Source organism: Carassius auratus, unplaced genomic scaffold (genome assembly GCF_003368295.1).
Source record: "Carassius auratus strain Wakin unplaced genomic scaffold, ASM336829v1 scaf_tig00214519, whole genome shotgun sequence".
Classification (NCBI taxonomy): domain Eukaryota; kingdom Metazoa; phylum Chordata; class Actinopteri; order Cypriniformes; family Cyprinidae; genus Carassius; species Carassius auratus.
In genome coordinates, this window is record NW_020527691.1 from 71986 (window position 1) to 144074 (window position 72089).

The 72089-nt window shown below is 37.7% G+C and overlaps 1 protein-coding gene and 1 long non-coding RNA gene across 7 annotated transcripts; both read right to left on the bottom strand.

Annotated features, from left to right (window-relative positions):
• Positions 1-1045: 1045 nt before the first annotated feature.
• Positions 1046-5992, bottom strand: LOC113092212 (uncharacterized). 2 transcript variants are annotated; one of them, XR_003287538.1, is made up of 5 exons: positions 5528-5992; positions 2890-3011; positions 2008-2105; positions 1499-1617; positions 1046-1360 (listed from the first exon to the last, which is right to left on the bottom strand). It is a non-coding gene; the product is annotated as an uncharacterized LOC113092212 (long non-coding RNA). The 2 variants fall into 2 exon arrangements; XR_003287537.1 differs by having other exon boundaries at positions 1046-1617; positions 5528-5990.
• Positions 5993-30326: 24334 nt separating this feature from the next.
• On the bottom strand, positions 30327-56984 carry st3gal1 (ST3 beta-galactoside alpha-2,3-sialyltransferase 1). Of its 5 annotated transcripts, none has more exons than XM_026257843.1 (8): positions 56924-56984; positions 46971-47277; positions 42466-42659; positions 42208-42387; positions 42064-42109; positions 41831-41950; positions 38290-38407; positions 30327-30587 (listed from the first exon to the last, which is right to left on the bottom strand). In XM_026257843.1, the coding sequence occupies exons 2-7, from the start codon at positions 47244-47246 to the stop codon at positions 38312-38314; spliced, it is 912 nt and encodes a 303-aa protein (XP_026113628.1). In that variant the 5' UTR covers positions 47247-47277; positions 56924-56984; the 3' UTR covers positions 30327-30587; positions 38290-38311. The 5 variants fall into 5 exon arrangements, with proteins under 5 accessions (XP_026113628.1, XP_026113626.1, XP_026113629.1 ...); XM_026257841.1 differs by lacking the exon at positions 30327-30587 and adding an exon at positions 37718-37843; XM_026257844.1 differs by lacking the exon at positions 30327-30587 and having other exon boundaries at positions 38131-38407.
• Between the last annotated feature and the right edge of the window lie 15105 nt (positions 56985-72089).

Genomic DNA, 72089 nt, shown 5'->3' on the forward strand with positions numbered 1-72089 from the left:
TTTAACCTATCCCTGAAAATAAAATGCTGTTTATTTTATTTGTATATTATGTGTATTTGTCATGTGTATCTTTGTTCTCATTTTTAATAACATAGATTAAATAATTTAATTGCCCACTGTGGCCTTAATAGACATCATGCAACTTTATATTTCCTTACACTGAAAGGCTTTGTCTTTATAATGGGGAAAAACAGTCTGGCTGTAATGCTCACACAGCTTGCAAAATAGAAAAACCAAAATGACAAAGAATCGTGATAAAATTGTGATATTTAATATATATATATATATATATATATATATATATATATATATATATATATATATATATGAAATGATATTTTTGCCACCCCAATGTGCACGGCCCTGCTTCTAGTAATCCTGAAGACCTTGATTAGGGTTGAAGTGAAACTCTGAAGGACAGTAGCCCTGAACAAAGCAACTGAACAACATTCATTAGGAAAATGGTGTGTCAATAATGCAAAATGTAGTAGAATAATCATCTGTTTCTTGTGGTCTTGTCCTGGTGGTCGTCTGAGACAAGGTCTTTACAGGGGATCTGTATCTGGGGCTCTAGATATGTGATAATTTTAATAAAATAAGAGATATCATTATGTATGTTATTTTTATTTATAGCTATCAAGAATATGCAATTCTACATAATAGATATTTACATTTAATGATTTTATAACAATTAAAATGTATAATTTATAAAAAATTAAAAAAAAATAATGACTCATATGTTCATTTAGTAGTGGCATTTAGGAGCTGTTTTCCCTGATCATCCAGTTCAAGTAGTTCACACCCTTTCTTTAGAATCAGTTAATAATTTTAACTTTTTAAATAGTTCGGTATAAGTCCCTCAGTTGTCCTCAGGGTGTAAAAATTGGAAAGGGTTCAAATATGGAAAAGATTCTGCAAAATCTGAGAAAGTTTAGGATCTGGAGGATTTTTCTGAAGAAAGCGGGCATTTAAACTGTTCAGGACAAAGAACTCATTTAATACTATCACAAAAAAAAACCTGAACCACATTATTATCATTTTTTTAAATCAGCTATTATTCTAAATTGAAGACTAAACATATTTTAAATTAAATTACTTCATCGGGCCAGTCCTAAATAATAATAATTAAAAAGCTTACTATATAACTTTATCATTCTGTATTGTGATTAGTAAACTTTTGACAACAACTGTATGCGTGTAACAGTGAGTACAGCAGGCTAATTTCAGTGAAATAGCAATACCCCTAACATCCTTTTCCACGCCCTTTCAATTAATCATGTGGAAACTGTCACCAGTAGTTCAACGGGTTCATATTTTAACATTCCTTCAGATGAATGGTTGGGTCTGGGAACAGAGGATCCTGTAGAAATATAATAATATAAAAAATAAAAACTTATCATATAACTTTATTATTCTGCAATGTGATGTAAAAGTTTGACAACAACTGTATGCATGAAACAGTGAGTACAGCAGGCTAATTTCAGTGAAATAGCAATACCCCTAACATTCTTTGCCACGCACTTCCAACTAATCATGTGAAAACTGTCACCAGCAGTTCAACGGGTTCATATTTTCACATTCCTTCAGAGGAATGGTTGGGTGTGGGAACAGAGAATTCTGTAGAAAAATAATAAAACACACTTTCTCTAAATACATTGCATAGTTTCCATTGTTTAAACAAGTTAGATTGAAGAAACATAACATTGGAACACAAATGTAATGAAAACAGGTGGCTATTCTGTTCACAAGTTCACATATGTACAATATAATAGAGAGGAAAAAAACATATCTGGCCTGCTGTCCTCTGGGAATGGAGGTGAGAAAAGCAACAATATATAGATTTACTGTAATGCTAATCGGTTGGATTATCTGAAAATATTTCTCCTAAACTATGTTAAAATAAACTTACTTAATAATTGACAAAAAAAAAGTACTACCTTGCAGATTTAGTAACTGAATAAAATAATATAGTAATATAATGGTATTCAAAAACTGTGTTCAAATTACCTGATTGATCACTGTTCTTTAAAGAACAGCAGTTTTCCAGAAGAATGGCAGGTAAATCTCTCAGAAATTACAGGACGCTGTCAGCCAGTAGCCCCTCACTGCAAAACACAAGATCTCCTGTCAGCACACATGCAAATTCAAAAACTGCTGCAGGCGGAGGGTTAAGAGTGAGTCGATTCCAAAAATAATTAATTTATGGACGTCAAGAATTGTGAAACTCGTGTGAATCAGCTCTAAATGTGAGGTCTGGAATGTCAGTGCATGATATTATTGTTCATTACCTGTATTACCAAACCAAAACAAACCCCGAGATACAGCACTACGCTAATAGTGTGTTCTCACCATGGTAACTATAAATTAACCATAAAACTCGTTATACAAAAGCAGTTTTTCTACTATAATCTACCTATAGGAATACCACACCTATCGCAGTATTCTTAAATAAGCTCTAGTCAGTAGGTGCATTTGACTTGAGGCAGGGCTACCGATAGCGGTCAACAAGAGCAGCCGCTTCCACTCTGGGGTGGATTGAAAATGGACACGTCAAGCCGGACACTTTCTTCTCCCATTAGTGACACTCGTGTTCTGTTTGCATACTTTATTACAGATTAAGCGAATGCCATCTTTGTCAAATACACAGATGTTTCAGAAAGGTTTTCATGTGCGACAGAAACACTTTTTTAGAACTTAATACAGCATCATCTTTTCAAGAATCAAGTTCAACATTATCATATACTATTAAATACTAAATAAAGTGGGGGTATAAATAATTTTATCACTGTTGTAAGACAAACATGACTCAATACAACAATGTGACCTTTGCTACCTTTCTAAAAACACAGATTTGTGGCCATTATTGGAATCGAAAAGGTTTTAACAAACCCTAAACACACGTGATCGTTGTCATGCGGTGAATCTGGCCAATCGTGAAACAGCTGAGACGTCATCAGCACTCCTACAGTCGCTCTGGAGAAACTGTGGCGACTCAGTCAAGACTTAGGTCTCTGCAAAACAAAAGTGGGCGTTTATCACCTTGTGGGTGTTTTCAAACTGCTGGGTGTTTCTAAATCATGTAATCAAAATGATCCCCCTTACCCAACCCCACCCCTAAACCTAACATCACTATGACGTCAGCAAATCAGGTATCATGGTGTAAAAGCACCCTGATCTGGTAACTCCCATTACTTTCCTGCTGAGACCTATACTTGGGCTCAGTCAGCCAAATGCTCTCGAAAGTTGTGGCCTAATGGTTAGAGAGTCGGACTCACAATCGAAGGGTTGCAGTCTGCACGGCACTGCATGAAGTCTAACGGACCTATTATTATTTGACAGCTTTTCCACTTGCTCTTTTAATCAATAACGCTGTGTATGCTGCCTGGTCTGTTAATTGAAAAAAAAAAAATGTTAGAAGTTTTGCCAAATGAGAACAGGTTTAATGGGGTCATGTGATGCGATTTCTGTTTTGCTTTCTCTTTGGAATGTTACAAGCTCTAGGTGTATAAAGAAGATCTGTAAAGTTGCAAAGACTAAAGTCTCAAATCCAATGAGATTTTCTTTATCAAAGTTTTAAGACTCTTCTGCCACTTCTCCCTAAAAAGGCTCATTCAAACATGCCTCCATAGGTCTAAGTCACTATGTGGAAATATTTGCATAATTCCACCGTAATGTTCACATAAAGAAACAAGACGTGGTTTCAGTAAGCGCTGCTAGTGTTGAAGCAGTCATGTCAGGGATATGCTGTGTGCATCTAGGCGAAAGCTAAAGCACTTTATTTGGACTTCCGAAAGTAGATGCATTTTAAGGAATCTTTAAGATTACTTACAACAGAACTGCAATGCATTTTATTGATGACCGTTTCGTGAACCTAGGAGAGGAGGTTGCTACAATAATCTTGTGCTTTTGAATCCGCTACTGTAAGTATGTGTATTGTTATTAGTTTAAGTATTTGCTATTGACTGTTCAAATGCAGAGTTTTGCACATCACAAACGTGTGTGTGTGTGTGTGTGTGTGTGTGTGTGTGTGTGTGTGTGTGTGTGTGTGTGTGTGTGTGTGTGTGTGAGAAAGGGTCCACCCGCCAGCCCAAAAAACAGAATCCAAAAGACCTGCTCTAAGGTTTTATGCTTATTTGGTCTTTTACATGCAGTTCTGCATTTATTAGGATTTAGTGTAAATTTTAGTCTAGCTCCATGTTCAGTCTGACTCCAATTTTAAGTGATCACTGAATTTAGACATGTTTCTTCTCATTCTTCTACAGCTTTATTTCTTCTTCTAAATCAATGCTGAATCATCATGAGATTAAGGGCTATTCCTGGTCATTTTGATAAGGTTGTTATAATATAAATTATATTACATAAAACAATAGTATAAATGAAAATACTTTTTGCTTTTGGAAGTCCTCTTGAGCAACTTGTTTAGAATGAGTGGTTATCATCTCACTGATCTTTCTGAAGATACACTCTTGATTTGGCCCTGTGGCAACAGCAGTCCTGTCATGTGCATTGTGTGCATTGTGTGCACAGCAGCAGGCCAAACTGGAAACAAATTACAGGTTTTTCTTCTGCAAACATTCCATGTAATGAAAGCACGTACTGAAACCAAGGTTCAAATCATTGCTCAATCTGAAATTTTATGTGTCTACAATATGGAATTAGACACAATATTCTTTTGTTTCTGAGCTGAGATGTCACTGGGTGCATTCTTTTGAGAATCTATTTGAGTGTGACAAAGTTTAGGGGTTGGGCAAACCCACAGCAAATGCAAAGTACACATGTTGTTTTAGATTTGTGGTCTTTTATGTATGTCTGTCTGCTTAAAGATAAAGAGAATCATACAAGTGTGTATCATTTTTTGTAAACTCTAAAATAAAACCAAGCTATAAGCTGTATCAAGGCTGACATTTGAACAGTGCTGTTCAGCCAAATATTGTGAGATACGAGATTTTACTACTATTTAGTGGTTTTCAATACATTTAATTTGACTGATTTGACTGTTTGACTAATACAAATTCTCCCTCAGGAGAAGTTGTGGAAGACCTCTGGATGGGTTTAACCCTCAGACTTGGTTACGAGCCACTCAATAGCATCAAAATTATTAATGTCTAATGTCTACTCTTCTAGTCACTTTTCTTGCCCAATTTCATTTTCACACACAAAAGATTCTAGTGAGTATTTAATTATCTTTTTAATTTATATCAAAATTATAATTGTAATAACATAATCCAAATTCTAATCTGGTGCTCAAAAGAGGGTCTTAAATGGCAACCTGAATTCTGATATTGATAATTTCCTGTCACTATTGTCTATTGGCTTTACAGCTTTAACATTGCATCAATAAAAAAAACATCTATGTGCAAATAATTTCCTCATCTACTGTCAATTCATGTGGTTTCCTATAATTCTTAAGCCCCACTGGATTTCTGCGGTCTCTGGTCTAAGATGAGTGTTCTGAATCATCCTACAAACATATGACTATATGGGGTGCATCTAAGCATTTCTAAAAAGTCCAAAAAAATTGACTTACCCCAGCAACTGGAGAAAAGAGAAGAAAAGCTAAAACCTCTTTCCGGAGCACATTTGGATGGTGAACTGAAAAGACATCACTCGCCTGAGAGTGGGAGATCACGGAGGGATGGTCACTAACTGTAAGCATTCACCCACCAGCCCAAAAAGTGTAATCTAGTGACCTGGAAGAGGGTTTAGTGCATATTCTGTTTTATACTTGCGCTTCTGAAATTATTTGGATTTAGTGTAAATTTAAGTCTAGCTTTGTGATGGGGACCTATAGTCTCTTTTAAGTCTCACGCTGGCCTTTCATGGATCTTACGATTACATATTTGCCAGTCTGATGCTAGTCAGAGGGTGTAGGTAGACTAATAAATGTTTCACCTGCCGCCTACTGCTTGCTTAAGACAAAAGTGTAGTTTATTTAGTCTTTTTCCATACAACTTGCTAACATTACCGATAGAAATTAGAAGGTCTCTGAGGACACACCTACTGCTCCTATGATTCTCGAGCCTTCAGTTTGACCTATCCTGGCCTTAGATTTGCGGTAACAAAAGCCTCCTCAGTTTACTAGTCACAATGATTTCAGAAGAGTTCAGAAAAAAAACTAATATAAAATGTAATTATTAGTCAGGTAAAACTGTATCTTGCCAATTATATAATGAAACAATTAGAGGCCAATTTAGAAAGGATAGTGCAATTGTGAATCACATTAACTGCGTGGCAACCTGGTTCCTATACAGACAGAGTAGCCATATGGGGAACGACCATGTTACTTGAGTTTATTGAACACAATTTATCTTTGGCGGTGTGGTTCCTTATGGGGGTTCTTGCTCCCAAATTAACTGAACATACAAGAGCTTTAACATTAATCCCCGGGAACCATCAGCTTGGAAATACATGAAAATTAAGACACTTGATAATGTCTTTAAAAGCATAAAGCGGTAATCGTGTAGCTGTGGCAAAGGGATGTCTATCCTGTAGCTTGGTTATGAGAATACTTGATGAACATAGTTACTGAGCAGTGGTGCCATGTATATATATCCCGTGTTTAATAGGAGAATGGTAGTAATTGGAGAGATTTGACATGGCCTGACTGAACTAATGCTGCACTCGATTTGTACAGTAACATGTAGGAAGCTAGGAACGCTGTTGCTTTAGGCTAATTGGTTGTATTTTAATACGCTAGTAACATTAACTTTACTTCGCTGCTTCTCATCTTCTTAAAGGGGATGGTGCCCCAGTCTATGCTATTTCAGAAGGTTTTTGCTTTAAAGCTTTTAGGGTATTGGGATTTTGCTTGCTTGTTGGGGCTTATCTAGTGTTCAGTATCATGTTTGTTGCTAGACTTGCTTGTTACTGCAAATGCTGGTACTTCGTTACACTTACAACAGCAAGAAGCTAATGTTTAAGCTGTTGTTTAGGCATCTGGTTGCCTTGAAATATGCTTGCTGCTTATGGCTCATCTAGTATTGGGGATGTTATTGAATAGAAAAGTTTCTCTGACTACTACAACATGCTTGTTGCAAAGCTATCTAGTGATTTTTTAAAGGATTTAACGCATTTAGCTCACGCAGGTTGTAAGATTGAGAACAAGTAACACAATGAGCACAAATGTCAATGATAGAGGACAAACCTGTAAAATAATGAGTTGATTTAAGTTATTATATGCTGTTTTTATAGAGTTTTAAATGGATGTTCACGTATATGGCTCCAGAACGTTATGTTTGCTGACAACTAGGCTGACAAGTGGGTTTTCTGTATATTTTTCAGGTATTGAATTAAAAGGGCTTGCTTCTCTTCTTAGCTGCTTATAAAGAAAAGCACCCATTCACTGTTGCTTTCCTCTGGCAAGGGGCTTGCTACACTTGTTACACTAAGATATCATTATGTACAATAATGTGGTCTTGTTGCGCTCCAACGGAGAAGAGGAAGAGTTGCATTTACGTTTGCCGCCATGTATTCGAATCGCTGTTATTTTCATCTCGGAGTCCAATCATCTTTGTTTGGTCTTCCCAGGGACGCTGTATTTGAAGATCAATGGTTACAATTTATGTTTAACTCGGTTCCCGAAAATTATAATCCACATGTAAAACTATGTGCAGCACATTTTGCTGAGGACAATTTCCTCAATCTCACCAGTTTAATGCCGGATTCACACAAAGATTATTCTTGAAAGATGGAGCAGTCCCCTCTTTGTCTGGAGAAGGCATTGTTTATGGACCACAACCGGTAAGTGTATTTTATTTAAGTTGGTGCGTTTAACAGATTCTGTACACAAAAGGCAACGCTGTTTAGCTTCGTTAACTAGATGTTAGGGCTGTGCAAAAAATCAAATGCGATTTTCATGCACTTCTCTTCAGTAAAAATACTCCTGTGATTATAAGTACATCTCCAACACGGTTGTTTAGACATTGTCTCTGGTTCAGATCAGGATTGCCAGGTTTTCCAAACAAAGCCTGCCCACTTGCTTCTCAAAACTAGCCAAATCGCATTTCCAGGAGGGCAGCGTGCGCTCAGCTGGTGTCAAATCACAACACAGGAACCGCTGGCACAATCAGAACTCGTTATGTATTTCTGAAGGAGGGACTTTATAGAACAAGGAAGACATCAGACCGTTTTTATGACAGTGAAAACAGCGGTATACGGATAGGTGAATTGTGTGAAAAATACTGTTTTTTTTTTTTTTTTTGCATGCGAAACATGAACACGTTATATTGCACACTGTAAACACAATCAAAGCTTCAAAAAAGCACCTAAAATGCGACCTTTAAACAACATAAAGCCTCTAAATCATGATATGTTTGGTCTAGAGTTAATGAATAAAAAAATGTTTGTTTCATCACTGGGATAAAAACATGGAGAGGTTCAAGTTTAATCTGGCTCCACTCGACTTTGATTTGGATTGAATTGATCCATAGTTGCAATACACAATGAGAGGATGTGCTATTTTGCAACTGACTATATTTGCATCATAGTAGCATAAAGATAAATTGTTTTTAATCAATATCAGTTTGGTTAATTTATTATACTGCCATTACACATCAATTTATTAACACATAGTCATTTTTTTCTGTTGAATGATACCTGAAATGTAAACAACTGAGTGGGTTAAAGCGTTTAAAGTATGATTCTCATTGGTTAATCTCCACGTTTGATGGTTAGATATATCTGAATAACTTTGCAACACTGAAAAACTGACTGCTCATTACTTTACTCAATTTGGTTTACACATTTTGTAAATATACATAAACCCCTACTTAATGATCGGTTAGCTACTTTCTTGTGATAATTTTTTGTGGGAAAAATGTTTTTTTAACAACTTAACTGAATTAGACATAAGTAGCTAACAATTTAAGACGGTTTGTAAGTTTTATTAAAATGAATTATTGTCTATTATTGGAGACTTTTGACTTAAGAATAAGATAAAGACATGCATGGGCCTGCTTATTTAAAATCTTAAAATTGAAACCAGTCTTTAAAACTTATCTATTTAAATAAGTAACAACCACATTCCAGAAGTGAATTCATGTCACGCATCTTGAGTTCAAAAGGGACACATATTTTTTTACAAAAGCAAGAATGTTGATTTAAGCTTCAGCTGGCCTAGGGCAGTACTTGTTCGTGCCTTATTAGGCTTGGACATTTTGCCCAGAAGGAGAGTAGAGAGGCAAAGATGTGGCTTTTGATGCACTGGTTCAATGAACTCTATGATCTCTCTTCACAACCACTGCTTACCTGGGAAAATTACACCCTCAGTGAAAGTATCTCAGAAGGTACCGATCTGTAAAATTTCTCTTTACTCTTTTACAAAAACAAGTTAGTGGCTATGTAGTCATTTTCTAAGACATCACATGTGTGCTCCTGATGCCTGTTTGCTCACATTCTTACATTGGATGTATTCTTCATGAAGAAGCCAATCCCATAATGCATTATGATGAGCTCAGTGAAAGAAATTAATCCAAGATGGTTTCAATAGCTGATATATTGACTTTAATAGCTGATAATGTTTAGCCAATGTGTGTGTGCTATGCATTATGTTTGAAAATCATGTCATTAGATTGCTAACATGCACTCACCTAAAGGGTTATTAGGAACACCAGTTCAATTTCTCATTAATGCAATTATCTAATCAACCAATCACATGGCAGTTGCTTCAATGCATTCAGGGGTGTGGTCCTGGTCAAGACAATCTCCTGAACTCCAAACTGAATGTCAGAATGGGAAAGAAAGGTGATTTAAGCAATTTTGAGCGTGGCATGGTTGTTGGTGCCAGACGGGCCGGTCTGAGTATTTCACAATCTCCTCAGTTACTGTGATTTTTACGCACAACCATTTCTAGGGTTTACAAAGAATGGTGTGAAAAGGGAAAAACATCCAGTATCCGGCAGTCCTGTGGGCGAAAATGCCTTGTTGATGCTAGAGGCCTTGATGTCTTGTTGATTTCTAAAGAATGCTTTCAGCACATTATTGAATTAGTGCCACATAGAATTAAGGCAGTTCTGAAGGCCAAAGGGGGTCAAACACAGAATTAGTTTGGTGTTCCTAATAATCCTTTAGGTGAGTGTATTTACAGATGATTCTACTGAAATACATTTTTAAGTTGATTTTCCTGTGCAAGTCAGCTCAGTGTTCCTTTCCTTTAGTTGACAAAACTATCCATTATCTCTTCGTCACAACATTCATATTTCAATATTTTCTGATGATTTTTTATCAATCATATTTCTTACCATTAACCATTCATTTCATGAAATAACTGTTCCAGTACAGTTTGGTATATGCTATGTTTATAATTTGTCCACAATACTTCAGACCGGGGCGTAGCTATCTTTTCAGATGTGAGGGGGACAGAAATCATATATATATAGTTTTTGAGTTTTTAAAGAAGTCTCTTCTGTTCACAAAGCCTGCATTTATTTGATCCAAAGTACAGCAAAAGCAGTAATATTGTGAAATATTTTGACTATTTAAAATAACTGTTTTATATTGGAATATATATTAAAAGGTAATTTATTTCTGTGATCAAAGGTAAATTTTCAGCATAATTACTAAAGTCTTCCGTGTCACATGCTTCAGAAATTAAATCGTTTTAAGACTCTGATTTGCCAATTTGTCAATATTTAAAACAGATAAGTACATTTTTTCAGAATCCTTTGATGAAAGAAATATCCAAAGATCAGCATTTACATGAAATAAAAATCCTTTACAACATGTACAGTATATAGAGTCAATATGATTTTTGAATACTGAATGAATACTTTTTTAGCAAGGATTCTTTAAATTGATCAAAAGTGATAATAAAGGCATCGTTTTACAAAATATTTATATTTCATTTATATTTAAATGCTGTTCTTCTGAACTTTAATCCATTAATCTACTCAGTCGTTTTCAACATTATCACAATATGTGTTAATTTTTTTTTTTTTTTTTTTTTTTTCAGTAGCAAATCAGAATATCAGAATTATTTCTGAAGGATTGTGTGGCTGGAGTAATGATGCTAAAAAAAATCAGCTTTAAAATCTCAATAAATTACATTTTGAAATATATTACAATAGAAAACAGTTATTTGAAATAGCCTTGTAAAAATATTTTCTAATTTTACTGTTTTGCTGTTCTTTGGATTAAATAAATACAGGCTTGGTGAACAGAAGAGACTTGACTAATATTGCTCTAGCCGGTTTCTTTTCTTAAATAAAAAGAGTCTAACCCTCTAATTTTGCAGGTTTGTTTTATTATATTTTACTTTTAATTGTGTCTCTTACTGTGTGTGGTAAACACGGGAAGGGAAATGAAAGATTTCATTAATTAATGAATTTGTCTGATTTATTAATTTGTTCCCCTATTTCAGTTAATTCATGGGTTATTTAGGGATCAAAATTAATGAAACATGGACAATTGCCACAAATTAATAAATCATAGGGACGAATTAACAAGTTGTAGGAATGAATAGACTATCTGTCCTGTGTCTAGCAGCCTTCAAAGCGCAGTTATCTAATGAAAATTCGGTAGCACTTTATTTTACAGTCCTGTTCCCCATGTATATACTATGTACTTATTATAGTAATTACAAATAACTATGTAGTAACTAGGTACTTACCCTGAACCTACTCCTAAACCTAAGCCTACACCATGTAGTTACTTTGTATTACCAGAACTTTCTTAGATAAATACACTAAGTACATGTAAGTACACGTACTGTAAAATAAAGTGCAACCGAAAATTCTTTGTTGCTACATTTCTATTGCTTTTCATGTTGAAGAACTTTTGTGTTGTTTCTATTTTAATGTACTTTTAAAGTTTAAATCACATTAAAAGCTTAATTGGTACACTGTGAATTAATGATGATGCATTTATATACGGTCACTCACAGCACGTGTTCTGCGCATGTCTTCAAAGCTGCGCATGAGGATGGTACTCCTCTGGTACTGCTTGGTGTACCAGAGGACCAACCATCACCTTTAGCTCAAGCTTACTAAGACAGAACTGCTCTCCTGATAGGACTTCCTGCATGTACTATCAAGCCTCTGCAACTGATCCAGAATGCAGCAGGGAGAGTTGTCTTCAATAAGCCTTAAAAAAAGCTTGCGGTACTCCTCTCCTCATCAGATTAAACTGGTACCAGTAGCTGCTCGTATCAAATTCAAGGTACTGATGCTTGCACACAAGACGACCAAAAACCTGGCTACGGGTTCTGTGCTAGACTGACTTGTCGTGGCACTTGTATACTGTTGTTGTTCTCTTGTTGGTCTGATTGCTTCTATTGTTCTCATTTTATTGCACTTTATTGGGTACACTTTTCTAGCACCTGGTTGGACATTAATTATTTGTGGTTCATATTGACTTGAGAGCATCACGCAGTTGCTGCAGATTTGTAGGCTGCACATCCATGATGCAAATCTCCCATGCCAACACATCCCAAAGGTGCTCTATTGGATTGAGATCTGGTGACTGTGGAGGCCACTTGAGTAAAGTGAAGTCATTGTCACATTCAGGAAACCAGCCTGAGATGATTTGAGCTTTGTGAAATTGTGCATTATCCTGCTGGAAGTAGCCATCAGAACATGGGTACACTGTAGTCATAAAGGGATGGACATGGTCAACAACAATACTCAGGTTGGCTGTGGTGTATAAATGATGCTCAATTGGTACCAAGGGGCCCAAAGTGATAAAGAAATTATCCCCCACACCATTACAACACCACCACCAGCCTGAACCATTGAGACAAGGCAGGATGGATCCATCCTTTCATGTTCTTTATGCCAAATTCTGACCATACCATCTGAATGTCACCGCAGAAATCAAGATTCACCAGACCAGGCAACCAATCTCCCTTGTCCAATTTTGCTGAGCCTGTGCAAATTGTAGCTTCCATTTCCTGTTTTTAGCTGACAGGAGTGGCACCCGGTGTGTTCTTCTGTTGCTGTAGCCCATTTTCTTCAGGGTTCAATGTGTTGTGTGTTCAGAGATGGTATTCTGCATACCTTGGTTGTACCGAGTGGTTATTTGAGTTACTGTTGCCTTTCTATCATCTCTAACCAGTCTGTCCATTCTCTTCTGACCTCTGACATAAGCCATTTTTGTCCACACAACTGCCACTCAGAATATTTTCTCTTTTTCAGACCATTCTCTATAAACCCTAGAGATGGTGCAACAACTTTCCACCTAAGGGGCCGTTCACATCACGCCTAAAAATGCGAGAAAAACGCTAGGCGCGCCGCTCTCTTGATTTTTTCCCAAAGTCGCAGACGCAGAAATTTCAGCAATGGATAAATGGATTTGCAGCACTAAAAATCACTTGAAGTAATTAAAAAAAAAATGTCAATCCATATATGATCAGCCGCTCCTTCATCTTGGCTGAGCTTTCAACGTTGTTATAGAAAAGGTGAGGAAGACCTATGACCTTTGGTGCGCTTGCGGCAATCTGAAAAATTGAGATGTTTTTAACTCGTCGCAACCATGACCACGTCGCTTCCATTATGAGCGTGCATACCGCGCACCTCAGTTTTGCAAAAACTGTGGTCGGAAAGCGGCTGCAAAACGAGGAAATGCATCAAACAAGTTTACCTATTCAGAACATCATCCTGTGCAGATACAGCTATGTCCCATTTATAACTGAAGGCTAATTGCATTATGATTTCTGTGATGCGGAGTGAAACACATAATCCAGTAATGACAATGAATTTACAGTAGCTAGCTACTCTGCAGATGTCAAATAAAATATGCGATTTGATGGATTGATGGATAAATAAAAAACAAAGCTGTAAAATGATGACATATATATGTTATATAAATATAAAGGATAATCTGTTTGTTTTCCATGTCTCTCTGTGAATGAGCGGCTTCCACATGTACTATACAAAAGGAAACATTCTGATGTTGTCAGTCAAGTTCTGTGTCCAGTTTTCAGGGAAGTTCATTTATTTTTCAAAGGTGGACAACATTTTGTGTTGGCTATTTTGATAGTGAGTTTTACTCCCATGCTGTGGAAAAGATGGAGGAGTACAGACATTGATAATAAGCATCAAAGAGACTTTGATATACTTCAATATACTTTTGGCCAGCAATGTCCATCAACCCAGCAAAGTTAGTAAAAAAGTGAAATGATTATGAAGGTTGAACACAGGTTGTGTCCTTTTCAACACATTTAAAATAATTGTGTTACAAGAGTTCCTGAGTTTTGGCTTCACGAAGACTTAATTTCATAAGGAAATAATTTAATTTCTTACAATATGTTTCCAGGGTCATTATTAGCAGTAGTTAAAAATAGTGTGTATAAAATAGTAAACTCTGCACCACTAGCAGCATTAAAGGATCCTGATTTGTTCAAATTAACCAGCTGGACTGGACAAAGCAACATTGACTCAACTAATGAACTGCATTTGGAGAGGGATTCACTGTTAGCGCCAGATAAAATAAATTAAATTATATGTGGGTGTGTGTGTGTGTGTGTGTGTGTGTGTGTCTCATCTAAACAGACAATCTTTTTGCCACCATGATTGATTGTGATAAGGAACCACATAGCTATTTTTTATGTCCCTCCCCCAATAGAAATCTGGATTATTGTTTATTTATTTATTTATTATTTATTTATGGTATTGTTTTGAAACAATAGTATACAAGTGCAGTTCCACACATCACAGATGGGAAACCATGCAGGACAATGACGCTAAAGCTTGTCCAATGTTAACTAACCTAACACTTGTGTTCCATCCTGGTATGCTCCTTTCCACTCTGTTTAACAATTCATTTTAAATAATAATTTCATAGCAACATTAAATGTTTGGCATACTTTTGTGTTTTTTGTGAGGTGAGGAGCACTAACAGCATATTAATGTTTTTAAGGAATTTTTTATTATTATTTACAACCTTATTGGCAAACATTTGTACAAAAAAGTACCTGTTCATACTAATTAAGACACATTCTATTCATCAATAATTGTTTTGTTATTGTTTTTAAAATAAAAAAAATAATAATAAGATGGCATAAGGGACATATACTACGGTTCCCGTAAGATGACTTGTTCGGTTCACTTAGGTTTGCCTTGGCTACAAAATAATAACTCGTGGGAACGTAATAATATGTCGTGGCCACGAAATATTAATTTGTGGGAACTTCATATTAACTCGAGGGAACGTCATATTATGTTGTGGCCATGAGATCTTTTGTCAAGGTAACGACATCCTTATGTCGTGGCCTCTAGATTCTATGTTGAGGGAACAAAATCCTTTTTTCGTGGCCACGACTTCTTAAGTTGAGGGAACGACATGTTTTTTTGTGGCCACGAGTTTAATGCCTAAACAAAACTGCATTACCGTAGCAACCCAGGATAACCAGAGATGGAATCATTAATATTTTATTTTGAATTAAGTAATTATTATATTAACTATATGCTTTAGCTACCGAATGTATTACATGCGATCGTCAGCATTCAAATGACGTTTATCATACATAAATATTACATAAAGTGCATAATTAAAAAAAAACACTTTTTTATCCATCCTACAGTCTTTCCCACGCAATATGTGTACATTAATATTATTAGCCTATTATTATTGGTTATATTTTTTATTTCATTAATATTCATTTTTTTGCTTCAATTTCGATCTCTTTACTTAAGATTCTGAATACTTTTGTAAATAATGGCATACTGTAAATGCTCGACATTAATGCATAAATGTTATATGTATAAATAATATAATAATTTCTTAATTCAAAATAAAATATTAATGATTCCATCTCTGATAATTCTGGGTTGCTATGGTCACGCAGGTTTGTTTACGCATTAAACTCATGGCCACAAGAAATACATGTTGTTTCCTCAACATAAGAACGACATAAGGATGTCGTTACCTCGACAAAATGATCTTATGGCCACGACATAATATGATGTTCCCACAAATCAATATCTCGTGGACACGACATATCACGTTCCCACGAGTTATTATGTCGTGTCCACAACAAAACTAAGTGAACTTAACAAGTCACTTTACGCGCACCTTTATATACTATCCAAGAAAAGCTTATCATGGTTTAACATCTACATAATGAAATATTGTCATGGCCAGTGTCTGAACAATCTATCCAGGTTAGGGTTGGGGATGAGTTTAAAACTATACTTATTAGGATATTTGATCATACATAAGATGATCAAAAAAATCATTCCCTTTGAGGGGATCATATTTTAATCATGTGGTGCCTTATTATTCCCTGTCTTTATTTTGCTCTTTCCTTGATTGTAACAGCACTTAAAAGTAAGGCTGAATGTAAAGGCCAACAGACATAAGGATGAAAATTTGACCTTTTTCACCATGAGCATGTAAAGGGCTAAGATTACCTGTCATTTACGTGACACATGCAAAAAACTTGTCCATGCTAAAACCTGTCTACCCTATATGTCTTTGTCAGTTGAAAGGTTGAAACTGAACTGTCATCTTGTCACGTAGATAAAGGAGGCCTTGCAAGGAAATCTTACATAACACATACCTGAGGCTTATAAAAGAACTTGAACTGAAATATTTCACACTTTTACAAAACATTGTTTTAGACAGAACCAATGTTGTTCCGTCTAAAAACAGATGCCAGTATTCTATATACTGTACAGTTTTAGGTTTTTTACATTGTAAAAAAAAAAAAAAAAAAAAAAAAAAACAACCTTTAAGCCAATCCATTTTTAAAATCATATTCAAAGAATAAACTTTTTTAGTTTTAGTTTTATAACGTTGAGCGTGAGGATTATAAAGTCAACTTGTTTATGCCATAAAACAGTGACCCTGTTACTAAATAGACATATTAGATATATTAATTTTATATTAGGTTTTATCACACTCAGAACAACACAAACTTACTGAGTGCAGTGGCTTATCATAAAACCAAGAATAGTTACAGTTTGTTATGGTTGATTCATATGCAAGTAATTCTGATTCAGTGAAAAAAAGAGGTTCACATTCACATTCAAAATCTGTATCTGGAAAACAGTCGGTCTGAACATTCATCTATCAGTCTGGTGGGAGTGATGTGTGTTGTTTTCTTCTTTTCACATCTTGTCTGCAGTTCAAAAACTTGCTTGTTTGTGCCAATAATAATCATAATAGTCAGAATAATCCCCTGCCTTTTGTGACAGAAAGTTCTGATATGTGTTAAATTCACATTCTACAAAAATAAGATTTGCTGACGGCTTTTGTGGCATCTCATGCATGACACGTCATTCCAAAAATTCGGCAAGGTAAAATAAGTTGTTTCATATTGCCCATGTCTCTTGTTCAAAGCAAAACTGAATACTGTGGTCCTTAAAGAGTTCAACCAAAAATTCGGAAAATTATGTCAAGGTAGATTAACTGAGGTTTGTCGTCGCCACAAAATAATAATTTGTGGGAACGTGATAATATGTTGTGGCCACGAGATATTAATTCATGGGAACATCATATTATGTTGTTACCTCATCAAAATGATCTCATGATCGACACAATATGACATTCCCACAAGTTAATATGATGTTCCCACAAATTAATATTTAATGGCCATGACATATTATCACGATCCCACGAGTTATTATATCATGGCCACGACAAAACTAAGTGAATCGACCATGTCCTCTCACGGGCACTGTAGTTCTGAAGTTGTAAAATGTAAGAATTTGAAGTACTGAAAAGAATGATCTTAAAAATCATCATAAAATAGTTTGGATAGTATATATTAAGGGGAGAACCTGCAGGCAAAAACCACTGTCAACAATTTAGGGCTTTTTGGCTTTTCATAAAGTGCTTTTTCAAACTAGTGGAAGGAAAATAGCCAAAAGACACTGTTAAGTGTTTCTTTTATAGCACTTTATCTGTTTGTGTCAAAAGATTCAATTACGATACATATTTTTAAAGGACTTTTCTTTAAAAGTTTTTTCTCCATAAATCTCCACTTCAGTAGTAATTAAACACACCAAACTTTAAATTTTTATTTCGGTCTATATTCTGAAGGTTTTTACAGAGGGATTTGTTCATATATGTTTTCCTTGAATATATACAACATTTTATTCCCCCAAAATTTTTTACAATATATTGTTTTCTGGCTGTATTTTCTGAATTATGGAGTGACAAGAAGAGATACCCAGAATTCCCTATGTAAAAACATTTGACTATTTAATATGTCAAAAATATTTTGCAAGATTTTTAAACTGACTTCTGTGTTCAGATTTCTGTTTATGCAAAATAGTGCTTATTTCATTAAATAATGTATCATTTGCATATTTAAAAATAACATTTTTGAAAACTTGTAATACAAAAAAATATTGGCAATAATCAATGTAATCAATCAACTGGGTGAGTAAGGTGAACTTTTAGAACTTTTTTTACCCTAGTCTCCTGCAGTGTCTCGCCTTTTGTAAGATGTTTTTATTTATTTATTTAGTTGAATTTCTTTCTTTCAAATTTTAAACATCACTGTAATTATATAAAAAGAATAGATCTATCTAATCTAGATATTAGATATAAAATGGCGGAAATTACAGTGTTATGATCCAAAAAAACAACAATAACCAAAACTCATTGTACATAATTTTACATTTTTTGTGCCATGATGACTTTACATGCAGCTTTCATTAAGCATGTCCATGAGATTTGGTTGCTGAAACGTGGCAAATACACATCCACTGGCTTCCTTTCTATTATATTTGCCCTGCACGTCTCTGATCAGGTAAATCCTGTTCAGCTCCATTCTCGTGTACATGTTTTTCACATATCATTGTAAAGATACTTTTGCCTTCTTTTCCGTCCAGGTTTCTACATTTGAGTTTGGTGCAGACCAATATGGAAACTACTTCCAGAAAACCTAAAAAAATAAAATTATAAATTATAAAAATATGTTCAGAGGTAGATAACAGGTATTGAAATTTGGCGTGCAATGCTTTTGGAATCCCCCGAGATCTACGTCATTATGAAAAGCACTTACCTCACTCTTATACACTCTACACTGCTGCTAGGTAACTATTAAATATTTGGTCACAAATACTGTCCTTTTTCTGCACTTGCCTTGCACTTGTATTACAATTGTGTGTGTGCGGGGGGGGGGGGGGGTCTTTCTGCTTTTGAACACAATTTTGAAGGATGTTGGTAACCAAATAGTTTCTGGTCCTCAATGAGTTTTTTTTTTTTTTTTCACTATAGAAGTCAGTGGATAACAATTTTTTTTTGTTGGGGTGGGGAGGGGGGGGGGGGGTTTGTTCAACAAAAGGAAGAAATGTATACAGGTTTGGAGCAACTATATACAATCGTAACACTTTATGTAGGGACCAATTCTCACTTTTAACTGGTTGCTTATTAGCTTGTATATTTGCCTGAAGCATTTTCGGCCCTCCATAAATTAGCTAAAAAAAATAAATAGCTTATAAATAATATTATTTACATTATCATTACTGTTTGGTCTTTACTCCAGTATCCTTGCTGTTATTTCACCTCTTCCCTATTCTCTTCTTTGCTTACTTTGTCATGCCACTGTTGTAATTCCAAACTTATTTCCTTCTTGTATAACCTAAGCTCTTTATTAACACTCGCCCTACGATAGAGAGAAAAAAACTCCTCACCTGAGATGGCTGCTCAGCCAGTGATGGCTCGAAATGACAACTCATGGTACACCAAGAACTAAATACTCGAGTAGCCCCCAGTTAAGTCTGCTTGCTTTTGTTTTCCATGGGAGAATGTGCACTTTGAACATTTAAAACAAAAAGGTAAAAAAAAAATTTTCCTGCTCAGTTAAACGAAATCTTAAAACTGTCGCAATTTAAAGATAAAGTGAAATTGAATCTAAGAATCTAAGGTAAGAGTATGTATGTAAACAGGTAATTTACCACAGTTGTAAAGTGCTGGAAAATAGAAATGTCCTTGGAAGTGCTTGAATTTTACTTTTGAAGGTGTAAGAACCCTGGTGTACTATTCTCTGAGCAACAGGGGGGACAAGGCATAAACATCCTCTAAAATCACTGGGAATCACTAGTGAGAAGTTACTGGCTGCATATGATACTTTAGCTGACTCGCTAAATATCAGGCATTATGCATATTGGACTTCACAAAGCACTGCGCAAACCAAACACAATCTGACTTGAAGCAGTACTTGCCGGTTAGGAAACAACATCAAAGTATAGAGAGAGTGTTTCGAGAGCAGCCGGCTGACTCAGCCACCACAGTTTCTCCACAGCACTGATGACAACACAGCCTCTTTGCATGATTGGCCAGATTAACCACATGTCAACGATCACATGTGATTCAGGGTTTATTCTACATTTACAGTTCCAATAATGGCCACATCTTAGAAAGGTAAAACTTTTTAATGTACTCCCGCTGACATTAAATTAAATTGGGTCACGTTTATCATACAACACCGATAAAAGCGTATATACCCCACTGTATTAGTATTTAAATAGTATGATTATGTTGAACTTTATTATTGAAAATATGGCGGTGTATTAAGCAGTATATAAAATGTGTTTCTGTTGCATATGAAAACATTTTCTGAAATGTCTGTGTATTTGACAAATACTGCATTTTATTTACTTCATCCGTGATAAAGTACCTATGCAAACTCTGTGCGAGTGTCACTAACAGGAGCAGAAAGTGTCCGGCTTGACATGTCTGTTTTCAACTCTGCCTCTGACTACAAGAGGCTGCTCTCGTTGATCGGCGTCCATAGCCATGCTTCAAGTCAAACGCACCCAATGACTTGCAGGCAGAGTTTTTTTTTTTTTTACACAAAATCACCTCATAAACTGATTTTGGACAGGCTTCTGAGGCAAGGTAATGGTATCTAGCATGATCTACAGCTAAATATAGAAAGTTTGGTGATGACTAAGTGGATATTTCGTATTAAACATAGCCTACATTAAAAAAAAAAATAGGGCCTGCTATTTTCTCCCACAGGAGAGAACACTCTTTGCTGCTATAACTGTAGGGGTCTACTGTTCTATCCCTCAGCGTGGGACGAAAAGAAAAGGGCCTGCTGTTTTCTCTCACAGGAGAGAACACCCTTGCGGCTATAACTACAGGTGTTTGCTGTTCTATCCAGCTAAAACAGACACTATTTCAACTGAACAGAGATGACATCAATGAATTCAATGATGAACTGCCTTTAACTATCATTTTGCATTATTGAGACACTGTTTTCCAAATGAATGTTGTTCAGTGCTTTGGCGCAATGTATTTTGTTTAAAGCACTATATAAATAAAGGTGATTGATTGATTCTATCCCTCAGCGAGAGATGGAAAGAAAAGTGCATGCTATTTTTTCCGGCTGGAGCGGACACCCTTGCTGCTATAACTACAGGGGCCTGCTGTTTGTTCCTCCTCAGCAGGGGATGAACACCCTTCACTACTTAAATTAAAGAGGGGCCTGCTATGCTCTCCCTCCTTTTGAGGGGAGACTATCCCTCTGCTAGCTAGTAGGCTGCATTAAGGATATCTCAATAACATTGTCTTTGCTCTTTTGCAGGAATGGAACCAGGTTGGTTTGGGGAGGATCTTCTTCAGGCAGTAATACATCTCATTATGTTTGGGGGGTTGTGGTTTAAGCTCTTGTTCGTTCAATTAATTTGGGAGCAAGAACCCTCATTAGGAACCATACCGCCAAAGATAAGTAACTTGCCAAAGTGGTCCTGTCTGAAATCCAGTGCAGCATTAGTTAAGTCAGGCCACAGAGGCATAGGCTGCGACCAGCTGTTGCGGTCAGCTGTCAAATGGCTCCAATCACTACCATTCTATAATTAGACACGGGACATATGTGGCACTACTGCTCGGCAAGTATGCTCAAATGGCTCACAACCCTCCCTCCCTCCCCAATATAAGCATAAGCATATTACCGTGCACCTTCTGGTTGTCTTCTCTCTGTTTCACAATAGGCGTTCCACTGCCACATCTACATGATGAGTGAGTGAGTGAAGTGATATTCAGCCAAGTATGGTGACCCATACTCAGAATTTGTGCTCTGCATTTAACCCATCCGAAATGCACACACACAGAGCAGTGAACACAAACACACTCACTGTGAGCACACACCCGGAGCAGTGGGCAGCCATTTTATGCTGCGGCGCCCGGGGAGCAGTTGGGGGTTCGATGCCTTGCTCAAGGGCACCTAAGTCGTGGTATTGAAGGTGGAGAGAGAACTGTACATGCACTCCCCCCACCCACAATTCCGTCCGGCCCGAGACTAGAACCCACAACCCTTCGATTGGGAGTCCAACCCTCTAACCATTAGGCCACGACTTCCCCACTGATTACCACTGTTTGCATTTAAAGACATTATTAAGTGTCTTAATTGTCATGTATTTCCAAGTTGATGGTTCCTGGGTTTAAGCTCTTTTATGTTCAATAAAATATCAATGTTCAATATTGCAATATTTCGCAATAGTAGCAATGAGAATAAAATAAACTTTGCTTAATATATTAATGTGGGAGCATCACCTCAAGCTCATAAAGTGAGGAAACAGAGGAAAATGACTGTAGTTACAGTATGTGTTTTTAAATGATAATTAATTAATTAATTAATTTTTAAAGCACTGCTTACACTTGCTTAGAATAATTAGACTATATTTAAATTCCTTATATTTCATTTGAGTGCTCAGTTGAAACTTCTATCCTACTTTCAAGACCAAGTGTATTTTTTTTTTATTTTTTTTTGATGAACACAATAGCTTGATCTCTGGTTGATAATGTATTTAATCAACACATCATATCGCCCTAATTTCTCATGCTCATATGCTCACAATACTCAGCGTGAGCACTTATTTAAGCAGACCAGAAATTATGAATGTCTAATAAGCAGTCCAGCAGGGGAAGCATAAACCCTGCGGAAATACTTTGAATGACTGATATTACATTTTTATATACGTATCAAGTTCATAGAGTGATAAATGCATGCTTCTGACGCAGCTGAAATCAATGGCACACTCACACAGCTAATGAAGACAACCGTGACATTGCCACTGAATACAATGAACCACAGTTGAAACGGATACATGAGAATGCTTGTTTAATTTATAGGGGTCATATGATACTTTTTTAAAGAACATTATTTTGAGTATTTTGTGTAACAGAATATGCTGACATGCTTAAATGTTCAAAAAACATTATTTTTCAAAAACTGTACATTATAGGTCCTCTATGACCCACCTCTTTCAAACGCATTGAGTGCCAGTGTTGCCAGATTCTGATTCCGAGCTGACGGCTGGGCTTTTCCAGGCAGCTGAGAGGCTGGACGTTTGGTTCCTGGGTGCTGCTCGTGCTGATTGCCAGCACTCCCTCCTGGTTCCTTTCTCCTTTTCTTTCTCCTTTTCCCAGAGGTGGACCAGGAAGTGACCAGTTAGTTAATGAAAGGCACCTTTAACTGCCCGAAATGGGTCTGGTGTTTCCTCCACCTTCACTGCCCTCGATGGCAAAGCCACAAAGGGGTATCCTGGGATTCCCCCAGTGGAGGGTTCTGTTACAATGCAACTGTGTTCTCAAAAAACCTCAGCATGGCGTGGTGGTCCCAAGCTTTGCTCCAAGGCCTGTAAGTTCTCATCCACGCTTGTTGCCAAGGCTTACAGAGCTGCGGATCAGGCCACTTCTGCCCTGCACGCCATGGCAACCCTTCAGTTCTACCAAGCCAAAGTGCTCAAAGAGCTGCACGGGCTGTGCTCACCCAAGGGTTTTGCATGAGGCGTGCACTACTACCAACCTCACTCTCCAGGTGACAAAGGTTACTGCACGCTCCTTGGGTCAGGTGATGTCAACTTTGGTGGTCCAAGAGCACCACCTATGGCTAAACCTGGCAGACACAAGGGAGTCTGATTGAGCTCAGCTCCTCAACTGCCCGGTCTCCCAGGCTGGTCCCTTCAGCGACGGGGGGGAGAATTTTGCCCAGCAGTTCTCTGCCACCCAGAAGCAGTCTGAGGCCATCAAGCATATCCTGCTTCCACCACAGCCACCTTGGCCTGCTCGCTGTTAAGCGTGCCCCCCTGTGGTCTTCTCCACTCTCGCTCAGCCAAAGCAGCAGCATTCACCCCAGCCGCGGAGAGTAGGTGGCCGCAGAAGGGCAGCACAGCCTGTCTCTGCCCCTAAACCTGCCAAGCATCAGGCCAAGCTGTGTTCCTGAGATGGCCGACACGGAGTTGGGAATGTCAGCTTGTCAGGGGATGGTAGCAGGACACCATTCAGTCACCATGTTCGTGCAGCATAAGAATGAGTCAATTCAAGGGCAAGAGAGCGGGTTCCACTGAAACGGTTTCAGAGACTCCTGGGGCATATGGCATCCGCAGCGGCAGTCATATCGCTCGGGTTGCTCCATATGAAGCTTCATGACCAAGTCCTGAGATGGGCATTGCAACAGGGCTCGCTAGCAGAAGGCAAAGGCTGTCCAAGCAGAGGTTATCTCACCATATAGTGGATGATATTGCCCTGGCTTATCAGGCTCAAGACCTGTCATGCCTCATAGGGGTGAGAGCTCACTCAACAAGGAGTGTAGCCTCCTCATGTGTTGTGATCCACAGTAAGTCTCTTTGTAGTATTTGTTTTTCCCTTGGCAAACACCTTGCCAGCTCTGTCATTGAAACTTCCACAATGCATGCTGGGTAGCCTCCTAGCATACATAGAGCTGGAATATGCTACCCAGTGCATCCTGTGTCAGGTATAGGCCCTATCTCGTGCTGGCCTCATGACAGGGTGCTATCACTCACACGTGTCACTAGAATACAGCCATGTGGCGTTTTGTAAGGGATCCCCATTTATTAGACTCTTTCTGTGTAACGTAGAACGTGACTGACTGAAGGGGAACATCTAGGTTACGTAAGTAACCCTCATTCCTTGAAGAAGGGAATGGAGATGGTATGTCCCCTTGCCACACCACTGTTCCACGTAACGGCCGGATCACTGGGCTCAGCTCTTCAGCGAAGACTTATATGAGAGTTGCTGGTGCTGCTTTTTATATACCCACACAGTATGGCGGAGCTTTGTGTTGCAAATCCTGCAGACCAAGGTACTCTGTGTACCATTGGCTCATTTTGTTAGTCTCAGGCGAGACCCCATTCGTCAGTCTTTTTCTGATGTAACGTCTTCATTCCCTCCTTCAGGGAATGAGGGTTACATGCATAACCTAGATGTTTTGTGTTTTAAAGAAACTGATATACAAAAACGTGTCTTTAAGGGTTGGATGAAATGTTGACAGCACCCATTCAAACACTGATTTTAAAAGAAATGTAAAAACTTATTAAATGGATATTTACAGTTGCATTTTTGTTGTTTAATTGTATTACAGAATAATAATAATAATATTTTTTAATTCCTTTTTGATAGTAATTTATTGTAATTGGTAATATTGGTAAATATAAAGGTGGCAAGGCATTAAGACAACAAATAACCCAATCCCAATGTTTAGGTAATGTTTAACCGAGCAACACCGTTAACCTGACCCAATGAAATTCTAACCAAGCACTTTTTAGAGTGTACAGATAAGGCAGTACTATGGACATAATTTACAGATAATTTTTAAATACAATCAGCATGATATACAGATAGGTGTACTATGAACATACTATACAGATGGATTATGTAATAAGTGTATGTATACTGTAAGCAGAAACTATGAACATAATTTACGCTATCAGAAATGTTCTTCTAGAATGATCATTTTTTATCAAGCTTGTATATTTAAGTTCAATAATTTCACTAATGGCAATGCAAATTACCCATTAATTGTCATTTAAGTGAAAGTACTACAGGCTTTATAAAAATTATATTACAAGAATTTCAGATGGCACTTAGAGGCTCTTCACATCCAGATTATATAAATGTATATACATATATACATTAAGTCATTTGTGGATTAATGCATATAGGAGACGCGGACCGTTAAAAACGATTCAGTTCGATTTGGTGAACTGGTTCAAAAAGATCCGGTTAAATCAAATGATTCGTTCACAAACCGGATAGGAGGATATAAGGCCGTTTTTAATCAGCTGAACAAATACTTTTTTCAATTTTCAATCTGGTTTCCGACCACATCACAGCACAGAGACAGCACTCATTAAGATAATAAATGATATTCGCTTAAATTGTGACTCTGGCAAAATATCGGTGCTGGTATTGCTAGATCTCAGCTGCGTTTGACACTGTCGACCATAACATACTACAAGAGAGACTGGAAAACTGGGTCGGGCTTTCTGGGATGGTACTTAAATGGTTCAGGTCATACTTAGAAGGGAGAGGCTATTATGTGAGTCTAGGAGAGCATAAGTCTAAGTGGACGTCCATGACATGCGGAGTCCCACAAGGGTCAATTCTTGCACCTCTCTTGTTTAGCCTGTATATGCTTCCACTAAGTCAAATAATGAGAAAGAACCAAGTTGCCTATCACAGCTATGCTGATGATACCCAGATTTACCTAGCTTTATCTCCAAATGACTACAGCCCCATTGACTCCCTCTGCCAATGCATTGATGAAATTAATAGTTGGATGTGCCAGAACTTCCTTCAGTTAAACAAGGAAAAACTGAAGTCATTGCATTTGGAAACAAAGATGAAGTGTTCAAGGTGAATGCATACCTTGACTCTAGGGGTCAAACAACTAAAAATCAAGTCAGGAATCTTGGTGTGATTCTGGAGACAGACCTTAGTTTCAATAGTCATGTCAAAGCAGTAACTAAATCAGCATACTATCATTTAAAAAACATTGCAAGAATTAGATGTTTTGTTTCCAGTCAAGACTTGGAGAAACTTGTTCATGCCTTTAATCACCAGCAGGGTGGTCTATTGTAATGGGCTCCTCACCGGCCTTCCCAAAAAGACCATTGGACAGCTGCAGCTCATCCAGAACGCTGCTGCCAGGATTCTGACTAGAACCAGAAAATCTGAGCATATCACACCAGTCCGCAGGTCCTTACACTGGCTTCCAGTTACATTTAGGATTGATTTTAAAGTACTTTTACTCATATATAAGTCACTAAATGACCTAGGACCAAAATATATTGCAGATATGTTCACTGATTATAAGCCTAACAGAGCACTCAGATCACTAGGATCAAGTCAGTTAGAAATACCAAGGGTTCACACAAAACAAGGGGGAGTCTGCCTTTAGTTTTTATGCCGCCCGCAGTTGGAATCAGCTTCCAGAAGAGATCAGATGTGCTAAAACACTAGTCACATTTAAATCTAGACTCAAAACGCATCTTTTTAGCTGTGCATTTACCAAATGAGCACTGTCAAATGTCCGAACTGATTGCACTATATTATCAATTTTTTATTTTATTTTATTTTATTTTTATGTAAAATCATTTTCTAAGTGTTTTTAAATGTCTTAATCATTTTAAAAGTTTTAAAATTGCTTGTTTTATTTTTTTTTATTTTTCTTCATGATTATTTTACTTTCTTTTATGTAAAGCACTTTGAATTGCCATTGTGTACAAAAAGTGCTATATAAATAAACTTGCCTTGCCATGACAAACTGCTTTGTTTTCAACTCTCTCACAACAGACACGGAAGAGAAGACAATGCTGAATAAAGTCGTAGTTTTTGCCATTTTTGGACCAAAATTAATTTTTGATGCTTTAAAACATTCTAACTAACCCTCTGATGTCACATGGACTACTTTGATGATGTTTTTCTTACCTTTCTGGACATGGACAGTATACCACACACAGCTTCAACGGAGGGACTGAGAGCTCTCGGACTAAATCTAAAATATCTCAAACTGTGTTCCGAGATAAACAGAGGTCTCACGGGTTTGGAACGACATGAGGGTCAGTTATTGGTGAGTTATTAATGACATAATTATGATTTTTGGGTGAACTATCCTTTTAACATATTTATCCCTGAGAACTTCCTTGTGCATCTGGTTATCAAACATCAATATATGCTTCAAAGTCTTCCTAAAAATATTATAATAAGTACCTACTCACATTCATTGTTTTGTTATAGATGTGTTACATGCTTTTCAATTGACTAAACATTCTAAACTGGTTTAACATTCTGTTTCCTTTTGTTTCTGAAAATAATCTCTCAATTTAAAGATTTAACAGTTTAACCACATGAGAAAACATTTGTTACCTAGCATTTGATCATCTTTCTTTGTGGTTTGCATTGAATTTACTTGGATTTTGACAAACGTATAATGTGTCATGATTAATTCAATCATTTATTTGTTTACTTTGAATTGAATCAGGTAGTAACCGGCTGGATATCCCCTCCTTGTCCTGAACTTTTCTTTCAACTTTGCTTCCTGCTAAGAGTGTTTGTACAGACAGTGATCTCTAAAGGGTTTGTATTATTATTATTATTATTATTAAATCATATTTAAGTTATGATCATAGTTAATTATAATTATTTAAAACAGAATTATAAAACTGGACATTCATGTTTTAATAGTGTTCAAATATGATAAGTCTAAACTCCTATAAAAATAAAAACTTGGAGATGGATAGCATATAGGCTGTAGGGCGAAAGTGGACAGTAATGGGCTTCAAATGAATCTTATTTGCATAAAGATCTTGTACAAAAAGTATCTTTAAAAAATCTAAAACTATATTTGCACTTTTTACACATTGAAAGGTTCAAATCCTGCAAAAGCATACCTATCAACTGTCATTCCACAAGTTAACCTCTCACTTAAACCCAGGTTGCTACATGCAAAAAAAAAATTTATTTGAGGCATTTTCACCTTAAAGCTGCAGTCGGTAACTTTTGACGCTCTAGCGGTTAATAGCAGTCTTCTTGCAGAAGAACATCATAGCCGGAACTACTTCTCTCTGTTTATGTCTATGAAGAATCACAAAGGTACTGGGTTACTCCGCCACGGTACCCCCGAAGCAATCTAAAATAGTCCGAATATAAACACTTATTATAGATGTACACTAGTGATTCAGGACAAGCTAAAAACACGGTTTGGAAAATGGATTCATGGTGTACTCACTTATATACATTTTTCTACATTTTGAACACAAACAAAGTTACGGACTGCAGCTCTGATTGGTTGTTTCTTAACAGGAGCGATGTATTTCTGCAAATGGCAATAGTACGACTGGGAGGAGCCAGAGGAGCTTGATTTTTTCACAGATTATCCGTCTCATATTCTACTGTCAGGACATAATGACAGGTTTAACAAATACGTAAAAATATATATTTTTACAAAAGTTACCTACTGCAGCTTTAACCCATGTTCATTAGTAAACAGAATATATATAAATACACACACACACACTACCAGATGTCGAAGTCGGTTGCCGCGGGTTCCCTGCAAAATCGGTGCGCTATTTCCTCCAGCGGATGGGCCTGGAGTCTAAACAGCTGAAGAAAGCCACCAGGGATATATCTGCAGCAGCTGAGTCCAGCTCAAGATGACTGTGGCTGAAGAGAGCCCACAGTTGGAATCCTTCTGCAGGTGAAGACTAGCCAGTCTTCACTGCGCCACACAGACGAGGTGTTCAGGTTAAGGGGCGAAACACCTGAGACCCTGAGATCCCTGCTGATGATGCGCAAGGGTTCCAACAACGTAGATGCTCCAAGGAATAACATCTCAGAAGATCTAAATCACCATAGTTAGTTAGTATGGTTGCAGCTTGTGGCAAAGCATCTCTGATGTTTACAATACACACACACTACCAGTCAAAAGTTTTTGAACAGTAAGAATTTCTTAAACATAATTATCTTCTGCTCACCAAGCCTGCATTTATTTGATAAAAAAAACATAACAGCAGAAATATTGTATACTTACAATATTGTATACATACATCTTGTGGTTCTTGGGAAAAAGCCCACTGTGAGTAAAGTTAAAATCCTGTGACAGGTGGTCAGCAGGTTTGCACGTTTAAGTGGTCAATATTTATAATCCGATAAAAATGTATGTGGCACACCTCATTTACAGAAGAACATTTAACATATGCTTGAGTCAGAATGTAACAAATATAACATCTGACTGATAGTTCTACGTATTTTGAATTTTATTGACCACCATAGGCCTAATTTATAAGTGTGCTATAATGCCTTTACCTTTGTAAATCGGGAAAGACAGCTGGAAGATGGAACAGTCGGTCATCAGGGGGACTATATAGGGCAAAATGATAAAAATGCTATAGTCCCCTGCTCGTCCCATGTCCCATGGATTCCAAGATGTAACGTATATGTACTTTTGAAACACTAACCTTTGTGATATGGTTCTGCTGCCTCCAGGACTCCCGAGCAATTCCTGTTATCTGATATTCCAACGATCTCCTGAATCTCCTGTATTCCCATCAAGCTCGCTGGAAAGTTTCCTCTCCTGTAAAAGAAAGGGACAGGCATTAGTGAACCGTGATTGTGTGGCATTGACCTCTTTTCTATGGACTTACTCAACTGCCTTGAGCCCCTCACTGAGTGATCTGCAACGTATCCACACCTGAAATTACTTACTACTAATCATGCACTTGAAAAAACTGTTGAATTCACTTACCTCTGCCTCCCATGACTAACCTGACAGAAGGCTTGACGCAATGGACACGAAGCATAGATTTAGAAGTTTGATGAAACCTTGCAAGTGGACCCTTACTTTCCGGATGTTAAGCGCTTGAAAAACAGTGGGTGATGTTCAGCTGATCGACCACCTGTGCAAACACACAAAACAAAGTTTGTCCCCTGGTCTGTTTGAATTAACTTGGGGAGTCCAAATATTTAGAAAAACTTAACAAGTGCCTTTACAACTGCAGGTGCTGTAATGTTTCACATAGGTATAGCTTCAGGAAAGCATGTTGAAGCACACATAATGGTCAATAAGAACTGGTTACCAGATTTAGGACGGGGTGACGGACCCACACAATCGACTATAACGTGATCAAATGTTGAATCAACAGCTGGAAAAGGGTATAAAGGGTATGGTGGAATGGGTGGGTTTGACTTTACAGAGATTTGAAAAAGTGTCTAACCCTGGGCAAAAAAAATGGCGCAAGATACAACTGTAGATGTCTAGATAAAGGCTTGTCATGTGCCAGACTTAGTATTTCGTTTCGAAAATGGGTTGGAACAACAACCTGTGTGACATCACTCAAATCGTCCTGTGTGGCAGTGTAAGATGGTGTCCACTTACGTAGCAGGAAATTATTTTTAAGAAAATAGCCTGAAGCCATATCTGCAAGCTCATCCTCAGGAAACAACTAATTCAAATAAAGAGGAGAGAGATGGATCAGGCTTCTGCTCTAAAATCAAATGTTTCCGAGACACCCGCGGGTCACCAAAGCTCTCCAATTGCTCCTTTGGCTCTTGCACAGTATTTAGCGACCTGTGCACGCTACCTTCACATGACACCATGGTATCAGAGGTTGTAGGAGGAAGACACGTCATGGGGCAAATCTTGGATGATAACTTGGACTCCATTTCAGGATCTATCATAAAACTACCCTCTAAACTATCATGCTCTAAAACAATAGCCTTAGCCATAGAACGCGTGACAGCACATACAGGAAACACTGTGCTATATTTAGTCCGCAATTCATCAGGGCCTTCAGAGACATAGAGCACAGTAGTAACTTCAAGATTTACAGCCAAATCATTTCCCAAAAGAAAATCCACTCCTTTAATAGGAAAATTAAACTTAATTCCAAAACCCTGCACCAACTCACCGCAGCTTGAGGAGGTTTTATCTGAAAGAGGCAACACACTTTGAAGAATAATAGATCTAGGAGCAGCAGTATCATGCAAAATTGTTACTGGGACCTTTATGCAGCTGTCAAGCAATGAGACTTCACATTTCGTAATTAAATGAGAATAAATTTCCAAGTCCATATGTTCAGATTGAGGGGCCTGTGGTAATGTTTATGTTTTGACTAGCGCGACTGCCTTAGGTTTATTTTCATTCAACAGAAAACAGCTGTTTATTGGTTGCCATTGATGGCCACGCAACAGTAAGTGCACACAGGCCTCACCTTAGTTGTACTGTCTTTAGGACTGACATGCTCACTAAAGTGAGGGTGCGTAACAGGACCACGCTGCAGCTTTTTAAAGCTCTCTTTGAGGATCAGAGCGTATTCATCAGCTAATATAGCAGCAGCAGACATATTAGTGACTTTTTGTTCATTTAAGTATGTTGCAATTTTGTCTGGTAGAGAATTTAATCTCCATGAGAATAAAATCACAAAGCTGCTCAAAGATCTTAACCTCTTGTGCAGAACACCAACGATCAAACAGTTTAATTTTCTTGTGACCAAATTCAGCATAACTTTGGCCCTCGGCTTTCTTATAACATCGAAACTTCTGCCTACAAGCCTCAGGAACCAACTCATAAGACCTTAGAACTGCAGACTTCACCTGGTCATAATCTAAACTTGCCTCAGGTAAAAGAGAAGCATATGCCTACCCATAAATACACACTGCAGAAGGAGAGGCCAAACCTCTGTAGGCCATTTTAAGGTGGTTGCAACTCCCTCAAACAGCACAAAATACCTGTCAACATCTCTGTCAGAAGAAGGCGGGATTAAACAAATGCATTTATTTACATCAAAATCGATGTCCATAGCCAGGGGCGTTGCACAAGATCCTGAGCAGTCCAATCCATGTGAAGGGACTAAAGTAACCACAGAAGCCAAAATATGCAATAAATGAACTGTTATTTGGCAAATGCACTGTGAAGTGAAGTGGTGATTCAAAATAGTGCATAGCATAAACACGAAGCAAACCAATGCAACCCTCTACCTGTACCTGCCTTACAAAACTTCAATTGTCTGACTATAACCCTAGTCTTTTCATGCAGGTTCTGTGGTGGGTTTTTATGCACTGAAAACCAGTAGGTTTGTGAGGCCAAATAGACGACCGCCCTATATCCTACGGACGTGCTCCCGGGATAACTGCTTTCGCAGCTAACACTAACCACTCCCCCGCAACACTAATCAACAAAAAAAAAAAAAAAAAAGGCCAAAAGGACAACACCCCTTTAGCCTAACAGGGGAGAAAAGGCCGATATGAAAAAAATAAATAAAATAAAAAACACTTCACTCACTTGTATTTCCCACGAAAATGCTATGTAAAGAGTATCAGAAGAAATAATAAGAAAAATACTCCAAAACACAACAAATATGTCCATCAACACGCACACGCTTCCGCTTACAATGCGCAGCACGGAATTCCCAACAACTGGAAAACCCCTTGGCAATCACGTCATTAGCCTTTTTTCATACTTCCAGGTTTTGTGTTTCCGGCGTTTGTCAAGCAGGGTAAAGTTACTTCCGGGAACAATGGCCGAGTCAAGGAGTAAATGTTGCTGTAGCATCCTTCAATGCGCTAATTCTAAACAAAAACAACCATATTTGAGTTTTCACGGGTTTCCTTTAAATGAAGACCACAAAAAGAAATGGATCGTCGCTATTAGACGAGAGGAAGGGTCTACGTTCGTAGTTCGGAGAGATAGCACATATGTCTGTAGTTAGTATTTTACCGCTGTCGATTACGTTCCAGGAAGTTCGTGGCTGAAAGTTGGTTGCATTCCCAGTCGTTTTTCATGGAATTAATTTCCATGTACCCCCTCAAAGGCTGTCAGCTTTTGAAAGAACTGCCTTGCGACTTGGAGTGGACATTCGTGTTCAGGAGCAGCCAGTGGTAGAAGCTGCACCTAATGAATCCATTCAAGTTGATGAACGTGATTACATGCTTTTAATTGAAAGCCGTAAACAACAGCAAAGGCAAGAAATATAGATAAAGTCTGCAACCGAAGTCTGAAAATCTGTAATGTTGCAGATGCCAGCGCCAACTAGCTGTCAACTTACCTTGATAATTGTGAATAACTTCTCAGTAAAGAATGTATTGCCCTTGCTCAGCCTTGCTTCTTTAGTTGTTGAATGTCATCCAACTATTCTTTCAACATTCTCGAATCAGAGTCGCGGCAGCATTCAGAGAAGCAGTGAAATAACACGCCATGTTGTAGAGGAAATAAGGTTACCCTGCATTAAGTAGTTTCCGGTTGCATGTGAAAAAGGCTAATAGGGCTTGGGCGTCGTGACGACATTACTTCGTTGAATGCTTCCTTTACTGCCACTCGGACTACTGCGCAGTGTTTAGACATACTCCCTCTCATCCATGTGTCTTAATTGATGAATTAAAAATCTATTTTAACCATTTTCAACCGTTGCTGTATTGTGGGGTATAATAGCGCAACACATAAGAGCCATGGGGAAAATAAATGAGAATGGATTAACTTTACACCGCTTTCCTGCTTGGAGGGGCGACTACGGAGACCATAACATCTGATTATTAATTTATATAGCTTAAGTCAACATTGAAAATAAGGGAAATTTCTCGAGTTACTCATCCAAAATACGGGAAATTTCAACATTCATCTTTTTGTTGCTATCCCTCTGCTGACAGAAAAAAATCGTACTATAAAACTGCTGCATTAACTAACGTTAAGAAATTTGTGAAGCTAGGTCTAACGTGACTTTAGTTACAGATTGGCGTGAAATCGTGCTCTCAAAACAACCACGCTATCTTAAAAAGCCCAACATCACGCTAAGGTTGCTTCAAGTAATCAAAACGATGTTTTTGAAAACATCTGTTACGCTGGAAGGACAAGGAGTAGCAACAGGACAACAACACAGAGACTTGACAGGTCTGATGGAGGGGCTAACGGGATATTTTACAGGAAAATACTAAAACGGGAAGACAGCGGGAAAACAGCTCAAATTCGTGAGAACACCGGAAAAACGGGAGGGTGGACAGCTACTAACTACACTTTTGAAACACATTGTTAAAAGTCCATGTGTGAATGGTTGTTAGCACTAACGGTTACTAAACTAGCAGCTAGGTAACGTTAGAGCACAGCTTACCGGATTACTGGATACTGTTTTGCCGCTGTTCCTTTTCTATGATTTGCAGCTCCTGAACCCATCCATTTGTGAACTGTACATGAGACTTAACTTGTAGCTTCAGAACTATTCTGAAGTGTAGGCGCTCACAAAACAAACAAGGTAGCCGAAGATATCTGTAATGCAAACGTGCGGCAAAAAGTCTCCGTCGGTACTCCACTATTTGTTGGGAATTTCATATGGATCCAAACCGTTAATAGAGCCGATTTTGTCCACATACCGGTCCCTGGCATCCCCATTTAGCGTATCCCTATAAATCCCACAACCTTTTCGCGATTTTGACATCTTTTTTTCTTTCTACCAACTCTGCTCTTCTCGTTCAACTGGCTGTATGTTTACATTCGCGAAGCTGGCAACATGGCCGCCACGTCCCAGAATGCAACTTGGCGCCCAAGCCCTATTGCAGTTCCTCTTCTTTTCTGGAGTTTTTCTTGGCGGTTGGCACACAACAAAAAGGTGCATTACTGCCAACAACTGGTATGGAGTGTGGATCTGAATGTCTACTACTTATTTTATTCTAAACAAAATAAAACTAAACCGAATCAACAAAATCAACAAAAAAGAAGTTAAGACTCAAATTTTCTCAATCATATTGATTATTCTAAGATAATAAAAAACGATTCCATAGCTCTTATCTCTTGAGTTTTTTTCTAAGAATTTAAATCAAAATGTATTCTTTCCATTCTAAGGTTTCGGATAATTTCCCACCTTTTTCCCTCATATTTCTTACAGTGCACCATTATGTGTTCTATTGTCTCTTGTTGCCCACAGTATTCACATCTTCTGGTGTTATGTTATTATGGTTTAGGGCTGTCAACGAATATTCTAAATTCGAATATGTATTCGAATGGTTTAAAAAAATGAATTTCGAAGGTAAAAATAAATAATAATAAATATGCGAATAAGAAAAAAATTGGAAAAAAAGGCCCGCGGTAGTAGAGGCGTGGTTGTCTGCTTTGCGAGTGGGCGCGCTAGCGCGCCTGAGGGTTCAGGGACAGGTCACAGCCTCACAGGAGACTCGCATTGTCTGGCACAGCATCACTGCTGAAAGTTGACGCGTCTTCATGGAAGATGCCAGCAGGTGCAGAGCCCAACTCGACCACAGCTAAAATTGTTGAGCCGCGAGATAAAGTTGTATGCAAGCTATTTAAGATACGGTTAGCATACCATTCGACCACTAGCAACATGAGGTCACAATCACATCTCAGAAATGTGCACCCAAATGAGCATGGCATAATGTGTGGAACTCCAGCTAAACAGTCACGTCTTGACACTTAACGTTACTTTGTATCGCACGCCGCAAGCTCTTTGTCTGCAACACGACAAGAGGCCATAACAGATAAAATAATTTTGTTCACTTGTAAGGATATGAGACCAATCAGTATCGCGGATGGGACAGGCTTCGGGGAGTTCTGCCAAGCAATGGATCAGAGGTTTGATTATTTATCGTTTCACGTCAAGGAAAAGTTCCATGTTAACCACACCACAGCTCGCTCGGAGCATTCAATGTCAGTTCTATATGCTGTAAAATTTCAATTAATATTAATAATATTTGTTTCAATCACTGAATGAAGCCTGCCTTTGGGACAACAGTCGCGACCTTAAATTGATTGCACAAAAATTTGTTTGTTCATTTAAACCATTATGCACAGAGAACGTGAGGGTGAGAGAGCGTGAGGTCTGCAGTCTTGGTCATTAGTTGATTTCCTTGTTTTTGTGTAGGTAATACGTTGTCATATATGTTTAAACCTAAATAGACTATCTATACAAGTAGTTATGTCTCTTTGTATTATTTTGTCCTGTTTTTGACGTAATTCGCGTCACTGACAACATGTGCAGCCAGATGTTCGAATAGTTTGAATATTGTGTATTTTTTAGAGGGAATATTTGAACGTCATTTTTGAGCAATTTTGACAGCCTTATTATGGTTCCTCTCATTCAAAAAAAGTTTTAAAAGATTGGCGCAAATAGGGAGCAAAGGAAAGGCTCTGTGCTGGCAGAGAGAGAATGAGAGGGTCCGCCTCCTTTCACTTTATAGCCTAGTTTCCCCAGCTCAACCAATCAGAAACTAGAGAAGGCAAAAATAATTTAAAAATAATGAGCACTATACTTCTTTATTTGAGGACTCTGGGCCGGGGTGTACGCGAGAAGCGTGTAACACAGACCATACACGTGTTGCCTCAGTGTTTAGGGAGGCGTTCGAAATCTCTCACTGATGCGGAGCAATGAGGTACAGGGTTCAGAATACTCATGAATACTAGTGGTCACGATACAGAAACACACGTCACCGATCTTTTATGTTCAAAAGTCATTGCAACAAAACAAAAAGGCTTTAGGTGCAACCTGAAAAAAATTAAATAATGCATGCTGTAGACAAGAATGCATACCTAGTAAATTACATTAAGTGTAATTAATTACTTAGACAATGCACGACAAAGAATTCTGCACAGACAAATATTTATGACGACAGCTACCATTTTTGTAGTTGTCATTGTTTTGTCTGATAGCTTTTTTGCCTTCTTTGCACTTGGGTAACACCCATAATTGTTTCTTGCATTGGGACAAATCATTTGCATGGGTTATGTTCACAGTATTCACACCAATTTTGAAATACTCTTACTTCAGTGTGAATAACCAAGACTTCGTATTTTCATATAAATACAGAGATGTAATGTAAGTGTCACGTGAGAATATTTAGTCATGTGATAATGTGAAATTTGATAAGATTAGAAGTAATGTTCAATGTGAAAATTACTTTAGTATTTAACTTAAATGCATAACTGTTCATATTAAAGTATACATTTAGTTTTCTTTATCCCTGTGCCAGGGACAAAATGAGAAAATGGTTACTAACACCCTTTATGTATAGAAATCTTGTATAACAAAAGAAGCTCATTCATGGTCTTATTTTCAAAGTCTCCACCGTGACTGCCTCTGCTAAAGTGAGTCAAGCTTCTGTCAAAATAATGATGCCACGTCCCGTCACTTGTAGCTCCAAACCCAAAAACATTGACCTATGTGAGAGATAGACAAACCAGTTAATTAGTGCTTGAAATGCAATGTCACTAATGAAATGTCATGTCATTAATAACAAAGAGCAAACAAGTCATGACAGTCCACGGTAGTCTATTATGCAAATCCATTGATGTCCACACCTACTGTAAGACGTGCACTGTTCGTTCATTGGCTGTCTGTTGCTTAAAGCACATAAAGGCTGCATCTGACTATTTATAATAATGCATTCCAAATACAACAGCTTTCAAAAGTTTTGAGTCTGTAAACAATAATTGATTTTCTTTTCTTTTTTTATTTTCAATCAGCATATTAGAATGATTTGTGAAGCATCATGAGAAACCAAACACTGAAGTAATGATGATGGAAATACTGCTTATAAATTTTAACGATCATCTTTGGCTGTATACAGTACATTGTCAGGACTTCAAAATTGAAAGTAACTTACCTTATGACAAGCTCATGAAGATCTATGAGAGGCCCATAATGAGTTCCCAGCAGGTTCCCAGAGTTTCCCACCACAGCACAGGTTCTGCAGCGATCTGGACTGGCGTCTGTGTAGTGCTCTTCATCAGGAAAGAGAGAAAACAATGTGTCCACCACGTCGGTGAAATCACTTCTAAATGAACTTAATTTCTTTCCATATTTATCATATACTTTGAGCAAAGTAAACAAATATTATTAAAACATTTCAGAAGCAGAAATTCACACAACATTTTAAAAAGATCTAAGAAAATGTCATGAATATCAACAAAAAAAAAGGTATGTGCTGCCACCAACTGTTTAAATATCACAAATTCCCCTTCTGCAAAAACATTGCAGTTATTCTTCACTGGAATCTTTTATATATTTCTTTCTTCACATCTTTTCATTATGAGTTTTGAGATATTTCATGAAGAACGTTCTCTTAAAGTTGTTTTATATACTTCGTATATAAAACGTGGGGAAGTCGTGGCCAGACAGTTAGCGACTCGGACTCGCAATTGAAAGGTTGTGAGTTTGAGTCTTGGGCCGGCAGGAATTGTAGGTGGGGGGAGTGCATGTACAGTTCTCTCTCCACCTTCAATACCACGACTTATGTCCCCTTGAGCAAGGCATCAAACTCCCAACTGCTCCCCGGGCGCCGCAGCATAAATGGCTGCCCACTGCTCCGGGTGTGTGTTCACAGTGTGTGTGTGTGTTCACTGCTATTGTGTCCTTGCACTTCGGATGGGTTAAATGCAGAGCATGAATTCTGAGTATGTGGAGTATGGGTCACCATACCTGAATGTCACGTCACTAGTATGAAATGAGTGGCCACCTAAGCACTGATAATTTGTCAGGAATGACAAAAAAAAAAAGGTTTCCTGCATGAATCACTTAGCTAAATGACTCTCTATTGTAGATTACTGGAGTGAATTCTCTGTGCGTGTGTGTGTGTGTGTGTGTGTGTGTGTGTGTGTGTGTGTGTGTGTGTGTGTGTGTGTGTGTGTGAAAATGTATTTTCCAGCGCATGTGGCAAACTTTGGATACTTCAGATAAGTAAAGAAGGTTGTACTAGAAATACAAAAAGTTACATTTTGTGGGTGAACAGTAAACAGGTGTGTGTGTGAGATCATGAAGACATGTATTTGGCTTATTCAGTTATGCTATACCCATCTATGCAATACAGTGGAATACTGCACTTTTTTTGTATATAAATGTAGCATACCACCCCATTAGTCAAATATTATACATGTATGCATTTTTTTCTAAATACATTGTTATAGTAAAAATTTTCTTATTAATAATCCACCTCAGCTTATGCTTAAAGCTATAGGAAGCCCTTTTACGTTATAATGTTACAATTAGGTCTAACAACTTAACCCAAACAAACATTTAAATACTATTTATTATTAAAAAGGATGATAAACACTCAACTGAATTCTTTTAAGTATGCAAACATGTAAGTTGCACAATTATCTTTAAGTTACAACCATAGTTAATTATAATTATTTTAAACAGAATTATAAAAATGGACATTAACGTTTTAATAGCCTTCAAATATGAGAAGAGTCTAAATAACTTTCTATTAAAAAAAAAAATTTTAATCCTGTGACAGGTGGTCAGCTTACACATTTAAGTAGTCAATATTTATAATCAGTAAAAAATGTGTGTGGCACACCTCATTTACAGAAGAACATTTCACATATGCTGGAGTCAGAATGTAATGAAAATAACATCTGACTGATAGTTCTACGCATTTTGAATTTTATTGACCACCATAGGCCTAATTTTAGTAAGTGTGCTATATAATGTCTTTAACTTTGTAATCAGGAAAGACAGCTGGAGGATGGAACACCAAGTCTTTTAGGGGACTATATAGGGCAAAATTAACAGTTTGCTTGCGGTCTCATATAGCCTATTCCGTTATTTTAGTATGTTCACAGAGGTTGGATTAGCTACTAACCCAAGTTAAAGACAGCATTTGGTGTCATTTGTTTTATGTTTTTGCACTTGGCCAAAATGTTTCGACATTTTAGGTTCACTATAAAGGCAGGCACACCAGTTATGCAAATCCAGACTTTTCTTCTTGACCATTTTCTATTCTTGAATCATTAAATTTATAGAATAAAGCAGAGCAAACACGTGTTGCCTCAGTGTTTAGGGAGGCGTTCGAAATCTCTCACTGATGCGGTGCAATGAGGTACAGGGTTCAGAATACACATGAATACTAGTGGTCACGATACAGAAACACACGTCACCGATCTTTTATGTTCAAAAGTCATTGCAACAAAACAAAAAAGCTTTAAGTGCAACCTGAAAAAGAAAATTAAATAAACAATGTATTGCAGTAGACAAGGATGCATACATCGTAAGTTACTGTGTAATTTATTACTTCGACAAATGCAAGGCAAAGAATTCTGCACAGACAAATATTTATGACGACAGCGACCCTTTGTGTAGCTGTCATGGTTTTGTCTGAGAGCTTTTTTGCCTTCTTTGCACTTGCGTAAGACCCATAATTGTTTCTTGCATTTGCATGGGTTATGTTCACAGTATTCACACCAATTTTGAAATACTCTTACTTCAGTGTGAATAACCAAGACTTCGCATTTTCATATAAATACAGAGATGTAATGTAAGTGTCACGTGAGAATATTTAGTCATGTGATAATGTGAAATTTGATAAGATTGCAGTTGATGTTCAATGTGAAAATGACTTTAGTATTTAACTTAAATGCACAACTGTACACAATACTATTAAAGTATACATTTAGTTTTCTTTGTGAAAGCATTGTTTGCATACCATTCATTTTTGTACATTTGCCTCAGTTTAATCGGTTTAATTTAATCTTTATTGTTCCACATTCCCCATTAGGACAATATGCTATTAGAAATAATAATGTCTTATTTTTCTTGGTTATATACCAGGTGAATAAATACATAAATATTCACAAATAATTCTGCTTTGAAAATGTAGGCTTTTCAAAAGGGTTTCATTAAAAGCCTGTTCCAGGGACACAATGAGAAAATGGTTATTACCACCCTTTATGTATAGAAATCTTGTTCAACAAAAGAAGCTCATTCATGGTCTTATTTTCAAAGTCTCCACCGTGACTGCCTCTGCTAAAGTGAGTCAAGCTTCTGTCAAAATAATGATGCCACGTCCCGTCACTTTTAGCTCCAAACCCAAAAACATTGACCTATGTGAGAGATAGACAAACCAGTTCATTAGTGCTTGAAATGCAATGTCATGTCATAAATAACAAAGAGCAAACAAGTCAAGACAGTCCACGGTAGTCTATTATGCAAATCCATTGACGTCACACCTACTGTAAGACGTGCACTATTCGTTCATTGGCTGTCTGTTGCTTAAAGCACATAAAGGCTGCATCTGACTATTTATAATAATGCATTCCAAATACAACAGCTTTCAAAGGTTTGCATATTAGAATGATTTGTGAAGGACCATAAACACTTGAGTAATGATGGTGAAAATACTGCTTAGAAAAGGAAAAAACTTTTACCTGATCACAGATGTGCAGAGCGAATATCAGTGTAATGAATCCACTTGATGGGTATTTGCCATGTTTCTGCAGCCAGCTCTCATAGACATATTTAATGAATTCAGGATGGATGATCATCACCTTACAGACAATCAAAACAATTATTGACTTAATCATGTACATTTCTTCCTGGAAAACCAAGTAGATCAGAAATTCCAGTGTTATACATTGATTGATAGATAAATGATTCTCACCTTGTCTCTGTTAGCGTTTACTGTAGGTCTCACTCTAAAATAGGTGCTAAAGAAACACAAAGAGTCATTAAGATGATTGCTGTAAAATGTTTGAAGGCCTGTTTCCCTTAAATCTGTGAGTGAATATTGTGGAAACAATCTCACCGTGTGATGTGTTTAGTGGTGAAGGCACTGATGAGCCAGCGCATGTCTTTGATCTTAAAGGGCAGAAGAATAAGGTGGGTTGAGTTGTCTAGATCCACAGCGCTTTCAGGGTAGAGAATCCGGTGAGTGGTCTTAGAGCCCACATCCTTCTCATAACCTTCTGTTGGACCCTTGTTTATCCTGAGCATGAAAATACATTTTTAACAATCATCTTTGGCTGTATACATTGTCAGGACTTCAAAATTGAGAGTAACTTACCTTATGACAAGGTCATGAAGATCTATGAGAGGCCCATAATGAGTTCCCAGCAAGTTCCCAGAGTTTCCCACCACAGCACAGGTTCTGCAGCGATCTGGACCGGCGTCCGAGTAGTGCTCTTCATCAGGAAAGAGAGAAAACAATGTGTCCACCACGTCGGTGAAGTTAACCTTAGTGATCTCGGTTTGCAGACCCTATACAAATGTTAAAACACCTGATCAGGTTGAGACTTCAGAAGAGGATTCAGGAAAACATTTTAAAATTAAATGATAAAAATATAAAAAGGCAATCTTAGTTTAGCAACTAAAGTATTCCACAAAATCTGAAATATTAGAGAATTACAGAAATACAATTTGTTTCCTGCCAAGCTTAAAATCTTTGTTTAAGGTAAAATAATCACTTTTAAATGAACTTTCCAGATTTATCATATCCTTTAAGCAAAGTAAACAAATGTTATTGAAACATTTCATAAGCAGAAATTCACACAAAAATGTAAAAATGATCTAAGAAAATGTCATTTAGCACAAGGAGAAGGTTTATAAAAAAAAAAAAAAAAAAAAAGAAGTTGGTCTGTGCTGCCACCAACTGTTTGAATATCACAAATTCCCCTTCTGCAAAAACATTGCAGTTATTATTCACTGGAATCTTTTATATATTTCTGTGTGTATATTTCCCACACACACAGGTGCTTCAATAAATTGGAATGTCGTGAAAAAAAAAAATCACTTCAGTAATTCAACTCAAATTGTGAAACTCGTGTATTAAATTAATACAGTGGACACAGACTGAAGTAGTTTTAGTCTTTGACATTTTCATTTTGATTATTTAGGCTCATGTTTAACAAAACCCCACCAAATCCTAATCTCAACAAATTAGAATACTTCATAAGACCAATAATAAAAAATAAAACATTTCTAGTGAATTGTTGGCCTTCTGGAAAGTATGTTCATTTACTGTACATGTAGTCAGTACTTGGTAGGGGCTCCTTTTGCTTTAATTCTCAATTCGGCACTGCCTAGGTGGTATTGAAGCCCAGGTTTCTTTGACAGTGGCCTTTCAGCTAATCTAAATTTTTTTGGTCTCGTTTCTCATTTCTCGACAATAACCCGTAGATCACTATGGGATTCAGGTCTGGTGAGTTTGCTGGCTAGTCAAGCACACCAACCTTTTTAGTTGGTCATTAACCAACTTTTGGTGCTTTTGGCTGTGTTGGCAGTTGCCAAATCCTGCTGGAAAATGAAATCAGCATCTTCAAAAAGCTTGTCAGCAGAAGGAAGTATGAAGAGCTCCAAAACTTATTAGTAAACGGGTGCAGTGACTGGTTCTCAAAAAACACAAATGGACCAACGCCAGCAGATTACATTGCACCCCAAATCATCACAGACTGTGGAAACTTAGCACTGGACTTCAAGAATTTTGGGCTATGAGCTTCTCCACCCTTCCTCCAGAATCTATGGCATTGTTTTCTAAATGAAATAACAAAACTTGCACTAAACAAAAAACATTTACATTTATTCATTTAGCTGACGCTTTTATCCAAAGCGACTTACAATTGCTATATATGTCAGAGGTCGCACGCCTCTGGAGCAACTAGAGGTTAAGTGTCTTGCTCAGGGACACATTGGTGTCTCACAGTGGATTCGAACCCGGGTCTCTCACACCACAGACGTGTGTCTTATCCACTGCGCTAACACCACCCTAACCGAGGAAAACCTTTCCTTCCACTCTACTTTCTATTAACATGCTTTTATACAGCACACTCTGAACAGCTTTGGCAATATATATATAATTTTTTTTTTTTTTTTTTACACACACATACTCACACACACACTCATTGGGGGCTGAAACCCCCTAAAATAAAAATCCAAGAATTGACCCTGTGCAGAACAAAACATGTGATGATGTACATGCATCGCTATATCTGCTATTTTTGACCAAACTAGGCTACTGCGACCAATGAATAAGCAGCACACTTGATGTGTTGACATGTCCACTTTTTATAAACAACGAGTTAAGCTCTTTGAGCTGGACTGAAAGCGCCCCTATGGTGTATTCAAGGCAGGTGACCTTTCCAAGATAATGCGTTTGGATGCAAGTTTATGATTCTCTCTCTGATGGGAGGTTTCGGTGACTGAGGGTTCCCACGTGAAGAGGGTGACCGTTGGGTTTTTTCTATCCATTTTTACTTTTACTTTGTTTTTCATTTTCTAAAACAACAAATTTTGACTTTAAAGAAGAATATAGTTTTATGTGAGATACTGGTTTAGGGTTTAGATTTGTTTGGGATCAGGATGGCGTGACTGTAGAGAATGAATTGACGGCTGTTGGAGAGGAGATAGAAATATTATCATACCCATCGACTTCTTGTATGAACAAAGCTGTGGTGGGTTTTAAGGAAGAGGCTCAAGTAAACCGCCTGATAACTAATGGAATTGTGGTAAGTGGAGAATTTATTGTTGTTTCACCACTTGCTGCACTAACAACTAAAGTTACTGTATCTAACGTGAATCCATTTATTTCGAATGAGGAAATTGTAGGAGGAATTTTATGTTATGGAAAGTTTGCTAGCGCAATAAAAATGCTACCCCTCGGCTATAAAAACAAAGCATTAAAACATGTAATGTCTCACAGAAGACAGGTGTTCATGTTTTTGGAAGAACCAAATTTAGAGGTGTCTTTTAGAGTGTTATGTGAAGGAAAGGCATATTTATGCTAACACTGGAAGCATGAAATAATAATAAACTTTATTTTGTATAGCTCTTTTAAAAGTAAATTCTCAGAGCACTTTACATAAGTAAAATTAAGATAGATAAAATAGGGATGATAAACTCAGTATAAATAAAGCATCACAAACAATTTTACAAACCAAAACAATTTAAAAATAAGTATCCAAAACATATAGTAAACTCATAAAATACATATTTTAACCAACCCCAGAAAATCCCCTTTCACCCAAATGCTTCCTTAAAATAATACGTTTTGACTAAGGATTTAAACATTTTCAAGGATGGTGCATTTCTAATATCGGCAGGCAGATAATTCCATAACTTTTGGACAACTAAAGAGAACACCCTATCACCCATTTTTTTTTTTTTTTGATGCGTTACAGGTTTCACTCTGCGTAACTGGTAGGGGGAACCAATAAGCAACACTTCTGTATTATCACTATTTAGACATAGAAAATAGCAGACATCCAATTTTTTATATCTGTGATACAGTCAGAAAGATGTGCAGCAGCCACATTAACATCAGAATTTATTTGAGTGAATGTATATCTGGGTGTCATCAGCATAAAAATGAAAATCAAGTCCAAGAGACCTCAAAAGTTGGCCAAGAGGAAAAATATAAAGGCTAAAAAGTAAAGGACCTAAAATTGAACCGAGGTACACCATATTTTACCACTTCAACCTCAGATCTGCAGCCACCCAGCACAATGAATTGTTTGCGATCTGAGAGATAAGACTTAAACCAGCTCAGAGCAGAGTCAGATACACCAGACAGACTTTAAGCAAGAAAGTAAGGTACAATGATCAATAGTGTCAAAAGCCGCACTGAGAATTTCAATTATTGGACACGTGGAGAACAAGAAATATAGGTATAAGACAATATACATAGTTGAAAGTGTAAGACCGGATCGTTTTTATATGAAAGAGATATGGAACAATAGAATAAATGGATGCATGTGTTTCACCAAACGTTTTTTCTGACCATCACAAGATTATTCTAAATAAAACATTGAGAACTAATTATTAGTGGCATTTTTATGTTAAATTACTACATAATGCTTTTTTTCCTGAAATTTTAAAGTGTTTGGGGGTAACTGGAAGATGAAGAAACTTAATTGTGAATCTTTGTCAATGGTGGGATGTTATAAGACGAATACAAGATTGTCAGAATTATGTTTTTCAACATCAACCATGGTTAAAACCATAGTAAATATTATGCAAAAGGAAATTGAGTTGCTGGAGAAAAAAAATCTTGTAGCTGATAATTGAGATGTACATGGTGATATATTAGAGAAAAAGAACTGAACAATTTTTTTTTTTTTTACACTAAAGCAGGCAAAAGGAGCATTGATAAGATGACTAATGGGTCCTTGCTTGCGTGCTTAGCCCCATTTGCATTCTCGCAGCATACAGAAAAGATCAAATATAACTTGTATGACTAGTCTGCTGTCATTAGGCTTAGCCTAGATCATCCACATAATCAGGACTGTTTAATCGAATGTAATCGTTAAGTGAAAACACACATTGGTTCCCAATTTCCATTAGGCCAAAGAATTTCAAATGTATACATTTAAATATTAAAAACTATAGTTATAATTACATTTGTAGTGTGTGTGATATGAGAGAGAGAGAGAGAGAGAGAGAGAGAGAGAGAGAGAGAGAGAGAGAGAGAGAGAAAAAATGTGTACTTACCTAACTTTTTCCTCTCTCTTAAATTGGGCTGTGTGTGATCAAACTAACCCGTCTGCCCCACCCTTGATCCGGACTGAATTTACGTACCGTCCACCATCTGTAGACGTCGGAACGCAACACACCGTTTCTTCTGTTCAGTAGAAATGGAACCGTGGGGTTGAACCGTGTGAAGAACCAATCAGTATCGTTCAGATCCATGACACATTTATCACAAGCGCACAGACCTCCGCTGGTGGAATCAACAGAAGTTTTGAGGGAAGTATAGATCATCGCGTTTTGGAACAGCATAAAAAGAAAGATGATGAAGACAAATGTGAAGAGTGCTCTGATGTACGAGGACCTGGGTTTAGTGAAAGGAACCATATTTTCAACTGGTTGAAGAGGGCTTTAAATCCTACAAAGTAAATGAATACACGAGAGAGAGAGAGAGAAAGAAAAACAGTGGCATTTAGATTGATGTTAATATTCCTATTACTACTAACATCATGAGTCTGCCTGGTCTAAAACAAATGTCAAGGCAAGAGCAAGTCACCTATTACAAATTGTCTGGAACATAAAGAAACACCAGTGGTGAAAGTGTTTGTTGAATATTAAATCCATAAGGACTGCCGTTTTTCCTGTTGTATTACCCTTTAACATTATTAGGTTTTTTTTATCTGCTTCAAAAAAAAAAACAAAAAAAAAAACACCTTGCAAAACAAAATTGCGAGAGATTTGATCAAAGTCAAGAACTACATTTCTGTGAGCGATTGACCCTTCAGTAGCTAATACATTAAAACATCATATATATTTACAACTAATAGAGTACAATGAGGTAACATTATTTGACGTTGTTGAGTGCATTAACAAACTAAAAATGAGCAATACATGTTCCAGTATTAATCTATGCTGAAAAAAAGGTGTTTCTCATAATTTGTTTACCCATGACAAGTGCTATAATTTTTCCTAGACTAGACACGTGACACTTCAGCTATATTAAAAATCCTTTATATTTACAACTGATAAAACACTCTACAATAAGGGTACATTGGTTTACATTGGTTATTGCATTACACTTAAATTAGTTTTTTTAGTAAATTAGTAATCTTTGTTAATGTTAATAAAAAATAAATAAATAGACCAGGTTAACTCTGTTCCATTAAACAATAACCATCAACTATGCTTTAGAAGTATCTTTTTAAACTAAACTTAAAGTAATTAACATTTACATGAGTCAAAATAAACCTACCTGATTGTTTGGAAATTTAATTATGGAACAATACTGGTAACTTTCAAGAATGTGTCAATCTGACGTGTAAAAAGGAGGTGGTGTTTCTTAAGTACACACCTCTTGGTCACTCACTCAATTCTTTGGCAGATAAATTGCTTAACATGCATAGTCATGTTATGACAATGGGGTCCCCCAAGCTACATACAAGATTTTAGCTATCTGCGTATTAAAAACCGTGATAGGCTATTATTTTAATTTAATTTTCCCAATTACATTTTCAAACATTAGGCACAGCATCATGTTAGGAAGCAGGTTGTGATGAACCTAAAACCTCTTTATATTTTAATAGTCTACCTGTAACTTGTTTACTTAGGACTTTTTTAAATTAGCTTAGCAAAAACGGTCAGTCCTTATCCATCCAGGGTTCATTAAAGCAACTCTTTTCACTATGAGAAAAAACAAAAAACAAAAAAAAAACACACACACACACACTTTACACAACATTCTCCTTTATCTGACAATTACGCCAATATAGTTTTAACGAGATTTGATGATAAATGAGCATGCTGTGTTTTCATTTAAAAACTGAAACTATGTGAATGATTAATTCCTCAACGAAACACTGTAGTATTTATAATACACTATAGTATTTTAATTACTTATAATTAAATGGTCTATTATTTAGCCAAAATAAAACGAAATATTAAATTTCAAAACGCATTTCGGCAAAACTTCCAGTCTACATAAATCAAAACTTGCTTTGCATGTTGAGCATTTAGAGAAGGCTATTATTTACATAAGCATTCAGAACGTTAAGAGATTGAAAAAAAGAGAATAAAAATGAATATAAAACATAACCAATAATTTACTAATAATAATAATGATAAGAATAATAATAATAATAATAATGAAATATTAGGGGGAAATGTTAAATGGACACACCGTACAAGACTGTAGGATGGATAAAAATGTTTTCTTGTAGGCCTATTTTATATTTTGCACTTTATGTAACATTTATTCATAATAAGCTTCATTTGAATGCAGACAACCACACAAGTCCAGTAGCCAAGGAATAATTAAATATTTTGTATAATAAATTCACTGAAAATAAAATATTAAATTTTATAATGAAAGTGCTGTAATTCTCGATTAAGAGGGGTCCGATTTATTTTTGAACCCATTTTACTTCTACGGTTATGTTTTGTTATTTTTAGACTAATTTGAAATACACTTTGGAAAGAAGCTCCAGTCTCCTCATTCATTGGGTCCTGACCGACACACCAGGAGTGTATACTGCTGATAGTTAAAACCAAAGCAGTCGCTTTCTTCTCCAACAACTGGTCCTTCGATGTGGATGCAGTGTTCATCCCAGGTACCATGGAATCTGATGAGGAGATTGTTGGAACATCCAGAACAAAATGCCAAACACATCCACCAGTACGACTCCAAGACTTCGAAGTGCAGTATGTAGGTGGCAGAGCTGTAACCGAACATACGATCTCACCCCCCGGGAGGTACCAGCCCATTTGACACCTGTCCAGTCAGCCTCTGCTCTTCACACAGGGCCTCGATTGAGATCACCAAACTTCAGTTCTGCAGAGCACAGGGAAAACCTACCTCAGTCATTCATGTCAGCCCAGCATCCCAGATACCCTAAGCCCGAGTACTATAATGAACTACAAGTCATTCGCAGAGAGAATGCACAGCTGCTGCAGACACACCAAGCCTTTCATGATGACATGGAGTTGAAAGCAGTTAGTTCGGAGTTTAAAGAACTAGTTAAAGTTGCTCAAGCCTTGAGAGCAGAGCTCAGTCCAACTAAAAGCCACGATAGTCCTCCAGTGCGGTCAGATCCCAGATTGCCATCCCATCCTTCCTAACACGTAGATCAGACAGAGCAGGCCACACCAGCTGATGATAAAGAATGGACTGAGCTTCCACCCTGGCCTGAGCCCAAGTTAGAACTGAGAAGGGGTATCGAGACTTTAAAGTTATCAAAACCCAGCACAGCTACCTACCAACGATAGGTACAGAGGTACTCCAAGGCCTCCAAGTCTCAATCTTTCCAAGCATATCTGCTCCCTCAGTATTATAATCCAGATGTGCTACCTCTGCCACCAACCCCTGAAGACCTCAGAGAGTTGTTATCCTCAACTGCACAGTCTTTATATCGGAAACCTTCACAGGCTCAAAACCCAGTTTCTTCTCCCTGATATGGAGCCATGCCAGCTCAGCCGAGTCATCTAACACTTGCAGTTAAAGCAGAATCCAGTATACCACATTTTACCCACACCTCAGGGTCAGAGTATGTCTATAGAGGGCCTACCCCTACTATCCCCAAGTTCAGCCGGCCAGATCCAAGCGAGTTAGCCAGACTTCGAATTGCTTTAGAGAATTTGCTTCCTCCAGATGGGACTGAACTCTTTAAGTAACAAATACTGGTGGATCATTTAAAGTTGGATGAAGGTAAGCTGATTGCAGATGCCTATCTGAACTCACCTACCCCATTTACTGACACCATGGTGGCCCTCCATGAGAAGTTTGGTCAGCCCCACCAACTAGCATTGAGAAAAACTGCCAGTGTTCTGGAAACCCCTGACGTAAGGCGTGGGGATACTGTTGCATTTCAGAAGTTTGCTCTTCAGGTAGAGTTGTGGTGGGTTTGTTGAATGACTTTAGGACCTCAAGGTGACATTGAATTGAATCGTGGGTCACATGTTGCATGCCTGGGGAGTAAACTTCCTTCTGAGCAACGAGCGGAGTTCTGCCGTCACGTTTCAGCAACCTGGAACTGTACCTACTCTGCATGACCTCAAACTGGCTCCGCTATGAAGCTTGGTGCCATGAATTTGATGTTGAGATTACCTCACGAGGAGTTCAAGACCGTCAGACTTTCCAACCTGTACAGAGTAAAAGGACTGTAGCCGTTCTTCATGGATTTGGAGAGGCTCACAATTTAACTTCCCTGTCACCTCAGAAGGGTAATACTCAAAGGACCAAGTCAAGTGAAATTAAATTGTTCTGCCTATTCTGTGATAGCACAGAGCATTATTTGAGTCAACACTTGCTAATTTTACCACTGATCAGGCCAAAGACTGGATTCAAGATAATAATCGTTGTTGGCGCTGTGCCAGGACTCCCCACGCTGCTCAGTGTGACCTGAAGAAGCCCTGCAACCTCTACACAATGTAAACGTCAGATCTTCCGAAGAGGATATAGTTAGTATTGAGAAAACCTGCCTTACCAATTCCTCTCCAGACAGATTTTACCTGGACAAACCAGTGGTTGGTAACCGTGTCATGCTTAAGGTAGTACCCATCCATGTTCATTATGAAGAGCGCACTGTAGATACATTTGCACTTCTGGATGACAGCTCTGAGAGGGCCATCTTGCTCCCAACTGCTGCCAAACCCCTCGGTATAAAGGGTACACCTGAAGATCTCTCCTTGCATACTGTTCGACAAGACATTGAAGTTCTTCATGGGTCATCTCCTTTCAAGTATCCTCAACCCACAAGCATAAAAATGTTTACAAAATTGAACATGCCTTCACTGCTGATCGCCTCAATTTGTCATGACAGTCTTATCCTGTGGATCAGCTGCAGAAGTAGTATCACCACTTACATGGACGTCCCATCCTGCAAATTAAAGAGGTTCAGCCTCCACTTCTGATTGGGTCAGATCAGCCCCATCTCATTACCCCAATTGAACCTGTCAGATAAGGCTCTCCAGGTGGACCTGCTGCTGTCCTCACACTCCTGGGATAGACCCTCCAGGGCCCTGCATCATTCTGAGGCCTGAGTCCTCCCAACAATGCCCGCTGACATTGGTCCTTCCACCTCAAGATGAGCTCTTTAAGAATGTCCAAAGACTCTGGCAGATAGAAGCTGTTCCACACAGAGATGAGAAATAGATGACTCGATACAAACAAGATCAGGAGGCTTTAAAGTTACTCAAAACTAAGACCATCCACACAGAAGTCAAAGACATTCTTCGACTTGCAACACCCTTGTTATGGCAGAAAGATATGCCCAAGTTGCATGCCTCTAAGGAGTCAGTCACGTTTGTTGAAGGATACAATGAAAGCAGATATCTACAGAGCAGAGATGGAGAAGCTCAAGCAGTCCAGGAAGTAAATAAAGAAACAACAGACTCTGAGGAATGTTGGTATGTACCTCACCACATTGTCAGTCATAATGGGAAATCTCATGTTTTCAACTGTTCCCACCAATATCATGGGCAGAGTCTCAACCAGTATCTGCTGCCTGGCCCTACACTGGGTGCATCATTGTTAAGTGTGCTCCTCAGATTTAGGGAGCATCCAGTCGCAGTAAGTGGTGACATCAAGGTGATGTTCCATCAGGTCCGCCTCATTCCTGAAGATCGTCCCCTACTATGTTTCCTGTGGCGTGATCTGAAAGTGGAGGAACCACCTAAAGTTTTCGAATGGCAGGTTTTTACCATTTGGTACTTTATGCAGTCCATGCTGTGCCTCTTATGCTCTGCAGTGCCATGTGACAGAGCACAGTGTGGCTGATGAGTCCATCAGGGTATCAGTAGAGAAATGTTTTTCATGTGGACAATTGCATTCAGAGTCTGAGCACCCCTAAAGCGGCAAGGTACCTGGTTGACGGATTGAGAGAGATGCTTTCTACAGCTGGATTTGAGATATGACAGTGGGCAAGCAATGTTCCCAGAGTCACTTACCCACAGAAGCTCAAGACAAGACCAACATATCAGAATCAACCTTAGGTCTACACTGGAACTGGCAGACTGATAGACTGTCATTCAAGAGCCAACCTGTCATGTATAAGACTCCCTCCCTCAGAAACATCTACAAGGTCCTAACCACTCAATATGACCCTCTCGGACTTCTTTTGCCATACACTACTCAAGCCAAGGTCATCATTAGGCAGCTATAGAATAAGCAGCGGGGTTGAGATGATCCAAACTTACTACCTGAACTCTTGCAGTCATGGCGCACCTGGGAGAATGAACTTCAGTACCTACCAAGCATCGCCCTCCCTAGGACTTATGTCCTTCCTGATGTGGAGAAGGATGGTGCCATACATGGAGTCCACATCTTTTCAGATGCGTCAGAACAGGCATATGGAGCTGTGGCATACATGAGGACCACTGACAAAAGAGGCCAAGTGTACCTGTCTTTCATGGTAGCTCGATCCCGAGTAGTACCCAAACATTCTCATTCCATTCCTTCAGTTGGAACTTTGTGGAGCTCTTGAGGCTGTTCAGTTAGCCAGATTGCTTCAGAGGGAACTGACCTTGCAGATTGAGACCACAGTGTTGTGGACAGACTCCTCCACTGTCCTTACCTGGCTGAACTCGGAATCCTGCCATTACAAAGTTTGTGTTGGCAATAGAGTAGCTGAAATCCAGGCACTAACAGGAAATTGTTCTTGGCGCGATGTGGATTCTGCCTGCAATCCTGCCGATGACCTCACAAGAGGCAGACCACTGAATGTTCTTTCAGGGATGAATAAATAGTCTCAAGGACCTCCCTTTTTACTCCAAGATCCAGCCACCTGACCATTAATGCCAGATGACCCCACAGAGATACGGAAGTCTGCCTTCTGCGGTACCACTGCAGTACCACCCCGATCCAGTATACTGGATGTTTGGAACTATCACACCTGGCAAGAATTCCTGGATGCCACTGCTAAGGAAATTCAGGTAAACTACCTCCGATTCCTTTCCCGATGCAAACGATTATCATCAAGCTGAGATCTTTATTCTCACGCGAGTACAGCAATAGTCTTTTCCCAATTACATTTGGAGAAAGGGAAGCCAGTGTCTGCTGACAGTAATCTTCTTACCTTTGCTCCTGAGCTGGACAGATTTAGTGGTTTAATCCGAGTGGAAGGTTGATTGAGGAGAGCTGAGTCCATAGCAGAATGTACCTTACACCACATTGTATTAGACACTCATCATACAGTCACCCGTCTACTGATTAAGCATTCTGATTGTAAGCCTCATCATCCAGGAGCTGAGCGTATGTTCTCTGAAATCTGATGCCATTATTGGATTATTCGTGGCCGTGAAGCCATCCATCGGCACCAGCATGGCTCACAGCCAACTATTGTGGAACTGTGGTCAGACAGGGGAAAAAACTTCAAAGGGGGTGAAAGAGAGCTGAGAGAAGCCTTCGCTTAAATGGCTCCTGACTTACAGAAACAGCTTGCTCGACAGAGGATACAATTTAATTTCAATCCTCCAGCAGCCCCACATTCCCGGAGTCTACCCGAATTGTTGAGTCGCAGGCGCTGGAGGCATTCGCAAGTCCTGGCAGATAACTTCTGTTCCAGGTTTATCCGAAACTATCTCCCAGGCCTCCAGACACGGCAAAAGTGGCAGTCCTCATTCCCAGATCTAACAGAGAAAATGGTTGTGATGATTGTAGATCCACAGATGCCTAGGCCCCTTTGGCCTGTTGGATGTGTCATCAGGACGCACCACAGTTTGGATGGACATGTTAGGTCTCCTGATGTGGATATAAAGGGGCAAGTCTACACTCAACCAGTAGCACGGTTGGGTGATCCTTCTAGCTCTGCCAGATAGCGGAACCCATCCTGCCAACTCACCCTAAGTTAAGTCGCCTTTTAGTAGGAGCAAAGTTGCACAGCACTTTTGGGGGCAGCTGTATGAAAGGCTCCTAGAGAAATTAGGTCTTTTATTGAAGGGACTCCTATTATGATAGTTTTTAGAGCGTATTTCCCGATACATCCAGTAGGAGGCATTATTGTACAAGTTTGCTGCCTGATGACTGCTTGTACGATTACTGAGAGAACGGCAGCTGCGCACAAGTTTTTCCTGTCTGTTATTTTGGTTGTTTGTCTGCGTTTGGGGTTAGTTGTGTTAGTTCATGACCATAAAGTAAGTTCTCTTCAGTTTGCATATCTTCTAAATGTGTTTGAAGTGTATTATTTAACACTGTAGTTTACACATGCATGTAACGATTCACGTTTGATAGATAAACAAGATATATGTAATTTCTGCTAAATACAGAGTTTGATGTTACGGTTTACATAGTATTGGTTATGTCTTGATACTGTGTAAGGATTTACCAGTGTTGCTACCTTTTGATGATGTTATTTGAGAATTGATGCACAGTTTAATGAACCTGGATTTATTAATAGATTAATACTGAAACCATTTTGTGGGACCAGATCAATAATTATATTGTCTCTAATTGCATCCTCTGCATATTGAAAACTACAGCAGTTATTTAGATTATAATGAAAATGCTGTTATTCTAGATTAAGTGTCTGATTTATTTGTCAACCTGTTTTACTTATGCTGCTATGTTTTGTTATTTTTAGACACATTTTAAATACACTTTGGAAAGAAGCTCCAGTTTCCTCATTCATTGTGTCCTGACCGACACACCAGGAGTGTCGACACTTTGGCATTTCAGACAATGGAAGTCACACAACATATGACTTCTGAAATATGAGAAAACATTATTAATTGGGTCGATTCTCAAGCGTAACCATTGCCTCATCTCCATTCACAGACTAAGGATTAATCGGTAGCAATTTCCTCACTACAGTAAAAAAAAAAAAATTGTGATAGGATATTGTGAAATACAGCATCTGGCTGTGTTCTGTTTTAATATAATTTAAAAACAATTTATTGATTGATAGCAAAGTTGAATTTTCAACATGCAGTAAACATTTTCAGTGATGAAAAGAGTTATGCTGTTATTTTCTGATTGTGACATAAGAGCACTTGACATCAGCTCTTTGATACTCAGTTCTTATTGGTCTTACTAAAGACCAGCGTCATATGATGAATGCTCAGATACCTTAATTTCCTCATAAACTCTGTCCACACCTTTCACAATACATAAGAAAAGGAAGTGATTGTGGTGAAATGCTGCAGAACTAGGAAGATGAAAAAATTCCTTCAGACACACCTTTACTATCAATCCGAATGACATGGCAGGATGAACAATGCTATTTTTCTTTTGAAAGTTTAACCACATTGTTTTCTCAAAATGTCTTAATCTCAAATAGTTATTTTATAAATAAGCAATAGTTTGTACATTATGCCTAACCTAACCAAAGATTACTTTACAGAGCAAACAGAATGTTTCACAGTGGCATGTTACCTTATATTAAAACTATTTGGCCGATGTTAACTCACATTAAAATATAACTTCGTAATAGAACAATCATTTTACCTTAACAACTGGTGGTTCATACCAACTTACTGTGATGCATTTAAGACTTATTTTAGAAGTCAGGAACAATCCTTTGACTTTTTTTAATCATGATGTGACAATCAACACAAGTTATTATTTGTCTACACTTAACATAGCACAATGGTTTAACATAGCACAATAGTTTTTGATCATCTAAATCTTTTTTTATGCTAATCAAGTGGTCAATGTATTTAGCTGGTTAGCAAAGCCAGCTAGTTTTTATAGCAGTAATAAATAAATAAATATATAGTGAAAAACAAAAAAAAATTATATTATACACATTTTGTGTCTTAGGCCTGCTACATCTCAGTTAGTTTTTTGAAGGCCTTTGAAATCTCAAGATTGGCATGAATCTGAACTCGAATAAGCGTTATTGGAATAAATGTGAATGCAGCTTACAACTCTTTTCTGGAACTAGCATGAACATAGTGGAAATGGTCCACAGTAAATTAACATCAAGTGTACATCAAGTGAAAATACCTCATCTGTTGATTGGCAACTTACATCCAGCAGATCTTTGAGCAATCTTTTTACATACTCTTTTTTTTTTTTTTCTACATAAGTTTCCTGCCCTTTATGTTGTGAATGTGTACTGATATTATATACTAACCTAATTCCAGATCATTGTGAGCATTTGGATGGCTTGACAACTGGTACATTTCTAGGTGTTTGGTCACACGTCTCCCTTAATACCAATCACACCAATTTAGTAATGATTGTAAGCAGCTGTTCATCCGAGGATGAGTTTAAAATGTTTGAATCAATTCTTAAAAAAAAAAATAATAATAATAATTAAAATAATTAGAAATATTTAATATTGTGTGTTACTTATAGGCCTAGATCACAAATCAAATAAGAAACATTGTTTATGTGACTGATATACAGACAGTTTGATGTTTTTCCCAGCTCAAGATGCCCTTTGGATCATTCTCAAGATATGGCCAAGCATGATCTTCAGGCTTCATGTTGGGTCCAGCAATGCGATCTGGGGGCTGTTTAAGAAAAGACAGTAAGAAAAGCGGCGATTAACGTCCAAACCCTGACTTGAAATAACTAATAAATCAATCGGGACTAAAGCTGTTTCATAAACGACCATTTAAGTTCACGCAATTGCATGAATTCGACCCAGGTCCCAGGACGTTGCGTTTTCCTCGGTGCATAACTGACATGCCACAGGTATATTTTTAATCTTTAAAAAGTCATGCAAATATATCAATTTTGCTGTCAGGAGTGGGCGAGGCAAGGCTTACGTGAGTAAACGAACGCTGCTCCGCGCATGCGCGCTAAACAGATGGAAAGCAATATAATTATAGCGCAATAATTCTGAATAAAATATGCATTCTGACAATATTTGTTGTCAAAATATTTGTTGTTGGACATTAAATGGGACACATGTGTAATTTTAATCTTACAGGTAAGTGTATTTTTATGATAGCAGTAACTGCAAATCAAAGCTGCTAATAATACAGCCCTACTATCTCAAATGAGTTAGTGTTCCTCTTATCTGTTAAAATGTAGTTTGATCTATATTATTTATTTTCATCTTTAATTAAGTAGCTTTAACTTTTAATTTAGTTTTTTAAATGTGTTAATGCTTTAAAGAGCCACTTTAGATTTTAATGTTCTACTACTACTATGACCATAAAGAGTTATTTGTTTACATTTATAAAACACTATAATGTTTAATTTATTGTTATTTATTTTTAATGTATATTATCATCTTACATGGATCTGCATTTTCTATAAAATGCATATCTGATATGACTTAATATATAATTAGCATAAATCAAACAATATATTTCATATTCTAGAGGAGCAAAGATTAAACGGATGATTGCAAAATGATTTCACAACCACCAGGTGGCGATATGCATTAAGCATGTAAACGACCATTGAACAAAAAAAAGAAAGAAACAGCATGGGCATTTTCTCAGCTTCAGTTTTCATAGTGATTAATTCGCTCTGTTGAAAATGTCTTGAGTCTTAACCAGGAACACTCTGAGTTGAATGGACTTACACATGGGGGATGTTTCATAAAACAAGTTTACCAAAAAAAAGGGCTTATTTCAGTTAGTCTAAACTATTTTCACAATTACCATATCTCAAGCTCAAGCTCAGTCAAAGAGCTCAGTCACTGTGGTAGCTTATGCTGGGAAACTAACCTGGTCTGGAGAAGGCTAACTGTCAGGCTAAGCTGAGTTCCTCTAACACTGACCAATAGGAATGCACTGATGAATGCACTGATATCACCATTGATTCTCTCACAAAGGCTACTATTAGTTGACTATTATTAGTCCAAAAATAAAAGTATACAGAAAATGTAACTTAAATAATAAAATAATTAAAAATAGGCTACACCCAGCTATATATTTCATGTATTGGACAAATGTAGTGGCCTTTTTTATATATGATATATGAAAACATATATGAAATATATGAGAAAAAAAATTATCATAGTTGCTATACTTGCCCATTCAGTTGATCAGCTGTTTCTAGCCATGCGGCCTTTCTCTCTGGTTTTATGATCAATGTACCTTTTGTGTTTATTAGAAGAACATTAAAACATTACCATCTAAAATTTCTCTTTAAAGCATTTAAAACACTAAATTACAAGTTTAAACCACTGAATTAAAAATGAAAATAAGTGATAGAAATCAGAATACATTTTAACAGATAAGAGGAATACCTCATTTGAGATAGTAGGGCTGTATTAGGAGCTTACATTTGATTTACAGTTACTTACAGTAAATTAACTTATATTCAAATTCTACGTCACATTTAATGTCCAACAACAAATATTTCAGCAGAATGCATATTTTATTCAGAATTATTGCGCCATTATTCTATTGCACTCAGTCTGTGTTGCACGCATGTGTGCAGCAGAGCTTAGTAACACACATACTGTAAGCCTCGCCCACTCCTTGGACTCCCTGAAAGTTTGCGGCATAGCATCTTTAAAATATGTCCGAATTTTACACACCAGTCTGTTATTGTGGCAAAATTTTCACGCCTCGAAACGCGATAATGAACTGTGAATTGGCTTTTTGACATGTTGGTCAAACGGCCTCATGGGTGGGTCTTGGCCAGTGAAAAGCTGCAATGAATTAAGTTTTGCAACTAAGCATCTAAATACAGTAACAAGCTGTGATGTTCATACCAAGATTTAAGGCTTGAAGATTTAAATTAGTTGTCATCATCGCAGAAACCATAATCCACTTGCGGTTCTTGACTCAGCAAGAATCCAACCGGTTCTTGACTCAAGAACAGCAGTGGCCATGTACAATCATTATCTGGCTCGCTGCACACATGCTGCTCGGCTCGGTGTTCATCTTCAGTTCTCTCTTCACAGCAGTTCAGTCAGTGTACTCTTTGAGTAAATGAATTACTCCGGGATATTGGTTTGTTTTAACTTAGAGGGAGTGTCAGTCACGTTAAAAAAGTGATTAAAGGGGGGGTGAAATGCTATTTCATGCATACTGAGTTTTTTACACTGTTAAAGAGTTGGATTCCCATGCTAAACATGGACAAAGTTTCAAAAATTAAGTTGTACGTTTTTTACACTGTTAAAGAGTTGGATTCCCATGCTAAACATGGACAAAGTTTCAAAAATTAAGTTGTAAGTTTGAAGGAGTATTTTTGTTCCAAAAATACCTCTTACGGTTTGTCACAAGTTTCGGAAAGTTTTTTTCGAGTACGGCTCTGTGTGACGTTAGATGGAGCGGAATTTCCTTATATGGGTCCTGAGGCACTTCTGCTGGAAGAGCGCGCGCTCCCGTATAGCAGAGCAGAGACATTCACTGATCAGAGCGAGAGCGAAATGTCACAAAAGGAGTGTGTTTTTGGTTGCCAGGGCAAGACAACCCTGCACAGATTACCAAAAAAAAAAACAGCATTAAGGGACCAGTGGATGGAGTTTATTTTTACAGAGCATCAACGGAGTTGTGCAAGTGTTTTTGTTTGTTCCCTGCATTTCGAAGATGCTTGTTTTACAAACAAGGCCCAGTTTGATGCCGGATTTGCATATCGTTTATTTCTTAAGGATGATGCAGTCCCAATGAAAAAGGGTCACGATCGTGTGTTGGAACCGCAGGCGGCAGTAGCGTAATTGGAAAAGAGATTTTGGGTGTGCATATGAAAATCTGGGTGTGCCACATTTATTGTCATATTACTGTGCAAAATTATGGGATAGTATTTTTGTCACACTGCTTCCGTCCAACCATACTCCTAGTGGTAATTTGCAGGTCGTGTCAGGTCATGTCAACATGTAGTTAATTGTTAAATGTAATAATTTTCTTCCAAATATGATAATTCTGAATTTCTGGTACGATCATTTTGAACTTCTGGTACGATACTTGGACATTTCCAATCTGGCAACACTTTCTGTTGATGTTGGGCCCGGGGAGGGAGAAACATCCTCATCACGTGTAACGTTAAGGCCTTGTGTCCAGTTGTCCATCAAGCCAAGGTTTTTTGCTAAAAAAAAAAATTAAGAAAGAAGCTCTGCATATTACTAGCTAGCAACATTTTTAACATTTTGAGCATTATGGCACCATATATTGGATTCTTGTTTCTGTGCCCCTGAGAGTATGATTTAGAATGTTCAGTGGCGTCACAGACAGAACTGCCAGATTACTGCTTCCGCGTGTTGGCTGGCACTGAGCCAGAGACAGATGCGCTCAGCGCTTGTCATATATCAGTGTTTTCAACCACATAATGTTTATTTTAGGTTTCATACATTTAAATATACATAATCACTAGTAAAAAAATAAATTGGTAGTTTGTAAAATACACACTGATGTCCATAGAAGCAGCAAAAACTATCTAATCAAAAGTAATTTGCAGACGTGTTTTATTCATATATCAGACACACATAGCAGAAAAATAAAGTTTACTCTATTTTTCGTCCAGTTCAACAGCCACTTACTTTCATGTACTTCGGGAGAAATTGGGGAATTCAAGTGCTGTACGTTAAATCCGGCTGACTGGACTCTGAACTGCAGCGCTCATCTCGTTATAGTTTAATTTCTTATATAATTTCTAAAGGTTTTTAAACGAAGAATCGGAATAACAGATAGTTGACATGGTAAGCAAGTTTGTGTATATATTTTAATAAAAAATGAAAAACTAAAAACGAATACCGATACATCTGTTAGTGGCCGTGGCGTGTCACGTGACAATCATGACGCGTTGCCATGGAAACAAGGGGTCAGTTAAAATATTTGTAATTTACTCGTTAAATAAAAAAACAACAATAGTCCAAGTTTAGTAAACATTTTTTATTGAGACTGTAAAAAATGATTCTGCATCTATTTTTAGGTGTGCCAGCTGCCACTCTGGGTGGCACAGGCACACCCTGGCACACCCATGGCTACGCCACTGGCAGGCGGTGAGTAAAACTGCTTCAAATATCTCTGTGTTGTTAACTTAGCTATTGGCATGTAAGCACATCAAGTAAACAACATGCGATGTTGTCATCAAACTACACTTTCCACATGTACAGCTTAAAAAAAAAAAAGACGACATAAAGTGGAACTTAAGTCATTTTCCAAAACCGCTAAGCAAATATATACAGTTTCAATACATACCACATAGAGACGTCGTTGCTGATGCTGCTCTTGTTCAATTTCAGCCTCTGGATCTGATTCTGGATCATAAATATACGACTGAATCTGATCTGACGGCCATGGTTTGTTTTGAATGATGTTTTTTTCCTCACAGTAATGACACAGCTTCCAGACCATAGACAGTAAAAGAAATGGACACAGCGACCCCATTGGAACTCAATTGAGACAAATGAAGCCCAGTTTTAGCGTTTTTTAGCACTTCCGTTTCTGACGCGCAGACTCAAACGAAGCTTGACGACGTCAGCAACCTGTCTGACAGATGTAAATCTTCTAAGTGGCTGTGCGTGCAAACTGCCATCGTTAATCTTGCAGAGACGGCGAGCTTGAGCGGGGAGTTCTTTTTCGTGAGTGAGCAGGAATAAGTATTCTGATTAATTATTTTGTATAGTATTTTAAAATGTAACGCCAGTACGCCATATTAAATTAATTGCCTGCGAGCTTCTCCACCTGTCTGTACGGTAATGCGACAGAGAGCCGAGTGGTTATGACGCAATCGTTAGCCTATTTTTTACAAAAACTGTTTATACGGGGCCATAATGTAACATAGAAGGTAATGGAGCCCTTTATACATTGTCGTGTATCTTTAGAAATAAATAATGGACAGAGTCTTTAAACGCCTCAGATGTAAAGTTATTCGCTGTCAAAGTGACGCCAAAATGAATGGGAGTCAATGGGAATGCCAACGCAAGTGAAGTTCTGCTAAAAGATGGCAGCCCCCACCCGACTTCAACTTCCGGACGAGTTCCTTGCCCCTTGTTCCAGACGCTGTCTACGCAAAAGCCTACTCGCGCTTGTGATACTTTAGCTCCGCCCACACCTCACGCCTCCAGGCGCGTGTTTTTCCGGGAAAAAACGTTACAGACTATCTTTCTCTTAAAAATATAATAAAACAAAAGATTTTTTGGAGTTATGAAGGATGCAGTACTACTCTATAGGTACTCAAGATTAACAGGATATTGAGTGAAAACAAGCATTTCACCCCCCCCCCCCCCCTTAAACTTATACTCCACTCCAAAATTATGGATACTCCACTCCAAAATTTTATTTTTGTCATTAATCACTTACCCCCATATTGTTCTTAACCCATAAAAGCTTTGTTCGTCAATTTAAGATATTTTGGATGAAAACCCGGAGGCTTTTTACTGTCCCATAGACTGCCAAGTTAGTTCCACTGTCAAAGTCCAGAAAAGAATGAAAGACCTCGTCGGAATAATCCATCTGCCATAAGTGATTGAACCACTAACATTATGAAGCGACAAGAATACTTTTAGTTCATGAAGAAAACAAAAATTAAGACTTCATTCAACAATTCCTCTCCTCTGTTTCTTTCCACATCACTGTAGCGCCATTTTGGAGATTATGAGCTGAACGCAGGCAGCGTACTCATTCAAATTATAATATTAATTAATGAATCTCTGATAATTCCGGGTGGCTATGGTCACGCAGGTTTGTTTGTGGTTTAAACTCTTGGCCATGAGAAAAATATGTTGTTCCCTCAACATAAGGATGTAGTACCTGGACAAAATGATCCTGTGGTCAAGATATATGACATTCCCATAAGTTAGTATCTTGTGGCCATGACATATTATCACGTTGCCATAAGTTATTATGTTGTGGCCATGACAAAACTAAGTGAACCGACCATTTAACCTTAAGGGCACCATAGGTTCCCTTACAAAAAAAGACATGCCATTTTTGTCAAATTTACTGTGTCTGCATGATGAAAATGAAAGTGGTATGGTGAGAAAAATAGTGAGCTGGCAATTAATTGTATTTGTTTACCCAAGCAAACAAGACTAAACATCGTTTTTTTTCTTCTATAGAAAATGTATCATGATTTTAGTTTATTTAGATATTTGTATTAGAAATACAGCCAAAATCTCAGCAATAAAAGCAATTTTTGAATGAGGAACGATGATCTTTGAGTTGTCGTGTGGGAGAGCCTACGTCCGCTACTGCTACGTAAAGGAAATGGTCTAAGAAGAAGAAGAAGTACATTATTGTAGGTCCTCTATGCCCCAACTCTCTCAAATGTGTCCCTCCTTCTGACAAGCGCAGTCTGCTCTGATTGGCCAACTGACACAGTGCATTGTGACTGGCTGAAATGTAATGCCCCTTTCCATAATTGCCAGCTACTAAGACAGTTACTAATGTCCTTAGTTTTACCATCAGTTCAAGCCCGAATGGGGAACAGAGTGGTGTGACAGACACAGCAGTACCGCCGCTTCCTATAGGCAGAGTACGCAGTTTGGGCCTCTAAAAAAAAAAACCTTCATTTTATATTTATATTAACATATTGGACATACATGTTTGTTTGTCATAAACATTTTTTCAAAAATGTGCATGCCTATAACTTAAGCTATCTTAATATGATTTTAGATTTTGGTTTCTAAGAAACTTTTCTTTTGGAATTTTAATTTTTAAGGCCCTGTATGGTTTAATCCCAGAGATATTGAGATCAGTGCAGATCCATGTACAAATTTAGTATCATTCCCATTTTGAGTTGTCAAAAACCAATTGTGTTTATGACTGTTGACAATGCAAATATGCAAATAATAACAGTAACTCAGGGTTCAGGAATGTATAGTGTGACAGTAGGTAAAGTATGAGCAGTGTGAAATGCAAGATTACCCAAGATCCCATTTGCTTAGGGTTTAAATTACCCGGTGTAAATTATTTCAAGTGTGAGAGGCCTTTAATGTTTGAGGTACTATGAGGGAGTGTGCTAAATATGCCCTTTAGCAGTAGATACTTCTTAGATCTATAACTATGCTAAGAAAAATACATTCTAATAATGAATCCAGCTGAGGTAAATCTTGGTTTTCTGATGTCATGCAATGTGTGGCAAAAGCAACCACACTTCCCTATGAGGCATGGGATTTGTTTAAAATGTTTCAATGCTGCAGGTTTATAGTCTTGGTAGCTTCAGAAGCTGTTAAAGTGAACAAAATCCTTTCTTTCTAGTATCCCTGAAACTGACCCTTAAGAAAAACAAGTGTGCTATTAGTAGTGTGTATACTACTTTTAAACTAAAAAATAGGAAAGTATACTTTCAGTCTACTTTTTATGTACTTCTAAGACATGGGCTCTATGTGCTTCTCAGAAATATACTTAAAATAACATTTAAGTATACTTGACTTATACTTAATATATTTAAATAATTATAGTCTAAATATATTTAAAGGGTTAGATCACCCAAAAATGAAAATTAGCCTGTGTTTTACTCACCCTCAAAGCATCCTATAGGTGTATGTGACGTTCTTCTTTCAGACGAATCCAGTCGGAGTTGGTCCCTCCAATCCTTTCAATGAAAAGTTCAGTAGACATGAAATAAAGTGTGCCCATCCATAAAAAAATGTCCCTCACACAGCACAGGGGGGTGAATAAAGGCCTCCATACATTTTTGTAAGATAAATATCCATATTTGAGGATTGAGGACATGAGGATTGCAGATGTGACCAGAGCAATAAACTGCACTCTCTGTAATTTGATCAACTTTATTTTTTTTATAAAGCAGCAGCAACAACAAGATACTATAAATAACTTACACATAAAATGAAAATTGCGCCAAATAAACAAACACCACATCTTAGACACAAAGCACAACAAATCATGGGCACATCTGAGTTTGTTTTATCTTTTATTTCTCCTTTTAATATTTACATGTTATGTAGACATACCCGAATTAATTGGCTGGAGTCATGTGCTGGATTGCTTCTAAATGATTGTGATGATTCTATCAGCTGTTTGGACTTTTTCTCATTCTGACAGCACCCTTTCACTGCAGAGAATCCATGGGTGAGCATGGAGAAACAAACTCAACCTTGAGGGTGAGTACACTTAAGGAAATTTTTTTGGGTAAACTATTACTTTAATAGAAAAGGATTATATAATGCATCCCCATCTGACATAGACCACATGATCTGCTGCCTCTCTAAAAACTGCATACATTGACAGTTCAATCAAATTGATCTTTCTAAGGTGTTACAAAACCTGTTTAGTCTCTTTAAAGTTTCTAACGAATTTCTACATAAAACATCGGTGAATTTATAATGTGCATCCCTGTTCAGTAAGTGTACACCTCACCGCGGGTTAATGCTGATTATTGCATGTGACATTCACACTGTTATTTTAGTTCATTAAAAGATGAAACTCTTGATAAAGTTTAATCCATTTTGATTGAGGCAATATGTAATAATACTTTAACCTAGAAACATCATTATCAGACTACATTCAAGTCAAGTCAAGTCACCTTTATTTATACAGCACTTTAAACAAAATGTAGTTTCATAACAAGGTTCGAGAGGAGCACGTCAGATACTTAGCCTAATCAGCACAGGTGGAGCCACTTAAGATAATCAACCTTAGGGTATATATATAGCTGAATTAGCCTACCTGTCTCCATTGATGGTTTATCAGCATTCCGGTTCGCTCTGTCTGCCATCTTATCACAGACCCAATTTTTCTTCCACCGAGGAGATCCATACCGGGGATTTTTCAGATATGCTACTTTTGCTGATACCCATGATCATTAAACACGGCCGTTGAACACCATCAAACGTCATCGTGACAGCTGCTCTTCTCGCCAAGCCACACGTCTTGGCCAACACGTCTATCCCGTTTGATGTCATGAGTATTTGCCTCCCATCAAACGTCGGTGAGAGTCTCCCGTCTAGACCACATTACTTTTTCCTTTCTACTGTCGGCGAGGCTTACCCATTCGACGCTGTGAGTATGGAGCTCCCGTCGGATGTCGGCGAGAGTCTCACGGCCACCTAACTTTTCGTTCCTGTTTGGCGGGTGACAGTACTCGCTATACGACGACAAGAGTCTCCACCTCCCGCCAAACTCTGTCCAAATCTTTTCCCCCCGCCTGGTGAGGCTTACCCGTTCGATGTTCTGAGTCCTGATCTCCCATCGGATACTGCGAGAGCCCGCGCAGTCGGGTTTTCCTCCTCCCGCTCCCCGGCCGGCGAGGCTTACCCGTCTGATGCCGTTGAGTATTGTGCTCGTGTCAGATGTCGGCGAGAGTGCTCCCGGTTGGGTTTTCTTTTCTTGCTGCCCACAAACAGGTCTTATCCATCTGATGCCGTGAGTATTGATCTCCCATCGGGTGTTGCAAGAGTACTCTTTGTCGGCGGCCCAAAGCCTGTTTATCTGCTCAACTGAGAGGACCTACACGTCCGTCGTCCTCAGTCTTGATCTCCAAGCGGAGGCTTCATAGGTCCTCTCGGTCAGTTATCTGCCCTGGTTGCCCACTGACTAGCAGGGGCTCATCAGCCAGTAGGGCCCGTACGCCAACACCGTGACCTATTCCAGTCGAGGCAACTCGGGCCCTCCTGGTCAGGCTATCCAATCACGTTGCTCCTCCGCTATCAGCCGGTAGGGTCATCCGATCCAATGCAGTGAGGTGCTCCGGTTGTGCAACGGTAAGAGCCCTCCCGACCGGGCGCCCCAAATCACGTAGTCCGATACAAGCAGCCGGTAGGGCCTATCTCTCCAAATAGGTAAAGTTGATTCCGACCTGCCAACCAGCTGACTTTCTAAATATCAGCCCCCGCCAGATCTCAACGCTATTGTGGGGGGGTCATTAGTCTGGCGGCTGTCCTTTCCGCTATTGCTTTTTGGGGGGTACTCTCGGTTCGGGCCATTCCCGAGCTCGGAGCCCCTTCCCCGGACAGAACGCCAAATATCCATTATAATACTACAGCTAATTATATGTAAGTGTGAACTCGTGAAATGTAGTTTCATAACAAGGTTCGGGAGGAGCACGTCAGATACTTAGCCTAATTAGCACAGGTGGAGCCACTTAAGATAATCAACCTTAGGGTCGCCTTCCCATTACACAGACTGTCACCCCGGATTACATTTCCCATGTTCCATTTCATTGATTACACCCAACTTGATTTAAAAATTTTGGGACTGCCTACCCCTCTCTCTGGTAGGGAGAGTGGAGACCAATAAAATAAATGTTCTTCCACTTTTATTCCTCTTTCAATCTATCCCTATTTTTCTACCTAAATCTTTTTTTAACTGTCCTGATAAAACAATTTCCTTTTTATTTGCGCAGGTAAGCAAACAAAGTTGATCTTCAGGGCCATAGAGATGATGATGGTTTAGCCCTGCCAATTTTTACATTTTATTACCGGTCCACTAATATTTCCAAGATTTCATTATGGTATAATGCTCCAGAGGCTAACTGGTGTACGCTAAAAGCTGCTACTTGTACCTCCGATTCCCTTCCAGCATTAGTCTCCTTTGTCTCTCCAGCCTTTTAGCTATACAAGAAATCCGGATCCGGTTACATCGAATGATTAGTTTGCGAACTGGATATCACTAACGTTACACTTGAACGTGCTCACAACAGACCCGGAAGAGAAGACAATGCAGAACTGACCCTCTGATGTCACATGGACTACTTTGAAGATGTCCATGTGACATTCTGGACATTATACCATTCACACAGTTTCAATTGAGGGACTGAGAGCCCTCAGATTAAATCAAAATTATCTTAAACTGTGTTCCGAAGATGAACGGAGGTCTCACAGATTTGGAACGACATGAGGGTGAGTCATTCATGAGATAATTTTTGGGTGAACTATCCCTTTAAATTTCCCCAGTCTGTGATGATTTGGGGTGCAATGTCATCTGCTGGTGTTGGTCCATTTTTTTTTTATCCAAAGTCACTGCACCCGTTTACTAAGAAATTTTGGAGCACTTCATGCTTCCTTCTGCTGACCAGCTTTTTGAAGATGCTGATTCAATTTTCCAGCATAATTTGGCACCTGCCCACATTGCCAAAAGGGAAAGTTGTGGCTTGGTGGTTAGAGAGTTTGACTCCTAACCCTAAGGTTGTGGAGTCGAGTCTCGAGCCGGCAATACCACGACTGAGGTGCCCTTGAAAGGTCAGCAAAAGGTATGAATGTATGAATGAATATGATATACAAGTTTCACTTTTTGAATAATTAGTGAAATCAACTTTTTGATGATATTCTATTACATCTGTATACAGTACATAGTAAATATAAATATACACAGTACACATATATATGATGTAAACAAAAACTTTTACTTTGGGAGCACTTTTATAGATATACATTTCTAAGTATTCTAAAGTTGTAAAAAACTTACTTTGCTTCGACATTTGTTACCATTTATGCTTATGCTGTATGTGTTTTATTTGGTATATCTTTTTTATTTCGATTTTATTTTTTTACAGAAAAACCACACACATATACACCCACAAATTAGCTTAACACAATTTACAGACAACTGCCAGTAGTTTTAGTGACATATAAACGGGTTACTCCCAAATATCAAACAAGTCTCTTACCGGACACCCTGCAGATGTCAAACCTCACGTTTTAACAAGAATGTGCTATCAACAGCCAACACATCCTTTCACACACACAAGCTACATCACACGCACATATAGACAAACATATTCAGGTATACTAATATTGACTTACATTTGACTTTGATTGACCCTAGTTTGAATATACTGACCAACTGAGGAAAAAAAAAACATTCCAACATAAAAAACATTAAATAAAAAATAAATTGCACTACAAATGGTGATTTCATCTTAAGATTGATTAACTCATATCAAATTAAACCGTGCAAATTATTATTATTCTCATACTTTATTCTCCAATTATTAATGTTAACAACATAAGCATTGTGTGACTATGAGTATAGTATTAGTGTGTAGATTTCAATTTCTGTGCAGTCTAATCTGTAACTGTCATACCATTCAAATTTCATATTAAGAATTTTTTTTTTACCCAAAAATCTTACTATGCTCTCTTTGAACTGGTTGTTTTTAAAATACAAATCTTGTGTAATCCCAAGATATCTGTAATCAGAAGCACATAAAACTGGAATAGAATTTCATTCACATTTGTTTCATAAACCCATAATCATTTCTGGATTACAATCCACCTTTAAAGTAATTCACTTAATTATTCTAGCTGCTGTGAGAAAAGGCTATAAACTATCTCGCCACCTGTAGGATCCTCACATGCGATACCCTAGTAGCCAGGACAACAACTTTGGGTTTACAGACATGACATAATGACACAGCAGAATGCTCAAATTTTTGGGACAATATTATAAACTAACCATTTTAAATCAGGCTAAAGTAAGGCAATAATTTTGAACACTGCTGAAAAAAAAAAGGATATTTTTTAACCAAAAACAGTTACAGACTGCAGATTTAAGTAAGAGATTCATTTCACAGTGACAATATTCTTTGATATAAATATATTTTTCTCGCATTTTCTTTGCTAGCTTTATATATTAAATTTATTTAAAGTTTGAATAACTGAAAATAAAACCCTGGAGCTGATTCACCTTCACCCTATGGAATGGCCCTTACTATAACTGATTATGAGAATCCAGAAATTATCATCTTTGGGAAGGATGGTACACTGTCATGTGCCATATAATGAAACCAGGCAGCAGGTGGATTAACAGGAGTTACCAGAGGGAGGGAGTCACATATAAACCCCTCCTTACTGCCAAACACAGGTTACATAAATTAAACTGGTTACAATACTCAGCACATCAGCAACATCAGCAGAGTCTTAACATACACTTTAGGTCTAAAAAACTAAGCTTTGACACTATGCCAGTCTGTTGATGAGTCTGTGGAATACACCTTCAGAGATTCTTCTACAGTAGGTAAGTCAGTTTTTATAGGCAACTAAGAATTTTTTTTTATGAATAAATCAAGTTTTAAATGATGACACAGGACAAAACTTAAATGTAGTTCTACAATAACTACAATAAAATATTTTTTTAGGTGCTGTAGCCACTTTTTAAAGGAATTAAATGTATTATATATATTCTACTATAAAAATCTATATAATCCATTAAATATATAACATAGTTTTTGTATCATCCACATATAAACAGCATCCAGTTACTCTTATTTTGTTGTTTGATTTATTGATGCAAATTAACTAAAATGTGGAAACAGTTTAGTATCACTTAAAGAAGTTGTCCAGCCTAATATCACCATAGTTTCTGCTAAACCTTTTTGAACAACAAAGGAGAAAAAAATGTTTTTAAAAGAAAATAAAAATCTAACATTGGTCTCAGTTTCTTTAAAATACTTTCTATATCAGTTTATCATTGAGCCAGATACCAAGATATTTGTAAGATGCAACCACTTCAATCTGTATATATATATATATATATATATAAAATAATCAGATAACCACTGCAACACTATATCACTAAACCTACCCATTTAAGCCTATGCAACAAAGGTCATGATTCACAGAATCAAATGCTTTCGATAAATCAATAAATAAAAAGTGCCCCACATGATTTTTTTATCATTCAATGCAGTTATTATATTATTAGTGACTTACATTGCAGCAGTTATAGTAATATGTCTTTGTCTAAAACCTGATTGAGTTTGACATAAAATATTAATTGTACTTTTACTTTTCATTTATCATATAGGTAGATAATTAACAAAGTACAGTGGAATCTCCACCAAAAACAGAAGCAATAGGTATTGCTATTAAGTCTGTAGATATATATATAAAAAGAAGTTAAGGATCTATTTGATCAGGGCCAGCAGACTTTTTACAATCAAGACTTATCAAGGCTTTATGAACCTGAGACGGGGAAATAGGTATAAAAAAAAAAAAAAACTTTGGCTATATTATCTTATTATTACCATCTGCACCTACAGAGAAACCAGATGGAGTGATTGAACTTATATTAGTAAAATGTAAATTAAAAGCTTCTGCTACATTATATTTTTACTTAATTTCTTCTTTATTTCTTCATTATTTCCCAGTTGGTGATTTTACCAGCTTCCAAAATTTATTAGGATCATTAAAATGTTTATCATACACACTTTTTGCATTTTTTATAATTTTAGTATGTATTGGGGTCAATGACATGACGTGTATTTTTTGTGTCCGAATTCATTATTTTCCTAAAAATAATTTGAATAAATACATGTAATATATCAAATGGATCTACAATATGTCCTTTATAAGAAACCCTTTTCATTTTATTGAAATTCAATCGATTTTTTGAGTTTTGGTGTTTGAAAGACCAAAAAGGTCAGGTGGTGCGACTGTCCGAACATACAAGCAGAGAACAAAACTGAGATATTAATCTTAATTTTCT

Coding starts and splice junctions, on each gene's coding strand:
- st3gal1 (XM_026257839.1), bottom strand. CDS start 47,246: ATGGTTCCTTTCACTAAACCCAGGTCCTCGTACATCAGAGCACTCTTC. Junction 42,388..42,465: donor CTTCATGACCTTGTCATAAG/GTAAGTTACTCT, acceptor TTTCATGCTCAG/GATAAACAAGGGTCCAACAG. Junction 42,110..42,207: donor ACCACTAAACACATCACACG/GTGAGATTGTTT, acceptor GTGTTTCTTTAG/CACCTATTTTAGAGTGAGAC.